Genomic DNA, 72089 nt, shown 5'->3' on the forward strand with positions numbered 1-72089 from the left:
CAATACCTGATGGTGCCAATTGTTTACAAGAAGTTCTACCTGTGAAGTTAGATAAAAGACAAACTATGAGGAAAAAATAGCCTTTTCTTGAGGTCACTCTGACCAATGTCAAACTACATAGCTGAGAGGGCCCGAGATTCAGGCGTCTTTAACAAACTGTGACCCACAGTGATTCAACCTGCAATCTCTGGCATTTTTTAAATGTAGTTTTAAAAAAATGATTCCTAGCTCATTCACAGTGTAGCGTTTTGGTTTTTCATCCCTCCGAATTGAGAGGTCTTGCTTGCTAACAGGTTTAAAGTTCTCCTAATTTTTTTCCACCCAATTATTTGTTCCTTTTGTCACTTGTGTAGTCATGTGGCAATAGCTGAAACTCGTCTGAGCTCTGCTCTGTTAAGGTGTGATTGTCCATGCACATGCTTAACTTGCATGACTTAAAAGCACATCTGTAATTCACTGGTACTGATGTTTATTAGCAAGAATTAAGCTTAGCAGTGACTACGGGATCCTACTCCGTGTTCAATCAGCCCTTCCCTTATGAAATTCAGCGTTTGCATTTTGTTGAGTGTAAAGTTACCTACTTCCTCTAATCAGTATTTCATTTAGCACATAACAAGCATACAGCTGCTTCTGAAAACGGTGCAAGGTTCACCCTGGTAATTCATGATTTCCACCCCCAAATGCAAGTGCTCTGGGAGCGCAGAGAAGAATGCTGTGTAGGCAAGAGCAAAGGCAGCTGTATACTGTGAAATAAGAAGGCAAAATACATTATCACAGCTAGTAGATGTATTTTAAAAGTGGAAACATCTATATTTAATTGCATTTAAAATACGTAGTGAGAAACCACAGTTATACATTGTTATAACAAACCTTCACATCTGAAGTCAGAATAATACAAAAAAAAAAGTGCTGATTATATATGATCAGAAAAACTGAGGCAAAATGTTGACAACATCTTCTAAAATATTAGCATGTGGCCCCTGCCAGCAACACTCTAAAGGTCAAGTTAAATAATCTCAGTGTTGATCACTGGTTTTCTGTAGCTTACCAAAAAACAACAACCGAAAAAACTGTTCATTTTTTTCTTCTTTTTTTTTTTTTTTGCATAGCTTTCAATATTGCTGCACTCTCACCTCTGCATATTGCAAGCCCATCTCAGTTCTCAGATAATTTCTTTAAAGTTCTGAATATCTTTTTTAGTTCAGTTCTCCTCAAATACATAATATATAATTTCTACCAATTATAAATACATCATTTTTATTAATCTGATTTCAGTAACATGCATTTGTATAATTACTGTACAATCAAAATAGACATTGACTTTACACAGTGTATGCTTTTATTTCCATGATATTGTTCAGACACACTGCTGAACAAATCAAGTAAATGGGAAAATAAAAAGGAAAAGAAAAGGAGGAATCAAAGAAAAAAAAAAAGGAAACAGAATCTCACAGTGTTTACAGACAAAAAAATAAAAGAAAGAAAAAATACTTATCAGAAAAAGGATTTATTAATACATAGAAAATCCCCACAATAGTTGAAACACACTTTAGAAACTAGTAAACACGTTAAATAGAGTTGTGCCAATTACACGGTGCCCAAGCATCTGCTTGCTCTTAATTAGATGGGGAGGTGAATGACCACTGTTTATTTTCATTTTCCTCATTAATTATGAAAAACTGCATTTAATTCATCTTGCATGGTGAGAGACTGGCTGCGCAGATGCAAGTCGTATGGGAAGTGGCTCTCTGTGGGCAACCTGAACATGGAGCTCTGCCCAAGGGGACCCCTGGGTGGCACTGCACAGTAATGCATGCCGTAATTGTAATTTTTGCCATAGTCCAAGCTCTCTTCTTGCTTCAGGGAAAATATCCCATTATAGTTAATTGGGGGAGGACTTAAGGGACCTTCAAACTGTGGGCTGGCGCACTCAGGGGACGTGCTCTCGTAGAAGGACTCGTAAGCGCTGCAGTAGTTGTAGGGCTTCATGGACTTGGCGTTGTCGAGAGTCCCGTGCCCCGGCGGGGTGCCGAGCTCAGGGCTGTGGTAGGGGGGGTAGAAGGTGGAGTAGGGCGACCTGGCATGGTGGCCACCGTCGCCGGCCTGGCCCATGAGGAAGCTGCGGGCGTTGAGCTGCAGGCATCCCGCCACCAAGTTTGTAGTCGGCTGCGACAGACCCTTGCACAAGTTTTGGACGAACGTGAGCAGGTCGGGTCTCTTGCCGATTCGCAGGATTTCAGAAAGAGCCCAAATGTAGTTTTTGGCCAGTCTTAAAGTTTCTATTTTGGACAGTTTTTGTGTTTTAGAGTAGCAAGGGACCACTTTCCTTAAATTGTCCAGCGCGTCGTTAAGGCCGTGCATCCGGTTCCTCTCCCTAGCATTGGCTTCTTGTCGCCTGAATTTGATCCTTTCCATTCTTATCTTGCTCGTCTTTTTTTTCCGAAGGCCCCTTCTCCTTGGCAAACCGTTCTCATCCTCCTCTTCCCTCTCTTCCTCTTCCTCCTCCTTTTCTGTGTCTTCTCCAGGAGACCTTTTAATATTCTTGCCTCGGAGCACGATCTGCTTTGAAAAGCTTTCTGGATTCTTAATTTGCTTTTGGTCATCACTTTCTCTGGAAAACTTTCTGCACATCTGGGACTCTGGCATTACAACAGACTCATCAAAGGGTAGTGTTAACATGGTTCTACAATCTTAAGTTACCTGAAAGAATGCCAGCACAATATTTAAATATTTCCATTTATAAAGTTTACACACTCAAACACACCACATCACGCACCTTTCATTTGTCTGTGTGCACACTCTATATATGAGTATAAAAATGCACAATCTACATTTCTCCCCCCAAACGGTCAATCACAATTGCCTTTTTATGTGCTTGCTTATTAAAAAAAAATCAACGCTGCCCAGAATTTTAAAATCACTTGAAAAATTCAGAATCTTCTAACTAAACATTATCTTACAGATAACTAAATTAATGTTTAAAATATACAATTAAATCCCTGACCATTTATCCTATTTTAAACAAGACATTGGAACCCTTACCACCTCAGAATTCAAAGAAATGCAAAACATAAAGCAGTACAGAAATTTCATTAATCCAGATTCCCCTGGGTGAAAAAATGAGAAGAGCAAGAGCAGTCTTAAAATTGAAAAGTGCCGCATCTCTATTCACTGATAATTTTAAAATCACTTTTTGACTTATATTTTGAAGTTTTTCCCCCCTCCACATTTGCTCTCTCATGAATCAAAATTTTAAACTCCAGTAAGTTAGTGTGTGAGGAAAAAAATTAATGACCCCCCCCAAATACTTATTTAATAACATAATTAAAAATTAAGTAAGATTTTTTTCCTAATGATTGGTGTGAAAATACATATCACATTTATTTCGTTTCATAACAAAAAGCTGGACTAGTCTAATCCTAAACGTACTCAAATTAGAGTTAGAAAATAAAATCTGTCCACCTCTTTTCTTCACCCCCCCCCCGCAGCAAAATTTCCAAATCATATAACATATTTTGGTCAGAATTAACTTATTTTCTTTTGCCTCCCCTTTTCTTTTTCTTCTGCCTTTTTTTCTCCCCCATGAATCGGGGCGAAATTTCCCTGCACGCTATAGCAGTGTTTATGTTCTGCAAGGTTCAGACGTCTCCCTCCAGCTAATATCTGACAGGAAGGGTCTGTCGATTCTGCCTGCAATAGTGCACGTGTGTTCCGAATCCAGAATGAAATGGGAAAATAATTTCCTTTCCAAATTATTTTGCTTTTGTTTTCAGTTTGGGAGCAGCAGATCCCTGGACCCACTGTCCTCAAAGAGACAAGCAAAAACGAATGCAGGGACTTTTTAACAGAACAAAACTAAACAAAAACCCCCATAAAAGACTAACTCTCTCAGTATTGTCTACACACTTGAAATATTACATAATACCAATGAAAGTATGCAATTGCATCAAAAGAATTAAATGTTAGGAGGAGTTAGTAGACAGTAAATAGCATACATAAAATACAAGACAATGATACTGTATCTTTAAACACTTGCATGCACACCCAGCACCAACTGAAATATATCTTTATTTGTATTACCTTAGCTTTTTATTTCATTCAACAATCAGTTTTCATTTTTTGCCTTCCAAATCTTTTCAGTCTGAATGTCGCATCGTCTCCTGGAGCCTAGATCTGTGTGTATCTGCACTATCTCATTGATCTCTAAAAAGTGACATTGATGCCAACTGCCAGAGCTGGTACCCATGCCATCTGCTAGTGACGTCACGGGGCAGAGAAGACCACGTGAGCCTTTCTCCTGGGACCTTCATTCTGCACTGATCATCTGGCATCCCTCTAAGTGGGTACCAGCATTCATGTATCAACACAGAAGGTTAGACTGATGGAAAAAAAAAAAAGAGGGGGGGGGAGGAAAGAAAGAAAGAAAGAAAGAAAGAAAAAAAAAATCTGCACCAGCATTTCACATACGGGAGGTGCATTTTTACAGGAGCTGCTGCTTTTTAGCAGCCCGGCTGCACGCACAGGCATGCCAGCGCCGGGTGCTCTCCCTGCCTACAGGTACGAGTGCCCTGGAGTTGGTGGTGTGGTTTTGGTTGTAGGGAAGGTGCTGCCTTGCCTAGCTCCCAGTCCCTGCTGTGCACCTGGTGCCCAGGAAAAAATTAAAAAAAAAGAAAAAAAAATATATAAAGCAGGGAAGAGAAAGCAGCAGTCGGGAAGTGATGCTGGTACTGTCACACGCAGAGCAATCGCCAAAGTAGTTCTTGCTCAGTGCCTTTCGTGAGCAATTTTGGGGCATTTTATTTATTTATTTATTCTTTTAAGTGCAGCGTGTTGCCCCAGCGCACACAGTAACAACAGCGAATTTCCCCTGGGCTCAAAGAAAGCCCTTTGGCGTTTGAATTTTCTTTTTTTTTTTTTTTTTTTGATGTTTCTCCCCACCCTGAAAAAGGAGTTTGAGGGAAAACTGGAAGTACAGTGGGATGATTTTCCAGGCGTTACCCTTCATGGAGAAGGAGTGGAGAGCCGCGCAGCCCCTGGTGCACACTCACACCTGCCTTTGCAGAAATGCTTTTGCAGCCACAACTTAGGGGAATCAAAAAAAAAAAAACAAAAACAAAACCCCAAAACATCCCCCCGAAATCCTTAACCTTTTCTCTACATGGCTTTTTTTTGCGTGTTTTTCTAAACACCGAGGTCTTTGGGGATGCATCCGTCCTCCTCCAAAATCCCTCCTCGTCACTTGCCCCTTTTCCCGCTCCCTTCTTGGTGCCCTTTTCGGCGCCGGGCGCCCCGCTTGCCGTCAGCTGCCTCTCTGGGGCTCTCGGCTCTTTCTCTCTTAACCCTTTTGTTTCTCTCTCCCTCAAACAGACAAGAAACTGTTAAATGGATCTGACAAAGCCTCTCGGCTAAGCCCTGCCATGGAGCTTATGGCAAACTCCACCTTGGGTTTTTAGCAGTGGTTGTGTCACGTCTAAGCGCTAGCAAGAGCGGGCAGAATGTGTCATCTTAGAAGCATTTTTCCCCCTTTTTTTTTGTTAAAGTTTGCTTTTATTATTATCATATATCACTGCTTTTTAGGGACTAAGTAATCGCTGTTTTAAAAAGTGAGAGACTGAGTGCGCTCTTAGTATTAAAATAATCCCTGGCAGAGCTGCTATTGTTATGGGTCTGTGTCAGCGTTTCCATTGTAAATCCTGTTTTTGAAGGGTTTATAACTCATCTGCTTTAATTCACGTTGGGCCCAAGCTTGGCATTAATGTCCTCAGCCCCGATCCAATTATTTTGTTTTCACAAAGTTTCATTTAAATCTGTTTAGGCATTTCTTTTGATTAAAAAAAGAGGCGGCAGTAAAATGTGTGTGTGGAGGCTGCATTATTTGTGTATGTGCTTAAGAATTTTAAGGGACCTTAGCTTAAAAAGAAAAGGAAAGAAAAAAAAAGCCTTCTCCAAACTTTGTATTTTTTATGGAAGTGAAAAATATCAGGTCATTCATTCCTTAAACAGCTCAGGCCTCATTTTTTTTAAAAAAACAAATATATTTGAAGTGACAAAGATGTTAAAACTTAAGTAGCAACTGCTCAAGAGGAGCAAGCACTATACTATTCATAACATTCATTTCATTTTATTCCAAATATTACAATCGGTGTAACAGAGGAGAGGGTAGAATCCCATTATTCTCAATCAGAATTTATGTATTAAGATTTATATTGTGAAGGGTCCTAAGGGTTGTCAACCTTTTCAAGGATTTTGCATATTCAGAGTATTATACAATGCACAATAATCTAAATATGCAAAGTCCTGGGGAACCAAACTCTGTGTCAATGCATACTAAAAATACTATAAGAAATTGAAGGAAAGGTTGACATTATAGTGGCTCTGTGTTAAAGGAAGGGCTGTAAAATTTCCAGCTACAGTTTCTCAACCTCCAAAATACACTTTCATAAGAGTATCCCCCCACTCCCTCCCCATCCCGGCTTTTTTCTTTTTAATTGATGGACTATTTTTTTTTAATTCCTCAAATGTTATTGTAAAATACATTTTTGGATGGCTCTTATACTGCCAGTAAAAATAAAATAAATGAATTAGTTTGTGTTGAGGGATTCCCTCTGTAGTAGTAACATTACATTTTTGCAGATTCTTAATCCATCATTTGACCTTTTTAGTATTTTCCAATAAATAGTGGAGAAACAAAATAGCTGAGATATCAAGGTTTAAAAAGCCTCTACTGTGCATGCATAATAACTTTTCATAAGGATTTTTACTACGCATTTTGTATTATGGATCCATGATATGCAAATGTGTACTGCTGTTAATATGCATTCACAGCATACCTCATAACTGCTGCTTTGCTGTCTACTGCGAATGCATGTTAAGAATAATACACAAAACACAGAATTAAATGCATTCTATAGAATGGCTTCTTGCAACCAAATGTACTACTGAATACATGCTGCACATTTTTTCCTGTGTCCAAACTGTGTAGTTTCAAATTATAACGGTGCCTGTGTTTCAAGAGCAATATTATTATAGTACATTAAGCACAGCTAAGCATTAACAGATTCACTGAAATAATACGGAGCTCAAAGGATTGCTGAACATCCACAGTGCATCCAGGGGACTGACCCAAACTGCATGGAAATCGGAAGGGAGTCCTTCTAACAACTTCAATACACTTTAATCAGATTTTCGGGGAAATCTTCCACTTTTTTTTTTTTTTTTCCTTCTCTTCTCTGCTCCATAGTGCTCTCCCACCTTCTCTGGTCCATAACTCCCAATCGCAGTGTGACAGGAGAACCACCTCAATACTAGAGGGTGTCTCAGTGATGCTTGCTCAGGACCAGTATCTGATACCGTTGCTCATGTGGTTTGCTGTGTTGTAGTCTGGGTCACGCCTAGGTAGTAGTGAGACATCGTGGGATGGCAAGAGATAATTCATAAGTGCAGGGAGAGAACTCGGAGGAGATTTTTTTACTTTGTTCTTGTAAAAAATAAGGCAGCTTGAACCTGATCGATGGTATCTTGGGCTGGGAGACCGCAGTCCCCAGTGAGATCCATGCTTTCGAGAACTGGGGCTACCTGTGGAGGTAGGACCTGGTCCTGCTGCGATGGATCAGCGGTGGCCACGGAGACAGTGTGCGACTGCTGTGCTATCCCACATGCGTTTGAGGCCCGGTAGGGCTGCAGGAGGGGCGAGGAGAATCCCTTCCAGGGACCACCAGCCTTTCCTACCTCTCCGTGTCCCTGATATGCTGGCGTAGCCTCCGGACCTCTTTCTGAGTGGGAGCAGCCGTTCCTACGAAATGGACTTAGCCTGTCTCCCAGCACTGCTGTGGAGATGTATGGGGATACGCATCCTTCTCCCAGGGGAGATTAAAGGAGATGCTAATAAGGACCTCTGGAATCGGAGAACTAACTTATGCTAGTTCAAGAGGATTCGGTTCAGTCCGAAAATGTGATTTTAACACAGCTGCTAATGCTGGGATGTGTTTTGAATGAATGTGTTTTGCACTAAGCCCCCTGTAATGAGGATGTACTTTTTGCTCTAATCAGACATCCTTAGTTTTATGTTTTGAATAGGCTGTTAGGGACAAATATGAAAGAGCTGCAGAGGGGTTAGTTACTCCATTTTAATGGGAGTCACTTGAGTAAAACACGAATTTAGAATCTGAAAATGGACTCTAATACTAATTGAATATGGCTAACCAAAAACACGTTTGTGACCAGAAATTGCTCGAAGATTACTGAAGCACATGAATAAAATGGCTCTGATTTAGATATGACATACATTTGGCATAATCCTCTTAATTTTGAGTGAATCCTGCTTACACTAACATGAATGGAGAGTAGGAGAAAATAATTTAAAGAAAGATGCGCTTAAAAAAAAATCGAGCAAAACTTGTATTAATCTGATCACCTTCCATCTAGAGAAGTGATGGCATAGCACAGACTGAAAGTTTTGCTGTCAGATTAATAGGTAATACATACCTTGCAACAACATGGGATTTAAGCTACCTGTTCTCCCTTGGGAAAACTGTTCTAGTCAGACCAGTTGTGTTAATTCTTGCAACTGCAGGGGGTTAAGAGCATTCCTGTCGCTTTGTGGTGTAAAGCAACCCTACGGTATACCTGAGAAATGCTTTCTTTAAAAAATTTTCATTCACACTTAGTGACTGGATTTGTCTCAGTACCATGACGATGCTCTGAAATCAGTGAGTCCTGCAGCCCTGTGAGGAGCCCAGCACGGACACGTGGCTGTGGGTCATATCCTGACGTTGCTGAGCAGGGCCTGCTCTTCAGCGGCAATCCCTGTCAAACAGCTGGTTAGCTCTGCTGCTTTTGGTCTCTTTTTGTGCTCCCGCTGCCTGTGGGGATTCCCAGGTACATTTCTTCTACGTTTCCATTTTGAGATGATCTCCTTCAGAAACCTGGGATACTACTTTCTTGCAAAACAGGCTGTTTTACTCTCCCTTCCACAATTCCCCCCCTCTACGAGGTGTCTAATGGGAAATTCTTGCCAGACCCTCCATGGGGAGTTTCCCCAGGCTTTTCCTCCTTTCCTGCAGCCTGTTCCCTGCGAGAGGATTACCCGCTAAACTCTAAATCCTGAGCTGTGCTGGGGCAGGAGCCCCTCTTGGAAGCCGTGGGAGATCTGTGCAAGGAGTGGGGCAGCTTCGCGGAAAGCACATGCTGAGACGAGCTGTTTGTCTAGGGCTACGCAGCAGGCTCTAAATTAAATGCGAGACACAAGGAGAGAGAGAAATTAACACTGGCTTGACAGGAGCGCAAAGCAAAACCTAAAAATAATAACAGCTTCTGGTGGACAGCTCCCTCCTAGGAAATTACAGGAGGTTTTGTAAAGGGAACTTCATAAAAGATCCTCGCAAACTTTTTGGAGAAACTCTGACATTTCCATAATTTGCAGCAGACCTTTGAAACTCAGCAGGGAGGAAGCCCTCAGGCTAGAGAAATGACTTTTCTTTACCCCCATGAAATTTTTTCCAGGTTCAGGTGAGATGTAAGCTCTTAAGGATCATCATTTCCTTTCTCTTGCTTGCACTCCTCAGGCAAATTTTAGTAGCATGCTGAAATAATCTGAACACCTTAGAAAAAAAAAAAAAGACCTCAGAAATAAAAATTATTTAAAACCAATTTTAAAAGCAGGTTATTAAAGTTGAGAAGTTGAGTGTCTGTGAGCAGGAAATGCCAGATCTACAGTTGCCTATGAAACCTCAATTCTTTCTCTTACATAGATATATATGTGTGTCTATGTATGTATATATGTGTGTGTATATATATGTGTATATATATATACACTGATAGTTTCTTAACAGTAGAGGTTAGCTGAGGGGCTTGTTATTGCAAAATAATTTTAACTGGGGACTCAAAGGCTCAGGTTTACTTACTGTAATGGAATCTCTGCTCCTTTTGGTTTGCCTTTCATTACCTGAATTTGTGACTTTCTTGTCCAAGGCTCTTACTGAGATACTCTTCAGATGAAGATAAGTAAAGTTTTCATTCAAAAGGCAAGAAACCTGTTGGATCTGGTATCCCAAACCTGCTTATGAACTATAGCCTCCCTCATGTTTTCCAAATATGCATGATGCTTTGGACTGCTCCTAGTATTTGCCAGCCAGCAAATGCAGCATGTGATACCACATGTATTTAAAGATCTCTTTACTAGAGAGCTTTCCTTACCAGAAAGAAAGATAACTTTCACTTAAAAAAAAAAAACCCTCCCCATAAACTATCCGTCTACAAGACAATATCAGAAATAAATTTTTAGCTTTATAACATTCCTATGGAGCCACAAAATATTACTTTATGGAGGGAAGAGAGAGGTACAAGGATATTACAGCACAGATCCTTAAGTGTACGTAAGCAACTCATTCCCACTGATTTAAAATGCCCAGTACAAGCATTAGGAGTATTCAAGAACCAGATGTCTATTTGATTAAACACTCCAGAATTTATTTTTGAGGAAAGGATCAGATGAAGTGTGCAGTCACTGAATCCTCTAGCCTGGCTGCTCCTTATTATTGCAGGAAACTCTACAAATCTTCACTGATTTGAAGGCAGTGGGGGATGGACGCTATAAAGGATCTTGACCACTTCATTTTGCCCCAAAATACAAAACGTTTCTGTCTGTCACAACAGAAAGTGGAAGCTATTTTGGCCAGATGATCAATTTTCCCCAGGCACTGGAGGAGATCAGGTGGCAATATTTGACAAAAAGTAGAATGGCCTTTTTTAAAAAAAAAATCCATTAAAAAGCCATTCTACTTTTTGTCATTTTTTTTGTCAAATTAAAAAAAAAAAAAAAAAAGCTGCTTTCTACATTCAATCCACTTCTGAGAAAGTGAGAGGTACAGCCAATTCCAGCTCATCTGTGAACTGGTGTTGAATTCATACTGGGAGGTAGAAAATTTTCTTAAAAAAAAAAAAAAAGTTGTCTACTTGATGTTTAAAGAACATTTTTTCCAGTGATGAATGAACTCTTTCTTATAGCTACAGATCTACATCTAAGTACCTAATGCTTCTCATCCTTGTAAAAATCCCTTTAGATGTCTTTTTCACCAGATTTCCAGGAAGGGTTTTTATTTGGTGTGTGCACATGGTTTGGGGTAAGATCTGTGGTCTTTCTCTAGGAAATGGCATTGTCTAACAGTAGTCGATAAAATCGGCCAAAATCAACATGCAGCTGCATGCTGTTATAAACAGAGGTGAGGTTAATTTCATTAAAATATAACAGGCTGAAGAAAATGGTAGTCTCAGAAAACTGCACCTTTTTCTGCTGTGTCTGTGTAAGCTCAAAGAAGTTTTGCAAGCCCCCTGTTTTTGGAGTTTCTTCCCAGCAGCCATCATGCAAATCGGTGTTTCCTGCAAGAGGCCTGAGCACAGGGTGGCAGGGTGACTGCCCGGCCACGGGGCCTCACCCTGCACCAAGTACGAAGGGGATCAAGTGGGATCTTTTGGCAGTTTTAACTTCGGTCCTTGGGCTGGCTAAAGACTGGTTTGAATCCCTGAATAGTTCAAAGCAAGTATGCCAGAATGCACCCAGAAGTTTGGCAAAAAGCCCTTCTTTTTGGCCACATTCCCTTTTCCAAGAAGGGATCTTGGCCTGCTGAGCCCCAGGCCTGCTTTCCTCTCCTCTCTGGTGTGCTAATTGCCATAGAAGGTGACTTTCTACCTGTTCTGCGTGGTCTTACTGGGGGCTTGACTTTGAAAGTACTGGGAAAAGGTTGTACAGGACATAGTTTGCAAAATAATTGTTAACACTATCAGTGGCCAGCAGAAACAGTAGTGGATAGGTATGTATCTGTGGAAATTAGGATACTTGTTTCCTTTTCTCTCTCTCTCTTTTATTTTTATTTTATTTTTTTTTTTTTTGCTATGGTATTGTTAGTATCAGCTGATATGTATCAGGCCTTATTTTGGTTTCTTTTGGTTTCTGGTCTTTAATCGCTGTGTTTGGAGAAGTACGTATTTCAGTTTGGTTTGCTTTTACAGCAACATGACTAGGAGAGAAAAATACATGCTTTCCAATGTATTCAAGGAGATGCTTTCTGAATAATTTACTCTAATATGTTTGGGCCTCCTTCTTGTGTTTGAGACTTTTATGCATGTCTTGGGCTGCAATTTGCTGTGCACTTCCTGTCTAGAGAGCCAACCAATATTCTGCGTTCTACTTTTGGGTTTGTAAAGCATCTTGCTATGTAAAGTTGTCTAGGTAAAATTTATCTCAAAAGGGTATTTTGCTATGAATTTTGAAGACAGCCATGTGGAGAACATTTACTGTCACCAACAGATGGTGACGGGAATAGCTGTCTCTTCTCTGTATCTCTAAGTCCTCGAACAGTGTAAATACAGGCACGGCAATAGCAAATTGGTGGAGTAATCGGTGAGACAAACCATGCATTACACCCTGGTCTTTGGAGCTCAGGGGCCAAATCCTGAGAAGTTCAGAGTTCCTGCGCTGGTCCTGCACTTCAAGGTGTTGGCTCAATAAAATCCCTGAGATTGAGGTTGGTGAAATCCCTGGAATGGAGAGCGAAGCAGTGCTAACCATTGCTTTCACTTTAATATGTGAATTATATTTGAAATGTAATTGTAATGTAAATGTAAATGTGAAACATTTGTTTCTTGCGGCAACAACTAGCGACAACGAGCTTTCTGCAAAGGCTCTGAGCGAATGCTCTGACTCCCATAGAAACAGAAATCTTGATGAGGAATGAGATATTTACAGTTTGACCTGGAAACCTGAAGTGAAATGGAAGGTGTTTTCTTTCAGCAAATTGCATATTCTTTTCAGCATAAAACTTTTTGATAGGTGAATTCTAATGAAATTTAATTTTGAGAAAAAGACACTTAGTTCCTAAGTATGGTCTTGGTTTCATTTCAAAAGTACTCAAAAGAATACTTCTTTTCAAAATCATATATAAAATTAGAACCAGACCTTTATTTTTTTTTCTTCCTTTTTCCCAAAATGAGACATTTCAATCGACAATGAACAAATATTTACTAGAAGTTTTGCACTGTGGAACTCTTTCTTTTTCAGTTTTTTTTTTTCTTTTTAGTCTGATTTTGGTTTAGATCTGAAGAAAAGCAATTTTAGAAACATAAGCTTTTCCCAAACAAAGGGAATTCGGAGCTTTAGTCTACTGCACTGGAATCTGTATAGCACCTGGCCTAAATCAGTGTTTCCAACAGACAGAGCTCTTTCAGCCATGTATTCTGGATGTGCAGTTTTCACTTTATTAATCAGCTTCTCTATCGTTTAATATATCATAAAATTCAGATAGCCTATTCTTATTTGGCTCCTGGACATAAATGTTTCTACGTGCTCCCCGCATTTTTTTTTTCTATAATCATCAGCAATTCTCTGAAGTAGCAGTTCAGACTCCTCCATACCCTCAGTTCCATTATGCCAAACACAACACAAAAAGATAGCCTTTGTTAAAAAGTTTAATGTTCTTAATTAGTAGAATTGTCAGACTAATTAGAATACCAATTAGAATTGGCAGGGCTATCGTTAATTTAGAAGTGCTGTGGTCTAGTGTTAATCGCTATTAAACCTTATAGTTTGTGGTAGAGAGGGAGCAGAGAGATGAATACACACACATGCCACCTCCCTCCCCTCCCATTTTAAATGTTAAGGGTCCATAACCATAACGATCTGTGCTGTCAATGTGTACTTAGGGAGTGTTTAATCCATGGAGACGGTGATGCAAAGTTAACAACTGTTTATGCACGATTGTGGCATTTCCAAAAAAAAAAAAAAAGTACTTTTTTGCACGCTGCTATTAAAACGGCAAAATCTGATTAATGGCTTGAGAAGACACTTTCCTTAAAGCACTTGGGAATCTTTACCAGCAATGTGCAAATCGAAATCCACTCCGCTTTTACTTTTGCTGCTGTTAAGGTTAGTTTGCGTTTCTTACAGCACACGGCAAAGGAAGATCTCACGGCGCAGTGCAGAGTGCGATGAAGGCTCAGAGCCCCCTTGTTCAGCTGGCTCCTACCAGTGAATTTATTGTTCAGGTTCACACAGTGAATCAGAGGCATAACTGAGAACTCACCAAGCTTTGTAATCCTCATCTAACCCCCAGCACATGCACCCGTCCCATTTGTGTAACCCTAACTTGTAGGTGATGAGGATGCCGTGGAACACAACAGTTTTATTTTTCAGCCTCAAAGGAAAATAAGAAACTTCTCTTTGAACTGCGTATTTAAAAACATCTGTTCCTGACTGAAACCATAAGGGACAACTTCCCAAAGGTGGATGTGGTGAAGAATCCTGTGAATTGCCTGGGCACCATCTCCGCGCACGCGGAGCCCAATTTATATGCACAAGCAATTAGGGAAAAGGAAGAGTGCACAGGTGGCTGGAGAAGCCTGCGATAGCCTGATGTGTGCAAATTCCAGGCTCAAACATAACATCTCCTATGTACAAGTGCATTTTCCACTTTGATGTTTTCTCCAGCTGGGCCAAATTACCTCCTGAAATCTCTTACCGGTGATAGACTGAGGCAAGAGTGATGTTACTGATTCTTATTTATCTGGGGCAATGGTGGTGCGAACTAAAAGAGGATAGACTAGGGGGGTAGGAGAAGAAAGAAAGGCAGGGGAGTATGTGGAGTATGTGGTTATCGCTACCTTAAATATTTTTTGTGTTACTCTCTAGCCTGATCTAGCTTCAGTGTTTCTCTATTCGCAGCACTGTTAATCCAGTCTTGCAAAATCCCTGCAGACCTGAATGTGCAGCCTCTTCTATTGCACAGAAACCTATAGTCCAGCCGCCAAGCAGTCAGATGTTTAAATTGGAACTTATAAGAGTATAGCCAAAGAACCTTTGCCTTGTTTGAATGGCATCTTGCACGTTAATGCTTTATTTAATCTCCGTTTATATAAAGCTATCATAGAAAATGACACATCTATGTGTCTTTGGTATTGCAGAAAAAAAAGGTGTGAATTTACATACTTTATATAAGACAAAGGAGTCAACATTCATCTACAAACTTAGCCTACATAGTTCCTATCATGTTACTGTGCAAAGCTAAAATTTCATACTGCTAAGAAAATTCTAAGAAAGAAAAATAGTTAAGATATGGTAAAAGAAATGTACTGGGGAAAATGAGTTAACTGCCAACAAGCATTTTAATTCTATTTTTATGTAAGTTGGTCAGTGAATTAGGAATTAAGAAATCACATGTAAAATCCTTTTCTCTCAGCTCCTTATTCTAGAGCTGTAATTTAAATGAGAAATTAAAAGAACTAAAATTAGTAATTAATGTACGAAAAATTGGAATTTTCCCCAAAGCAAATATTTTTAAATATGCAAGAAAATCCTCAGAAACCTAGCTGATTTTTTTAGAGCTTTTTATTATCTGTGGGGTTTCTTTTCTTTTTCTTTAGCTAATATATTTATTTCAAGGCTTGGCTTTGGAGCTCTCTACATCATAGGCAATGTGGTCAAGCCATCTTGAAACCATTATGGTGTTTAAAATCCCACGAAAAGTTTACACCAAATCCTTTAGGCCCCACTTTCTAAGATTTTCCATTAGGGACCAAGGAGAGACCCCAGCTATATATGTGATGCCATAGCTTAAGGTCTTTGGCACTTAATCTTAGAGACCCTTCAGCTTGCTAGTATTTGGGTTTTGTTCAGACATATGCTTGCAAATACAGTGATGCTAAGGGTAGCAGTGACGCTTGGTCCTTGTCAGGAAGGACTCCGCTGTAAATCACTGCGGTTCAGCACTCGAGTTGCCTGGAAATACTTTGCTGGAATGATTTTCTCATGATAAAGCAGCTCTCCTAAATCAAAAATGTTCAGGGGAACATTTTGGTGTTACTGAAACTTGTCAATCCTCTGCTCAGAACACCCAAACGAGTTATTTGTGAGGTCAATGAAACTCAACTGAAATACTTTTTGTACACTTTCTAGTCAGTTACATATTGCCCAATGAAGATGCACTGGCTCACGAGTCCTGTGTGTTATGGGCCATGTTCTCTGCCCATGCCACATCTTCCATGATGCAGTGAATCCTTGTCTCTGCACATCAAGGTTTGTACCTTAGGAAGCTTTGCCTTTCCAGGAATAACTGGCAGCAGAGCAAAACTTCCGTGAGGCAAAGTATTATTGTACACATACTCATTTTCATGTCTCACGTGCCTGGCAATGAGCCGTTGTTTTCCACTTCATATATCCAAGCTGAAAAAGTTCAGTTTCTGAGGTTTAAATATATCTTTTCAGTTGAAAATACCCTAAGGGAATGTATCAACTGGAATGTTGCAACATTTCATCACAGTTGGGACCGAAGACAAACTCTGAAATTTTGGAATAACTCACTGGGAGGGCATTCTGATTTTGGTTTATCTTTAACTAGTTCCAGGTCCCCTTCAAGCATGACTACTTTTTTAACTTATCACATAACAACATCATGCTTTCTGCACTGTGATACAGTGAAGTATCCACCAACAAAGGTGGGCGAAGCATTTCTAAATGCAATCAAACATTGCAGATATTTTTGTCGCCAGAAGCTATGTGCCTGCCCTGCTGGAAGTCTCTGGTGCTGAAGCTTTATATCGCTGCTGGGAGCCAAAACTGAGTGCAATGGCATGTCTAGCGTGGTGCATGCAGCTCCTTCATGCCCCCACTGCCACCATGCACTATCATCTGCACAGGCTGCTGCTCCATCCCGGGCTTCTCAAGCCTCCATCACCACAGGGCCCCAGGAAAATCCCCCTTTTCCCCACTGTGTCCCATCCCACACACAACTCCTTGCTGCAGCAATGTGGGAAAAGAGGGAGGAATCAGTCCTTTTTAAGGGCTCTTTTAAGGCAGACAAAGAGCAGCCTTGGTTTCCTTGCCTGGGTATTTCACCACTTGGGTGAGAAGGCATCCCTCTCTGGGAGTGCCTGGAGGCAAAGAGCTATGGTCAGGGAGCTTCAGTATAGACAAATGATTTTGCCATTTTAGTGCTATTTCCCCAATCGTTATTTTTATTTTTTGCTTAGGTGGTTCCCAGCTACCATACTTATTTATTCTGTTTGCCTTTAGGGCTTCTCTGCGCCTTTTCTCCACCATTAGTCTGTTCTCACTTTCTTTTTTTTTCCCCCAGTGATTTTATATGTAATCTTCATTTTAATCTAGCCTGTTAGCTGTCCTCTTGTCCATTGTAGAAGCAATTGTTTCTAAAGAGATTAACAATATTAATTAATTTCAGATTGGTACAAAAGATCTTGTGCATTACAGTTCCTCCTTTGCTCAAGTGTTCAGGTTTTCGTTATCTTTTTTCTCCCCCTTTCTATTCTGGCCTTATAACAAAAAAAAGGGAAAAAAGGAAATAAAATAAATCAACTGACAAAAGCCATCCATCCACATAAAAAGAAGGACCTTGTACAGATATAGCCCACTGCCAAGAGCAGAGGAATTACGCTATTTGTTTAGACCTAAGATCTGTCTCAGCTGGTATCTGGTGTCCGGCAATAGCCGCTGCCGAAGAGCGAGACCTCTAATGAGTGCACGTGAAGGTTAAAAAGAGATTCCCCTTGTTAAGTCTCAGCCCGTTCTCTAACAGTTACCGAGTTCTGTGAGCCCTGAAGCGTGACCCAAAAACGTTATTGTAATTAATTATGGTAACTCTGACATGAATATCAATTCCTTTCTGCAAACCTACATATCTGGATGCCGCTTCTTGTGGCGGGGAGGTCTCCTGCCTGAGTATCTGTGGAGCACACAGTCCATTTAGGATGCTTTATTCCATTTTTCTTTATAAATTTCCTTAATTGTATGAGCAAATGCATCACATCTTGGATCGGTAAAACAGCTACGTTTTAGTCATCCTTTTTCCTTCCTTTGTATCGCTGAGCCTTTTATTCCTTGAATTAGAATGAGCAGGACCTTGTTCAGACTCCATCAGTATCCTTGATGAGTTTCTGGCAACGGCTACTGTGCTGCCATAAGGTTTCCTACTTCTGCACCCTTCTTCCAGACATCACTGAGTCAGGGCACAGTCGAAGACAAGTCTGCCAATTAAATCGGTGTTTTACGTGTCCTGCTGTATTTGGGCCACCAGTCCTTCTCTGGGGAATAGAGGGGGGAATTTAACACTCCCAAAAGGGCCCTGGAAAGCGGTGACCTGGTGCTATGCGCTTGGGTCGCAATCACCTGAAAGCATCAACACGACTCCTGCAGCATATAGCACCCATCTGCCAGAGCAAGGCAAAGAAACAGGCTTTGCTAATATTAAATTCCTTTCAAAAAGGGCACTAAATAAATGGTGAGTTGTATATAGCAAAATACTAACAGAAGTCAATAGCAAATACCCTGGATTACTTGCCAACAAAAAGCAAAAGTGAAAATGTTAGCATGTGAATGCTGCTCTCTGTATGAAGAAGTGCCATGTTCCAAGCATAAGTGCAAACTAAAACCCCATTTGTGTGAATAGCTAATTATAAGGGTGAAAACACTGTCAATCTTAACGCTCATCTGGGTTTCATCTTGGATGCCAAATGGGTCTTGCTGTCCTATATGTTAAGAAAAGTCTTAATTTCACAGCCCTGACAGGAGAGTAAATATCAGCCAGAAGTAATTGAAAGGGAATAAACAAAGACCATCATGATGGAATTTTTATTAGTATCACCTTTTTTTTCTGACTATATGTAAGTGTTCTGATTCAAAACACTTTTCTTCAGAAATAAGGATCAGCATAACTTTCCTAGCTACTTTATGAACAAGATCAAAAAAAGAAAAAAAAAGAAAAAAAAAGATAATGCCTTTTGTGGTGCCTGCCATGAAGGAGCCTACTGCAATTTGCAAAAGACACTTGTGCTGTTGAAGCTTCTTAATTGAAGCTAACTGATCAAAGGTTCTGGAGACTTTGTCAAATGTCTTAAGTTATATCTCCTGGCCCAATGCAATTATGATTTGAATATAACTCTTTAAAGAACGCTCCAGAAAATCAGTACAAAGCCCCATTACCATCTCCTGCCTATTCATTATTAAAGAGTTACCTGTGGAGTTTTGTGAAAATCTTTACATATTAATCTCTGAAAACTTGTAGGGTTTTAAAGAAAGCTGTTTTCTTAGTATCAGGGAAAACTCACGGCAGCTGGGGTGGATTGTACTGCACAATAAACAAATTAGATCCCATGTGCCTCTGAGATCCTGCAAATCTAGAAAAAGCACAAAGGCAGTTTGCTTCTAAATATATATTTTAATTTGCATGATGTTAAATGGCAAAGCCATTAGTGCACATTAGTATTTTAAGCAAAGACGGCATAGATTTTAAGATGAATTTTATTTTTGCCTGTTCCATAAATTGTCCAGTCAACTTTAGCTTTTCTAGGTTTTTTTCCTCTATTTTCCCAGAATCTAAATCGCAAGACCTGAGATTATCAATTTAAGAGCATTTTATTCCAGTGTTTGGATGGGAAAAGCAAATGAACAAAAAAGAGGCTATCCTAGGGTTCCAAATTGTGAGAAAAATGTACAGCTCAAGTTCCGGTTTAGCCTTGCATAATAAAAGCTCTGGAAATTTAATTACCTGTAAACCTCATTTATAGTTTCAATTTAAACCCAATAATTTAGAGTATAAAGCAAAACGTTTGCTGATGTCTTTCCTTTTTTTTTTTTTTTTTCCCTCCTCTTTTGGAAGATGTCAGGCACAAGAAGAGCAGCCCTGTTGACTTTCGTAACTTCTTTGTGTTGTTTTCAGCCTGTCTCTGTTAGATGAATTATTGCACTTGATCATGTCCAAACTCTCAAGAAAAAGCTGTGAGAACCTTTCCTGTTTACTGAAATGCTAGTATATAGCAGTGAAAAACAAGTGAGCGTGGGGCAAGGGACCCTTCTGAGAGCTGTGGGAGCAGTGGCTCCCACTGTTTCTGTAGATAGTTACCTTGCCAGAGATAAGATGATGTACCTTCTACGATACTTTTCTAAGCCCTTTCTGCAGAAAAAAAAGAATCAATTCCTAATACATGTATGATAAACTGTGTGCTGCGACGTTGCTGGGAATAGGTGTAGCTCCATTAGCTCCATTCAATTTATTCTACCTGATGGTGGGGCACGGTGATTTTTTTCTCCTACTCAGGTGGTGTCAGGTTGTCAGTTATGCTACAAGGATGTTTTTCTTGTTCCTCGAGCTGTGCTAGGAGGTAGCTGTGCCTCCTGAGTACCGCATGAAGCCCAGCTCCAGGTGCAACTGTGGCACCAAATCACCAAAGCTCGCCCCAAATTTTAGGAATTTTTTAGGAAAGAAGAGCTGCAAGTTTTGTGAGCTGAAGCAGAGCAGCCATGGTAGGGGAGTGGAGGAGAGCTCTGTGCTACTCAAGCAAGGGGTGCTCATGAGACGTGGTTTGCCATGAAGAACCCAAGACGCTTGCCGAAATGCACCAGACTCAAAGTGCAGTTTGGGGCCAGGGAGAAGAGCTCTGCAAGCAGCCTCTTGTACAGCTACTTCTTATTTGTCCTGCCCATCCATTGGGATGTGATTTCTCCAGATGCCGGGACTGAAGCACAATGGTTTTTGCAGATCCAGCTTCCTGGGATCTGAGCACAAGCTCTATCAGGCTGCTGAGGTAAAGCAACCTGAGCGTTTTTCTCCAGCTTGTCTTTCACGTATGTATAAGCAGCACTTGCTGCAAAACGTGTGAACGGCAGAGCTTGGAGTCACAGCCTGCAGCACAGCAAACTGGCTTTTCCTGGAGCTCGTAATGTGATAATTAAATTGCTAACAGGCACCTTAGTGATGGCATTTGCTGAAGATGTGAGAGCCTTCTCACAACCATACCTTTCTGTAGGGGACTCATCAGGAGAAGCAGAGCTATCAGAATAGATTTTTTTATATATATTTTCTTCAATGAGTACATTAAATTTTTATGTGGAGTGAAATGGGACAGGACGTGTTTCCCTTCCACTGCACAATGATTTATTACCCCAAAAAGACCGCAGAACTAATTAGCAGAGTAATTAATTAATATAAATTTGCATATTTGCATTTGCAATTAGTGCAGCCGACTGATTAGTCTGAAAATGGGAAGTTTGACTCATTAGATGTTAGTGTCTGCTGGACCGGAAAGCGGTTGCCAGATGAGGCGAAAAAGCATAGAATAAGCATGAGGGTGTGCGTGCCTGTGCGCGCGCACAAGCTCGTCTCGCCTTTTGTTAGAAGAACGGGGTGCAAATATGTGGTCTTGGATACAGGAGATTGCTATTTTGTTTCTCCTTTTTAATCACCTTTTCTGATATTTTTCCCCTTAAACTTGCTTCCTGTAGTGAGCCCCTACAGCCCTGCAATGCTGCCTTTCTGAACAATAAAATCTTTAAGGGCGGGTGGCTGATTTAGGAGCCGAAAGGGAGCTCTAAGGACTCTCTGTGCCATGTGATAGATGGGATGGGGGTGTTTCTCCTCGTCCTGGTTGCCCTGTCGGACCGATTGCTAATGCTGGGAGTTCAAACCCACTGGAGCTCAGAAAAGCGGCGGCAAAGAGGTTGGCTTGGCAGGTTGCAGTGCCTTAGTGTTTTCCTCCTCAGATGCTTTCCGGGTGCCTCTTTGTGCACAGCTCGGCTGCACAAGCCTCCTACTCTGCACATTTGGGCTAGTGGAGGAGAGCACCCGGGTATTGGTGAGGTTTTGGGGAGAGCAGGGATGAGACACGTGTCTGGCTGACATGTCTGGGTCATACATCTAGATGCGTTAGTTTATAGCAATTGGTGGCACGCGTGTATGGACATCATGAAGTTTAAGTGGGCTTTGCCCATCACTGCTTTGGTGCATTCACAGCACATTGGAGTCCAGGACTTGTAGCAACTTCCTTTAGCTCCTCTAACTAAATCACATTGTGGATGTGGGGCAACTCACTGCTGCTTTTCTTTCCTTTTATTTTTTTCTTGGTACTAAGCTTATAAAGTTATCTGCAGCAGCTAGAGCCACAGTGTAAAATGCAGTTATACTTGCAATAAAGTATGTTCCTATTCTGTTCAAGGAATGAGGTTTAAGCTAATGCACACTTTGCTGGTATTTACCAGTCTCCCCTCTGGGAGCCTGACAGGACACCTTCACTAGGTTTGTAAAATCTAAGCATAAACTAGGCCTTGGTCAAGAGTAGAATATCTTATAAACTCGGACCCATTAATTTTAGTGAGATTTTCAGGTGCTGATTAGTTCCCTGGATGCTCCTTGGCAGATCAAAACATATGCAGGATAATTCAAAACATCTACACATCACGTGCACCTAAATTCTATATCTTTATACATCTACACTAATGTACAATTTATTGTCCTAAAGTATGTGGAGATTTCAAGAAAAATTACTTGTTTTTACTACCAGTCATTAAATTTTAACTCTGTATTTACCACAGAAAACTATGAATGAATTATATTTATATAATAAATTATATTGAATAAATCATGTTGAAAATAATTATTAGATGATAAAATATTTTAGTAATATTTATGAAATAGTTTTTGAATGAATTGTTCCAAATCTTATGCTTCAATAATAGTAGTAAAGAATTTATGAATAAACAGTAGATGAAGAAAGAAGTAACATGGGTGAGGAATGCCGCTTACAAGAACATCTTTAATCAAAGAAATAGAACTTTAGTCTTGTCCTTTTATAAGAATATATTTCAAAAATTCTGCCATATTTGTTTGAATTATAAGTGATTAGAAGAAAATATGTGTTAACGTTTGCAGAGGATTTTTTTTTTTTCATCCTCAGTCAAAAATTGAACAACTACCTTCTGGACTTAGTAACCAGCCTTACATTTGGTGCAAGCCATTTTTATGCTTGATATGAAACCAGATTTTCAAAAGTATTTAGGACTGTGTGAAGTGGTTCCTACTGCTTTTTTCAGCAACTCAGTCTCAATTTGCATCCTTAGACACCTGAATTATTTAAAAATTTAGCCTTGTAAGCAAGCTGGAAGCTCTCTAAAATGAACCCATGTATGCATACGAGCCAGCTTTGGCCTGGAAGCCACGTGAGCGTGTTATTTAGGTGCCGACCCCATAGCAAGGCTTGTTATCTGTACCTGTCCGTGAGCACCCAGCTCACTGAGCTGTTCCTTGTTTTAATTTGGATAGCTGTCAATTTGCTTTTTGATCCAGATAGATTGAAATATCTTTTCCCTTGTTTGCAGCTTTGTGTTCTAAGGTTATCTCCTATTTTGACCATTAAAACTGTGCTTAAAAAAAAAAAAAAAAAAAAGGTTCTGCCTGTTTGGGAAAAACCTTCACCTCACCTGAACCGAGAAGCTGTTCACCTTTTTTCTTAAACTCCACCATGCAAAATACCAAAACATTCTGTTTTCAGGAGGTCCAAATGTTTCATTTCAGCTTTATTGAAGGCTTGCATTTTGATAAGGCTGAAACATTTTGATTCCAACTACAAAGCAAAGCATTTTGCAGAAGCGTGACGCATAAGCAAACAGAACAGTACAGGGCGTACAGTGCCTGCAGTTGGAGCGCACCCCTAAAGAGAGTGGAGTGGCAGCAGTGACACAGCTATCGGCTTGGCTGCGGCGCAGGAGCAGGACGAGGACCACAATACAACTAGCATCCGAGCTCTAATTAGCTTCATCGGGCCAAAGGAAAACCTGTGACGTTCAAAACCGATACTGGGGGAAAAGTAATCTCTATTCATGAGGCAGAACGTGGGCAAAAGCCAGCTTCCTTTTGGACTCTGATATTGGCTGAATCAATAAGAATAGCAAAATATAGAGAGGCCTTCCACCCTGTGTATTTGAGATGCACGGGTTTGGAGGAAGAGGTCAGGATCTCTATTTCTGTGTAGTAGACGTGCTGGTAAATTAGTCCCGAGAGAGAAAACGGTTTCACTTGATAAAATCTTGCTGTCAGTGCAATCCAAAAAAAAAATCACAACGGAGGCAAGTAAAATAAGATTTTTCTAACAGCTAAGAATTTCTTTCCTGCATGGGCTGTATCCTGGAAACTGCAAAAACCAAGTCACCTCCCAAAGCTTTGGGTACCGATATTTCGGTATTTTAGCAGCTGCCTCCCACAGTGAGGCACGAAGTGGTAAAGCAGCTCTAGTGTCTGACACGAGAGTGTGATTTAAGAGTAGCTGAGCCTCTAAGATGGGCACAACAGGACAGAAAACTGCAGTCTAGATATGTACCGATTGCTGAGAAACAGCAACTCAGAACTGCAGGGAGGCAATGCCTCCCTTTCCTATATGACAATATTTACCAGGACTCTGCAGCATATTCCAAGCATAATTTGCTCAGTTCTGGGTGAGACAGGTGAGAGTGGGCAGAGAGACAAGCAGCTACAACATTTGGTAGGAAACACCTGCTGGCCTGTTATCAGCACATGAGATTTCTTGGAAAAAGGGGTGCATGACGCATAAACGCTGACAGGCGGTAAAAACAGACATGGCAACTTAGAGGTGAGTGATCCAGACAAGAGGGAATACTGCCACTCGGCCAAAATCTGGGAAGCATAAACTAGACCTGGATCACAGCAGCATGTAACTCACCGCATAACAAATCAATGACTCCAGTCAAGAAGCATCATGAATGAAGTGAATGCCGTAAAACAGCCTTCCCTAAAGAACGGGAATCTACGCGGTGGATGGCAACTTACCCATTGATATTAAGTACCAAGACTAGCAGCAGTCACTGGGCCTCCGAAACAGCCATGAAATGGCAGTGATCTGGATGAGGCTTCACAACCTGAAGGACATTGGTGCCTTTGAAGAGAAAAAAAAAAAAACTTTTGTGAAAACCAGGCCAGTCGCACTACAAGGAAACGTTTTATAAGCAGCAGCTGGAACAGTACTAGTGCAAGAAGCAGTGCAAGGATTGATGGCACAGATGTCAATGCAGCAAAATGATGTTCAGATTAAAAAAAAAAAAAAAAGCAGCAGCAGAATTATTGCTGTGTCTCTGGATATCAGGAGCTTAATCAGCACATATATAGCTGTGCTGGTATCACTGAAAGCAGCCCCCAGAAGACATTCCTGACAAACCTCTGGCATCTGCGTGGCCGAGACTTCAGCGCAGGGTTTTGAGCTAGGAAGGTGCAGCTTGAAAGAGCAATTCCTTTAGGAGGTTTTCCTTGGCTACAGTTGTGTTGAACAGCATGCTGCAAGAGGGGAGGAAGACTTAGAGAAGCAGACGGGTGTGCTGCTGCAGCACCTACCAGGAAAGAAACAGAAAGTGACGATGCAATCAATCTTTCAAAAGAAGCGATCACGTCAAGGCGGTTTGTACAAGAATGGGCTGCCTCTGCTCTGGAGAGAAAGTGCAGCTAATTGTGGAAAGCGTAGAAAGTTGAGTCCGAAGAAGCTGTGGCCAGAGCCAGAAAAGTTTTCCGTGGCAGACACCTTCGTATAGCACTTTCCAAAACATGGTACAGAGACGTGTTCTCCCTGTTGAACATTATTGCACCAAGAGTCCCATGCTAATCCACTAAACTGGGTTTGCTCCGTGTTGCAGGGCTGCTGCTGCAAGGAGCCTCTGAGCATGTGTGTTGGATGTACGAAGTGGGGCAGCAGCTGATCTAGTCTGACACAGAGGAAACAACTGTCTGATGGCAAGTGAAGATGACAGACTTTTTTTCGAGGTCACTTACTTAAATAAGAGCAAGATAGATAGAGTATTTCCAACACAGTAATCCCAGAAAGCAGAAAAGAAATGTTGCATGAAGTAGTTTGAAGATTTCAGCAGATGGGGGGGCTGATCCTCAAAGAACTAGTTGTTTGCATGCTGTGTAGTGCCAGGCTCATACCGAGAGTTACAGACAGCTAGCCTGGGTTACCAAAGAGGAGCTAGGCTATTTCCTCAGCCTATGGAGTGACTGGAATATACTTGCTGAGGTTTTCCCCTCACAGATATCAGTGAGCAGAGCTCCATCTATGTAAGAGTTGCCCTTTTTAGAGCCCGGCTCTGGGAAACACAACAAATTAATAGAACTTTCTGATTAGAATAAGGAGGAAGAAATTATTTGATGACTAAAGACAGTAATGAAAAGAAATATATATATACTATAATAATAGAAAACCCTATTAGTCAGTGTTAGGCTGCTGTGGTAGTTACCCCAGTCAGATGTAAAGCATTAGTTAGAAAATGCAATGTTTCAGGTGAAGCTGCTGATGCCTGGGAATTGCTCATATTAGGGCAACTGCTTCAGATCATGAAAAATGGAGCTGCAATCTGAAACAAGGAGTGATGTAGTTGTCTTCAATCACAACAAGGCCATCAAGAAGAGGAAAGACAGAACACATTGTATCCCCATAAGTGTAATTCTTTGATGACACTACTGTGTATATTCAGCCACCCAGCCTTATGGACCTAGCAAACTGCAACCTCATTTCCTAAGATGCTGTCTGTAGTCAGTGAACAGGAGTCCTGGATTGTAGCTTCCCCTAGAGATGCCTGCTTACCCTTACCAGCCATGGACCAAGGGAGCCCAGCTCTATCAGGAAGCTACCTCAAGGTAGGTGTTGCTTTTACTCTTTTTGCTGTATCCTGATACTCAGGAAGAAATACTTGCTGCAGGCACTGGAAGAGTTGCCAGCCCAATGAATAAAACTTCTCTCATATGCCATAAATACTACCAAAACTTGAACTGAAATAACAGTGTCTTCAAATCTCCTTAATTTTTTGATGGTGAATGCTTGATTTTTAAGCCCAGCGAGAGAGCTGATGTACCTTTAACAGAACTGTCATCTCCTTGCTAGTTGCATGTGGGTCCTCTGCTGGGTTGCTGAGAGTAGAGTATCTGCTTGTGAAAAGCTGTATTAAATCAATCAGCCCTGCTCTTTTTCTTCTGTCCTGCATGGAATCTTCATGGCTGGGAATAGTCTGAATCCAGGCAAGGTTGCCAAGTCAAAGGGCAAAGCTAACTTTAAATGGTGGCTGTTCTGGAGAAAACCCAACCGATGAGAAGTTGCTATGCAGATCCTGGCAGCAACCTCCTCTGCACCTCAGAGGTATCTTCCTCACTCCATGGAGAAGCCCTGGAGTGGCCAACTTTGTGGAGGGGTCAGAGGAAAGCTAATTAAAGATTAAGATTATGGTGCTTAGCTCTCAACCAGAGGAAATGCTGTACAGAGTTCCCCAGCTACAACAGCCTTAACCAGGGGACTTCCAGGAGAGGGGAAACCCCCCAAAATTTCCTTTCAACCACAGCACCAAACACCACAATGGTTCACAAGATAAGGAACATCTGAATGCAAAGACAGGCTCACACTGAAGAATGCAAGGAAATACGGCATAGCCAAGACTTGTGCTTAGTGCAAGTCTCACTCAGCTGATTTTCATCTCATATTCTCCCATAATTAGGTCTCTTTCTCATGCATATGCAGTACAATATTATGTTTTCCCTCCTGATCTACCCACCAGACATACCTGGTATTTGAAGTTTTTTGTATAGAAGACAGACAAAATGTGGATGTGGGGGAGTAAGTTCCAGGAACACATGCTGGAAGGATGCTTTCTCTCCGACACGTGATTCAGTGTGCTTGCCACGCATGTCAGAGCGTGGCTCAACATGTCAGAACCACATAGTGGATAGAAGTGTTGGGAATAAAAAGCTTGAGGAGTCCTGGAATATTGGTAATGGGATAAAGAGGCTTTCTAACACAAGTTCCCAATTTCATCCAAACCATATTGTGAGTCTGGCAAAAAGGATCTGAGAGAACCATCTGTTGGTTGTTTGGCGTCCTGTGGGAGCTTTCCTTGTTAGTGGAAAATCTGACCAAATAACAAAATAATTGTTGTTACCATTGGCTTTAAAGGTCATCCTTTGTGGTTGCTTCAACAGAGATGTTTAGATCTGAATTGAACAGTCTTCTCATGATGACGGTGGGTGGGAAAAGCCTTATGGTGGTTTAGGTGGGAGGGTATATGGAACATGAACTTCTATGCAACATTTTTAATGGTTAAGCATTTGATGTTCATTCTCCAGAGCCTGCCATTCTGTGTTTTTGTTTTGTGAACACCAAGAGATATGAGACCAAGTATACCTGAATGTGTGTTTTCTTTCATGGCTGGTACATGTTTTTCCCCATATTGCACATGAATACGTAGCATTTCTAGATACCTCAGCATGAGAACTGAGGTTGTAGGTCCTTATATAAACACCTAATTTCAGATGACAAAAGATGAAAGTTTGAAAGATGTACAGTGCACCCTTTTCTCATGCCCCTTTCTTCTAGGAGAAAAAAAAAAAAAAGGTACTGAGGAACCCTTATAACCTATTGGTAAAATAAATTAACAAGTCTTGAGTTGCTCTACCTCCTAAGCATATCCTTGTTGTGGCTGCAAATATTCACAGTGAACAATTATCGTGCTGTGAAAGAAAAATAATTTATTTTTAAATAGCACAGTTTAGAACATCATGCAATCACCATACGTGGATGCTGTGTTAGAAAGATGAACTAAGCTTGTCAGACACCTCACGCCATCCAAATTGTGACAGCAGGTCTGCCTGCAGTTCTGATGCAGAAGTTTGTCTTTCACATCATAATTTCTACAGCCAAAAATAGAGAACTGTTTTACAAATGCTTGATTTGACCCACAACTTGACAAACCAAGTTTCTGTATGATAGCAGGAGCTATCTGTAGTAAGGATATTTTCACAAAGAGGTTGAGATATGTCAGAGTGACAACAGCATTTTCATCTCCCAGCTTCCCATGCTGGGATATGATATGATACGGGGACTCAGCCCATATGGGCCCATATTTCTGGCTACAACGGCCTGAATAATTTGTTTTAAATATTGCTCTATAAAATATTGTATGGAAAAAGTTGCCCAAGTTAAGCCTGACATTCCCGTGGCTTTTAAGTATTTATTTCAACACACTTACAGAAAGTGAGTCTTGAACTTTTAACCCAGCAACCCAAGTCATGGAATGAAGTTTATTTAGACAGGAAAAGAAAAAATGTGAATCTTGTCTAGAAAATCGCTATTGCTTTGGGTGGTGTGAGAGTCTTGCTTGTAACCAAGCTCTAGTTGCATCTACTGCAGAAGTAGACTTTCAGTCAGACCACATTTGTGTTTTGATTTTTGTTTCCCACAGATATGCTTGAAATAGCTACCTGAAGAGTACCTAGGAGAGCACTCTTGTAGCTGCTTTGGCCTGTACTGCATGTGTGTGTAGCCCAGACCTACAGTGTGGGCAGCGTAGAAAGCCCACGCTTGTTCACTGCTCAGGCTGTGAGGCCTTTAGAAACTGGACTTATTCCTTAATAACCTCAGTGCGGCTGCGAGGGGTTTTCTGCTTGGGTGTATGGACAGCTTATGTGCGTGATCCTGCCCGCTGACAGGGTCAGTCGTGTTCAGAAGCCACACACAGCTTTGTTATGTGTTGCCATTGCTCCTAGACATGAACCTAGCAGAGGAGCCTGGGGTATGAGCTGTCAACCGTGTTCTTACTCTGAAATTGGCTTTACAAGTTATTTACAAATTCTGGTCTGTTTTATTTGTGGTCTTGCTTCTGAGCCTTGTGTAATCATTTAAAACCTGAAACTGAGACAAACATCAAATATTGTGAAACTTGCTGAATCTATGAGCTCTGGCAACACCACCCTTAAGGTGGGTCGACAGTTTTATGTTAGTACGCCTACAATATTTTTATACATTGTTAAGTAGAAAACCTCCCATCAGAAAGGTATCTCTTGGATTTTTCCCTGTATTCTACTTCATTTTACATTCAACTTTAAAAGAGTGTAATAAATGTAATCCAAAGTCTAGAGTCTGAAGCGCTGATGCTAAAGAGTACTTGCTTTATCACCAATTCCGTAAGAGTCAGGCTTCAGACGGAGAAGACTGCTAAGCCTGTGTCAGGGAATGAGAATTTCAAAATAATTGTCTACCAGGTTAACATGTATTCCAGAATTTAAAGACTCATTGGTGTTGCCAATTATTTAGGGTTTTTTGTTTCTTGGTTTGTTTCTTGGCAGGAATTTGGTTGTTTCCCATATGCCCAAAGCATGACATCCGGGCCTAAAGGACTGGAGTAGACAATTCAACAGCATCAATGCCAGCAATGTGCAGCAGAATCCGAAACTGGTAAGGAGATAAAGGCTGCTCTTGGAGGCCTTTATTTCCAATACCAACTTCTGTGCACCCGTGATAATTTTATTCAAGTATCACAGTATGAGAAAAAAATTTGCCCTGGTAATTGAAACTTTACATCAGGCAATCATTCATTTTAATAAGTCAAATGTGCACATTACAAGAAACTGTTGAAAAACCTAGACTGGAAAACCCCAGGCCAAACCATATAACTCAAGATTGAAACCGATTTAAATTCCAAGAATAAGTAGCTGACAAAGATAATTTTCATAGATTAACATTTTTCACCTGAGTTTTATATATCTGGAAGAAATACACACTGCATTGGTTATGCATTGATCAAACTTTTATTGTGCCAGCTGTACTTCATAGACCTGAAAAAGTGATTCAAGCAAAACAAAAGAGAACATAAAAGCACAACTATAATGGTTTTAAATCCCAAAGAGGCAATTACAAGTTTGATTCCAGTGATGCAGCTGGACTACATTGGAAAACCAAACACTTTACACATATTAAGTAGATATGAAGGCTAAGACTAGGACTGTAAATAATAGATCCATGCTGCAGTTTTATTTGTAAAAGTACAGCCCTTTTAATAAGTTGGGAAAATACAGCAATAAAATTCACACTAATTCATGTGTAAAAATGTAGTTTAACAGAGCCAAAATGTGTTAAAATTGACTATTTTTTTTTGAAAACCTTGTTCAATAACTAATCATTTAACTAAAACAATTGGTAAGTGGATTAGAATAATGTATAACAGGAATGAATTGTAATTCTTTAACCCCTGTGTTTGTGTTAGGATATAGTAGTGTTTCATATACAGAATATTTCTTGGTCTGATTTTTATAAAGAAAAAACTAGTAATTGAAGTATATAATATTTATTTTCACTTTGGTGACTAGGGAAAAAAAGCAAAGGGCAGGACAGGGCAGCACCTAACAAACCACCCAAACAGTGACAATAAGATGGCTTGAGGTTTAAAAATACAGCGATGCAGATGGTAAGTGTGCAGAAGAGGGGAGAGAGAGATGCAATCACCTCTGCATGGTCCCCTCCCAAACGCAGCCCTTGTAGGCAGGGTACCTGCACAGGGTCTTCTCCTGTGATCAGCTGTACCAGCTAGAGTGAGGTATCTAATGGAAGATGGTCCTGCAGGCTGCCCTCGGTAGTCACTTGAGAGACATTTGGGGAGAGTAGCTCATCCCATTTAGAAAATTACTTTAGGCTGAGGTGAATCAATATTCTTCTGTACTGACAGACCCTAAATGGCTGAGTTCAGCTGGACATCTCTATTTTAGATGGTTAAAGTTGGGTGAAATGAGTCCTTCCATCAAGATAGTTTAAAAGACCAATCTACCTTTCCTTTGCTTCCTCTCATTTGCTAGACATGCTGAAACATTTCCTGGGCTGCTTGGAGAAGTTTAGTGCCTCTCTGGATGAAAACCTTCCTTTTAGTTCACTCTGGATGGGGGAGAGTGTAAGGGTATCATCTGTTTCTAAAGGCCAGGGTCAAAAACCACTGTCTGAGCAAAACAGTCTATTGATCAGCTACTCTCCAACATTTTGGCTATCAAAATAAAAGCAAAGCAAAACAAAACACATTAAAATACAAAATGAAAGGCAACAGAAAAATTTAAATTAACAGACTAAGAAGAAATTAGGACACACAGTCAGGCTGGTTGAACATTTTTTCATTGGATTGCTTTGTTTTCTGTTTTTGGAAATTGTCAGTTTGTTAAAAATAAAACCTCCTCATAGGAAAGGATTAGTTTTGATTATTCTGACCTAATCTGAAAAAAAAATCTGAGAAAAAGAGGTTGTCTTGAAATGCCCCTTTTGGATATTTTTGAGAAGAGTATGCGAGTTCATAATTTAAAATACCTCTTTCCTTATAGTTTACATTTTACATTTAGTAAAATTGCATTTTAGTTAATCAGTTCAAATAATTAGAAAAGGTCAAGAATGAAAATTATTTATATGAAGCTTTTCAACAACTTAATCTTAAGGATTTTTATTTGTCCGTGATGTTTTTTGACAGCATTATTTTTGAGATTTCCCCCCCCCCTTTTTTTTTTTTTCAAAATCCCGACGTTTCTCATGTGCCAGGAAAAAATTTTGCTGCTTAGCTTTCCCTTTGAAATCTAAAATGGTCTCTGGGTCAAATAATACTCCTTGTTGCACTATTACACTTTGTCTAAACTCGGGTGAACTCTTGGTTCTTGCTGCTTCCCACGGCAGCCTGATGGTTTCGCAGCCTCTCCTGCCTTCACCAGAAGCAGGTCTGTGAGCAGCGTAAAATAACGTCTAGCATTTTTTTTTCTTTTTTTTTCTTTTTTTTTTCAGAAATGCGAGGCAGAGTAACATTTGCCACCATATCTCCCTAGTGTGTGAGGATGTGCAGAGAGGACCGATGCACGCTCGGGGGTAAAGATGGGGAAAAAGGGAGCCGTGAGCACAACGGGTTTCTGCTTTACAAAGTCATGTTTGGTTTAGCTGATTCTGAGTGTATGTTAAACTTGTGATTAACCTCTACCTGCAGCAAGAGAGAAATCGACCAAAAACCGAAAATCATGATACCTAGAAATAAAAGCAAGCGTAGGATGAGATGTTACAAGCTTAACTAGTGCCACCTATAGGCAAAAGAAAAAGTGACTGGTGGAGCTCTTTTCTGCTTATGAAGAGCAGTGGAAGAGCCTCTATGTTTGACTGGCAGGACTGGCTGCTTGTAATAGCTACAAGGTTTGTAAGAGCGTTAAATTTCCTTATCTTTTCCAGACTTTGCTAGTATGCACATACTTCTGGTGACTTGAATTTGTGGAAATTGCTAGGGGATGAAAATGATTGAGCTAAAAATATTCCAGCAAATGGTTTTCCTTCAGGAAAAAAAAAAAATACTATTCCGTGTTTTTGCTCTGCTGCTGGAGGAAACTAGAAAAATCCTGAGACGAGGAACATGTGGTTGGGTTTAATTAGTCCTTTGCACCTGGATCAGAGTAGAGGAGTGAAGACAAGATGATCTAGAATTGATACTGAGTGGATGCACAGTGAATTTTAAAGGAAAGTTTCAAAGGGCCTTTTCTAGCTTTCTTGCTCTCTTATGATTGTTTTTATTATTAAAAAAAAAAAGTTTAAGATGACAGAAAATGTTGAAACGTGTATCTGTGTTTGCAGCCAGGCAGGGATAGTTTAAGGAACATCATAGACTTGATAGACCCACTTTCAAAGTTGGTAATTTTCTGTATTTTTTTGATCACATTTTCTTATCCTCATTTCTGCACTTTTAACTGAAAGAACAAGGGAGATCAAGAGACTAACATGCAACTCAGATCCTAAAGAGACTAAATAGAGAGGTTCCTCATTCGTTTGTTTATGGAAACCTTACAAGGTTTTGAGGCCATACATATTGGCAGTTGCAGAACACAGTCCTGGTTTCCAAGTCAGGAAACATACTGAAAATGTTGAGCTTTCAGCTTTCCTATACGTTACATGGGGAATTACATGAGATCAGTGCTGCCAAAATGGGGATAAAAGAGCTGTCAAGTGTAAGAGTAAAATGATTTTTGGGGGGGTTGAGGGGAAAAGCATTTGATAAAGAAAATATTCATCTTCTTTTTCACTATGATTTATAATAATAATCACTTGAAAGGGGGTAGCATGAGTCTGAAGATGGCTTCGTTTTAAATTGCTTTTTTAGCAGCTTCCAAGAAAACTTTAGAAACTGATTTGCAGTAGTTTTCTTCTAGCTTACCTCTCTGAATCCTCGCTCAGGTATAATGTCATTCTTTATCATTTCCTCCGGTCCCTGTATAGGGACGCCTTCCTGCGGGATGGGATGCTGCCTTCCCTTGCTTGCTAGCTCTCCTCCTTGGTGTGTCCCAGGACAATGTTTTTGGACACTCTTTTGCTCACTTTCATTTGCTGATATGTGTATTCTGTGCTTCATACTACATTTCATGTTACTATAGGTAAAAAGACTTTATTATTAAAAATCTCCAGACATCCTCCCTGTCTGATGCTTTGTGGGTTGCTTGTCTTTCATGCTTGTCTTTATTATCAGTGCCAGGTGAATTATTCCCTTTGGGATAAGTCAGAGAAGAAACCAGTGTGCCAGGCCTTTGTGAAGCTCTAAGAGTACCATCTCTTTTCTGCCCATCCTCTCTTAACTCTTGTTGTTAGTTGATGATATTTTGCACATTATTTTCCTTAGTTTTCTACCTCTTCTGAAAACACATTTGGCTACAGTTTCCTTGGTAAATACACATAGAAAGCTTCTAGTTGCCAAAAAAGGAAGAGGAATCATCCTATCTGTAGTAAAGTGATAGTTTGATTGAAGTTAAATATCACTGTCTGGATTAAACTGTTTGGACACCGGTTAGCTACCGGTGCACAGTAAATAGCATGAATGTTTAATCAAGTTCTATCATTCCTTCTGGTCAGACACTGCCTTTTTTTCTTATAATGGCCAGTATAATGCAGGCACAGTGCCTGATGAGAGGTACTATGGTTAATAACTGGGGAGTATTAAGCAAAAATCAATTCATACCTTGGCACACACAGGATTCAAAGAAAGGAGGGTTTCGTGTACAGATACATAGGCAGGTGTATACTTTATAGCCCCTTAACAAATTGCTCCTGTAAAGTTGGGGGTCACGACTTTCAAACATAGAGACATTTAGTCACTAGAGGGAGACATGATCTCATATAACCTAGAGCAGTCTCCCTCCGCACAGAGTTGGGAGAGGAGAATCCCTTGGAGGGAAGGCAGGTGCCACCCAAGCTGAGTGTTCCCACCCGGCTAGAAGGCTGTTCATTTGCTGAACAGGTGGCCAGGGCATGCAGAGAGTGAAAGAAGCCTTCATGGACCTGCCTTGTCCTTAAGGCTAGAATAAGCTATACCTTTCCATAAATCGGGGCTGGTTCCTGGTGATATCACCTTAACTAACAAGACTGGAACAGGCTTTAACTGCATCTTCAGCCATTGCTGCTCTGTGCAGCGTTGCTTGTCTCTGTGAAGATAATGGTAGATACTGTCTCTAAACCAAGAAATCAGGCTCAGAGGATGGTGGAGGCAAGTGAAGGACATCACAGAAAGACATGCCGTTCTTCACTAGCTTTTGTAATGTCAAAATACATTGGTATACTCTACTGGTATGCATAATATGGTATCTATCAGTCACTTCTGCCGGCATGCTGTCCAATAACCACTGATTTCTGTGCTGCTCTCTCTGGGCTGGATAAATATTATCCTCGAGGAAAGACAGTGAGGAAGAAAGGTGCTGGAAGGCTATGGAACCACTCCCTGGCATGGACAGGAGAAGATCTCCTTTTCTGTGTGTGTGTCAGATCCTGCAGGGGACAATCTGTGCAATGGTTTGGCTATGGAGAGTGGTATTCAAGGCTGGATTGACAAGGTCTCACCCCAGGAATTTACTTTAAAATAAAAGCTTGGGTGCAAACATTAGAGGCAGATTTAGTGCCCACTGGAAAGTGCTTTGATCAAAGCACCGAGCCCAGTGCAAAGTCTGCACAAGTGTTATTATTCATCCAAAAAACAAACACAGCAAGCCAAAGGCCCTGTCCACACTGGGATCAGGACTGGGCTAGCAACAACCATGTTGCTGCTGATAAAACCACAGGGAAACATCCCTACATCTGGAGCTTCTGCTCAGTGTTAATCCATACTGCGATGCTGTTTAATAATGTATTTAACTAGCGTGCAGCAAATGTGTGGTAGATGACATTTTTTACCATTACATTAATAATAGGTGTTATTTATCCTTTATTGCCCAGAAACATTTTAGGGACTGTTGTTAATATTTCCTAGAAATACATGTTTATGGAATCATTAACTCTGGTTTTATTGGCCATATTTCTTGCAAAGATTTTGAGTCATGCCTTCAAGTCTGCTAGGATTTGTGATCCTATTTTCTGTTTGCTTTGTACATTTTGTCTGTGTAATTTGAAGAGAGAATTGTAGATTGTAAGATGGAGGCAAGTATTCTTTATTTTAATTAAAATGCTAACATAAGAAATTATCTTATTGAGTGATTGTGTTGTAACACAGCCACTTGCTCTGCCATACAGTAGTTAAGTGTGATTTGATGCTTCCTCTAGAATGGTTCCTATTCTCCAGGGCTTATGCCGTAGCCAAAAATATTCCCTTTAAGCTGAAACTTGGCACGCAAAATCTCAGCTAAACTTCAGTACTGTTTGAAACTTAAACCACAAAACTTTGCTTTCCCATGCTCAGGTTGCTTTGGGACACTGCCACAGTTCCTTATGTCTTTTCTTTGAGGAGTGATTGAAGAGCTCAATGTCTTTCTAATATTAAAAATGAAGTGTTGCTGGTATTAATTGTTACTGAGAATTTGTTAGTGCTGACTGAAGCAAAAATCTGTATAATAGGCCAAGTAAAACCTGGATAGACATACATATATCACTGTTCATGAATAATTTTTTTTCTTTTTCTGGCAATTTTTGCCGGTGTCTCTGCTCATATGGAAGTCTCTTATCATTAGTGGAGGAGCTGTGGCAGAGCCACTGTCTGACCCTTGTTGAGGCAGGAACCTGAGTTAAGCAGAAATTTGGTCTGATCCAAAGGAAAACTGTCATCCCACCAGCACAGTGAACTGGATGACTGAAGTGTCTTGATACGGTGCCAAGGGAGGGAATTCAGACTCTGTGCTGAATGTTAACCACTATGTGATCCATGGTTATTTATGTGTACATGGGATTCACATCAACTTGGAGCAGGTCAAATATATTACTGGCCACAATGCCTGTTTCCATGCCACTGACTGCAGGCATTAGTTGCAGTAATCTGATGAGCCACTTAGATTTGGATAGATTTTTTTTATGTTATTTTGTTGAGCAAGGTACATGTATATACAGGGACAGAGAGTCAAGCCCACTGTAATTTGAGGATAAAAGGAATTGCATTTGGCATGTCTTCCACACCTAGGATCAACGATGATCTGTGCAAAAGGATTTTAGAGTTGGACTACACATTTATGCCTAACATTTTTAGTTGCTTGTGCTACTAATTGATTTCAAGCCATTTTTGTAACATTGTTTTCCTAGATCTTTAATAGAAAGGTAGTAATTATAGATCACTAGGAACTGTTTTCTGATGACATTTTTTCTACTTTTTTGTTTTGTTTGTATATGGTCCTCCTTTGAAATTTCTTTGCACATTAAAACTGAAAAACACAGCATGTATTACACAAAAATATCTATATCTATGAGATGTTTATGATGAAAGGTTTGTTTTCATAGAAATAAAGAAAAAGTTCTTTCCATATGAAAGAAAAGGAACATTTAAAGCTTTTGCAGTGGAGAAGCATCGACTGATATTTGAGAAAGGGGAAATAAACTCTGAGGTTGAAGTATTTGCCATCATTTAAGCCGGTCAAGATTCATGACAAGTAAGCAAATTCAGAAGGACACTGCAGGACCCAACACAATGGTACAGGAAACTGAATGTTGATTATGAGAAGAGAGAAGTAGCCAAGGAAACTCAGGGAAAACTTTAAGATATCACTAAAGACAAGTCTGTAAGAACCAGTCAGTCTATAAAAGTACTTCAAAAATAGACAAAATATTAGCATCTGTAGAAGTTAGACTATAAAACTATATCAATCAGTTGTAGATATAAAACAGTGTAAATGTGATAACACTACTGTAAAGATTAGAAGTGTGTTGTCACCTACGGCATGGCCTCAGTGAAGACAGCACAGATGATGCAGGGCTGATTTTCTCCTTTCAGACAAGTCTAATACATACAAGTTCTAATACATTTCTCATAGTCCAGTGATTATATGTCACAACAGTCTGGGAAATCTGCTTCTGGAATCAGAATCACAGCAAATGATGTAGATTTTCTTGGACCGATCATCCCCATGACTGTAGCGCCTTACTCAGTACAAAGTTGTAATCTAAAAGAAAGCCCAAATTACAGTATTCTGCCTTTCTCTGAATCACACATTGCTTTTTTCTGTCTATTCTGGGACACTAAACCTTCAGTGATTAGCAAGAGATCCATTTCCATGTCATGCCACTAAGCATCTGACTACATGCTCAACTTTAAGCCCATCAGCTATTGAGAGGTGCTCCCTGGAATTCACATGCATAATGATCACATGTCTACCACGAGCCAGGCAAGTAGAAGCTTGTGAAAACATGTTTTGGCCTGGCAATGGCCCATCAGAGAACAACAGGGTACACTAGGAGACACGGAAGTTTACAAAAACCCATCTTCTTCATAGCTACTTGGAGGCAGGAGCTCAGGAGTTCCTTGAAGTAGTGCCAAATTTATCAGGATAAATCCAGCTCCTGATGTGGTGCTTAGCTCTCTTCCCAGGAACACCATGTTCTGGGAGACAAAAAGCCTTCCAACCACATACAGGCACTGAAGACCCAGTGGAATGAAGTCAGTTAAGCATTGATTTTTACATTGTTTGTTTCTAAAGCCTAGAAATAACCTGCGGTGTCCCAAGATAGGCTTTCCATGTCATCCCTCATTCCGCGCCATCCTTCCTCATCCCAGGTCTGCCAAGGAATGGAGACAGCCAGACAAATGTCTCCATGAGCTCAAAGGATGGGAGCAGTGCAGCTCTTTATCCCCCGCCTTCCACACCAACTGATCTTCCTGCCTTCAAGGCAAGTATGGGGACACACAAGATGCACCCTGATGGTGTGTATCCCAGTGTAAGGATTGAGAAGCAAGGAGTGGGATAGGTCACAGGGAAGGAAGGAGAATGAAGGATGGAGAAAGAGCTTGGGAATGCTGATGCAGTGTCTGGTCCAAACCCACTCATATCAGTGGGATTTTTTTTGTGTTTTTCCCTCATTGTGGATCAGGCCCAAAAGAAAGGCAGTCTCCTAGGTATGTCAAGGCTGCTAGCAGGAGACTTCCAAGCTTTGTAAGTCCTCTGAGTTTACCATGTTTACATGGAAGAAGAATGCTGCTAAAAATAAAGCTATGGGGCCTGCCTCTTTTCTCACACATTATAGGAACCAGTGGCCTGACATAAATGGAGTGACATTTATGCAGAACTGCCACAGAGGAATGAAACCCTGGTTTGCAGCCTTTACCAGTTAGTTTTTTTTCATATTTTTGACAGCAGAATCAGTGAACAAGGTGAGTTAATAGTACATAAGTAAAATTGAAGCCTACAGCAATTAAATTAAAAGCTAAAAAGATTTGGAATGGTAAAACTGAATACATTTTAATTGAACATAATTCTATTGAAGACTATTAAATTACCACAGTGGAATAGAAGCACAAAAAACATGATAATGAGTTCCTGAATGAAAATTTTAAATAGATAAACTGAAAAACTGCAGGTACCCCGGTGTATGACATGCAGAGCGCTCATGATATGAGAACATGAATTATTTATATCTTCTTTAAATGTAGAATGTAAATTTGTTTTGAATTAATTTCTATTGGGAAATCACTGCACAGTAAACATAACTGTCTCTTAGGGCAATATTTTTCCCTTCTAATTATTATTATTATTATTTTATCATATTGTTGTTTAGAGAGGGGAAGAAAAAACAGTAAAATTTATGGTTGTGAATAAGTTAAGTAACAGTTATATTGAAAACAACACAGTGCTTTACTTTGGGGTGAAATGTATTACAATCTAGAGAACTAACAAATAACTTAGAACTCATATTCTTCACTTTAGTGTTGCTGTGCATGTACAAAGAAGTCAGTATCTGCTTGTTCTTCCTACAGCAACAGAGTAAATTGTAGACTAGTAGGGGGCATAGAAAGGTCTGCCTTAGTATTCCTGTGGCTTTCAGAGATTTGAGATGAAGAGGCAGGTGCCAAAGTTTGCGCTGAAGAGATTATGACCATAGAGACAGTCAAGAATGGAAGGGAAGCTGCTGTGAGTAGTGATATGGAGGAGTGTGGTTTCTTAATCTGGAGATGTTTTTAGAGGAATGAACTATCACCTTTTTATTACCTTTATTCTAATCTCTGTTTTTACCCATACAAATGTGTTGTGCTGTAGGAGAAATGTACTACTGGGGGGAAATGAGGACAAACATGCTTGCCTGGTGGCATTGTTTTGCTCGGCTGATTAATGCTGTTCACTTTGTGTCTGCAGTACTGCTGGTCTAAAATATTTGCAGTGGAGCAATGTGCACATAAGTCTGAAAAATAAATTAGACCTTCATAATTGTGTTTTATGCTCTTAACTTTAGTAAAATTGAGGAAGAAGGCTCTTTTCAGCTTCAGTGAGGCCTTGTGCTTAGGGATCACTGAAGCGGCTTTGTCTAAAACTGTTAGCTGGACAGAAGCTTTCTCTGAACGGCCTGACCTTCCTGACTTTTATTGATCATTTCTAATGATCAATATAATGATTCTTTACTGACTCATTTCTTGTATCCCAGGGATTAACAATACCTTTTGGATAACAATACATAGCAAATGTTGATTTTGAGTATCAAGTGGCAGGTAAAAAATCTTAAATCATTTTACTGCGTGTACTGCAATATTTCTTTCATTAGTTATAGCTTTGACTTGCAGCCCATCTGGATCTGAAACTCTTCACTAGCTGCAAACTATGTTCTGCCCATTCCCAATGCTCTGACAACAGGAAGACGATGAGCTAAAAATGTAAAGATTTTTGTTCTTATTATTTTGGAACAACTGCTCTCCTGTTTTCTGCTGTTTTCTTTTCATGGACCATTAGCAGCTTCCAAAGGCAATATCCTTTCACTGTCACACTATGCCATGGGGTGCCGTTTCAACAACTTCAGACGAGGGCATTAAGTACAATTCTGGATGAAAGTCAGAGCATAACCAAATAAAAATAATAAAGGAAAGGCTTGTAAGAGCAATTTGGAATGCTGTCCTGCGCTGAATTCATTTGCGGCTTAGCAGAGAGCTACCAATCACTGGTGATCAGTGCAATACTCCACAGCACCTTATTTAATTGTAAAGTATTTCATACCCTAAGAAACATCACTGTTCATTTGCTTTTCCTTTTTCGGCGATCATCTTAGCTGAATGCTGAGCGGTGAATCAGTGGGAGGGGAAGAAAATTCATGTTTCTAATTCGAGGAGAATAAAATGGACTTCTTGTTGTTCCTCTCCCTTTTCCCTTGCAATTAATCTAGAGTTATGCATTTCTTAGGATAGTTCAAAAAACAATCCTGGGGGGAAGGAAAACCCCCTACCGATCATTCAGTAAATCTCTTAATGCATAAAAGCCAAATTCTGGCAGATGTTGTGTAGAGGTGCAAGCCAAAGCATCTCCTGGCCAGCAGTGGGACTGTGGGGCAGAAGCTATTTCCCTTAGCTCACCTCCCAGGAAAACACAGGCAGGAGTTATTCTGCAGCTCCTCAGCGCACCCTGCATGCCGTGAAGCACTCCGATTGCTTCTATTCATTCGAAATCCCCTGAATTGGCACGGGCTGGTCTGGCACCGGTTTATGTGTTCAGTCCTTTAACGAATTATTCATTGCTCATAGTGGGGAAAACCTGTAAGGTGGCGATGAATGGACTGCTCAGAGCAAGCATCTAGGCAGCTGGTGACTCTGGTCTTGCATTACCTGTCAGCACCTACTTGGTGGTGACAGATATGCCACTTATCAGGCACCAGTAGGAAGGTGGTGTGGAGATCTGCATAGATGCACCTGCTGGAGAGCAGAGCGGGCCTAGCCTCCCCTTTACTGATAGAGCACTTTGGGCTAGATACTTAACATCTGTGTATTTTGCTTTCACATTCATGGAAAGCAGGCTAATCTCCCTGCTCAGGTATGTCAGAGTTTTCCCTGGCACCTGTCTGTGTAATACCTTAATGCAAACACGGGAGGTGTTGGGAGACTCTGCGAATGTTTGTAAAGCACGGCAAGCTTGTCTTGGGCTAGGTGTTACACGTTACTAACGCCTTGCTTCCTGAGTGTTTACATTTGACTTGCGTCTTACATTAATTACTGCTTTATACTCTTCTCTTTGCTCTGCTTTGATGAGCAAGTGTGTAAGCTCGTTACATTTTCTGTAACTATATAGAAACTATTTCACCTTGACAAGTTAGGCCAGGCAAGGGCTGTCCTGTGCGGGAGGCTGGACATAAACAGTAATGCCAAGACTGTAGAGAGGAGCCTGGGGCAGCCATTCCCCCATTTCATCTACATCTGAGTAGTACAGGTGACTGGATCTGGCTGTTGTTTTTTTCTCTCTAAGTTTTTCCAGTCCTTTTTGGAGCTGTCACAGATTTTCAGCAACTGCAGCATTCTGTGGCACAAGGGTCAACACCCAACCTTGTATGAAAACCTATATCTTTCTGTTAACTTTGAACCTGCCATTGCTAGTTTTATTCAATATTCCCTGTTTCTTATATCAGAAGAGACAGCAGGTGGTCAGTCCCTATACAGAGAGGCATTCATTTCCTGCTGGAGCAGGGAGGATGGATGAGACGATCTCTAGAGCTTCCTTCCAGCCGCAACCATTCTGTGATTCTGATTCATGGTTCTTCTGATTTCTTTAAATACCCACACCAATATCTCATGTCAAGGTGGAAGAGACCTAATCTATTTAGTCATTCCCTTTACAACACTATGTCACACAAAAGTTATGTCCTATTCTTGACCATCTTTGCCACTTTTTCCTTTAGCTTTTCAGTTCCACGATACTATTTCAGCAATGGCGGAGTCTTGGACTGCAAACAATGCAAGGTTTCAGCACATTCTGTATTTATAAGATGGTGTACTGATATTTTTGGTTTGTTCTTTGCAGCAATTTGATCATGGATTTTCAGTGCATTTTTCAGGTGTGGAAATAACATTGTCACTCTGATTGAGGGTATATTAGAATCAATGACATTCTGCTACTGGGTGTTAGAACCTGGAAATAATACTTATCACTGCTGCAAGTCTGCACATAAAAGAAATGTGCATGTCCAGAATAGCACAACTTCCTTTCCTGTCTGCCTTGCTTGCCTCTCTGCTGCTTTATGGTGCCCCACATTTTATTCGTCACCTTCGATTGGCTTCTTCTTATTTTACATACGCCAGAAAAGCAAAAAGCCTCTCTAAAACTGCTGGACTGAAAATGAAATATAGGATGGCTGCAGGCTATGCTTTTCTTTGCTGGGAAGCACTACCATGATAATTGTTTCTACAAAAAGAAACTACTACTCTGGCAAAAAAAAAAAAAAAAAAAAACATACACACGCACAAACCCAAACACCCTCTGTTTGCTTGAACCTACCATAAACTATTGCGAGTAATTATAAAAGCCGACTGCACAACAGCTTAATTTGACTTAATTGGCAATTTTTTAAAGCTGCAACACAATAAAAATAGAAATCGAACTCAGTGCACAGGTTCTGGAGTTGTTAAATTTCACTTCAGGAAAAAGCTGTAAACCTTTGTGGAAGGTGTTGGCTGGTAATTCACTTCAGTCATTTATAATGTTTTAAACATCTTATTTTTTCTTTTTTTTTTTCTTCTGCTGTGACACGAAAGTGTAGAAACATGCAGCAGTGTCTGAAAGAAGGCTAAGTCGTTCCTCTTGCTCTCATTGCTGAGTTCCAATCTGTCGGAAATTCTGCACAGAGAAAGGAGAAAGGTTTTATATAGGGAGATAGACAGTTACCCTTATGTTTTTGAAGAACCACAGTTCTTTTTTCTTTTTTTTTTCCTTGAGAAATGAGAGGGGGTTTTTTGAGACTAAACTTTTTTTCTTCTCATCAAACTAGTCTTATGGAAGTAGTGGTCTACTAAAGGCACAAATCCTTTCTGAGCTTTGATCCTACAAATTTATCCATTCTGGGTTTAACTTTAAATAGATTAGTAGTCCCCTTTAAGTCAATTGAGCTTTAGTGGGTATTACAGAAAATTAAGCCATCTGTACACACTACCAGTGAGATGATTTAATTACCCAGTATTCTAAAATGGTGAGAGAACAATTTATATTAAGCCAATGTTTATTTATTTGAATGTGAGCTAAGGGCTGTATATTAATTTGCACAGATATTATACAAGCTTATGTGAATTGATTTATACCATAAATACCATAAAGGTTGCAAATCTATGTATGCAGTAGGGAACTGAAAAAGTTAAAGGGTCAGATTTTAAGTCCACCACCTCCTTTTTCATCTCTCCTCCCACACAAGGAACATTTTGTTCAAGAGGCTTTGAGAGTGGTCCTTACTGCGGGCTGTGTCTCTGGAGGTCACACAGGCCCTTCTCCAGGGAAGGCGTCATACATGGAAATGAACTTGGAAAGGATCTTAGGCATGTTCCAGGTGGTGGATGATTCCTAATGGGCCTTTTCCAGTTTACCACAGCTGCAGGCCAGGCAGAAGGAAGGTCAAAGAGTCTTACCTGTAAGAAAGAATATGCAAGGTATCTGTGATTTTATTTCAAGTGGAAAATGGACTCTGTAACACTCAGCCATTCCTGGAAGCAGGCTCTGGCCTCAGTCCCATACTTGTGACTCTTGTATGTTCATATATGAAAGTCCTTATATGCTGGACTGTGGGTCCTCAGAATTTATGGGCCTTTTGGTTTGGTTTTACAGGAGCTGTGTAAGCTGTGATGCTGCTGAACACCCTCCTGGAGTGCAGGTTAGGCCTGAATCAAAAAGAAATGTGATGGACATAGCACTGATGGTACTGTACGTTTTTTATAACAATTTAGGATGTGCTGGTGAATTAGAGAGATGCTACAGTTAGGGAGCTAATAGATCTGGTGGCAGAGAACTGAAAATCCTTGTCCTACCCATAGAGTAGGATACGTTTTTGTAAGAAGATCTCGTACGCAGACACAAAAGAGGAAGCATTTTGGTTGCAGTCCATGCCTCTCAAATTTCCCAACAAAGCCAGGTTATTTGTTTTGTAGGATCTCCATTTCACAGGACAATCCTGAAAAACAGAATGTAATTAGCTGTCACTGATAACAGCCGAACTTTCTTGGTGGTTCCTTCTGTCTTGGCCATGGTATTACAACCACCACAATCAGCAAGATAATAGTGGCCATAGATAATAGTTTGAGAGTAGGTCTTTTATGTGCCTTGATGCCCAATCAAATTTCCTGTAAGAACAGAGCCCATTCTCATTGAAAATATAGCTTCGTTTTGGTCTCAACAACAAACTGGTGTAGTTTTTACTAAGAGAACTGAAAGGTTAGAACCCAAATTGTCCATTGAAAGTTGGTGTCATTTGAAGCATCCAGTTCTAGTTTAATGCTGGCAGTGAGGATGCCCAGAAGAAGAATCATCTGCTGTGCTGAATATTGCAGGTAAATTCTGACATCATGTGGTGAAACATACCTATATACATCATTATCTTGATATTTCTTAAGGCCTTGTGGCTCTACAGAGAAAAGAAACCACTGAAATGTAAATCCATTCTCCCCTCATGCCTTGTCACCATTTGAAGGCTGCAGGACAGTTTTTTCAATAGCTTGGTGGCTACAAACTCTTCAGAGTGCTTTCCATCCTGGTTAGAAAAGAAATTGGTAGGAGAACCTTTGGGATGCTGGTGCAGTATGAAGCTACAGGAAATATGTCCCAAAAAATGATAAACGCTGCCACACAATCTAGCTTTTCACAGTCAGTTTAAGTTCTCGTTCATTTGGAAAAGGTTGCTATCTACAGGAGCAGGGCTGAACCTTTCAAATCATTAAAACTTATTAACCTGCATATTTATTACCTGACAGCTGGCAACAACAAAATGATTCAGATGAGATGTTCATTGAGCAGCAGAGAAGCAGGTAGCCTAGCTCGTGGAAGACAACAAGCCATAATAGGGTGATGTGCTATTATCCATTGAAATTTGCTGAGAGAGGTATGGAAAAAAGTAGCAAAATTCAGGGACTGTGAATGGAGAGGTTTCTGGTTTATGGCACCCTCTTTACATTATTCTGAAGGCAGATCTAGATATTTGTATTGTGCTAGTGAATGTTTTTAAGAGACAGAGGATAGCACATGTAATATGGAAGTTACATGGTAAAAAAGCAGATTCATTGAGGTGATGAGGATGCTCATTCAACCACTAAGAACTGCCCCATCCAAAGCACTTCCCCAGCAAGCAGGTAGGTCCTGACTGCTTTGTGTCCCCGGTTTAGAGAAGATGTCAGAGAAAAAAAATTTGAACATCCCGCTGGGAATTTCTTTGAGATAGTCCAAATCTCAAGTGTTCACCCTACTTCCACAATAACATATTTCAGCCAGCAACTTGTGCTCTTTGATTTTTTCTAACCTGAAAGTACCACAGATTAAAAAGCAATTTTGCCTTATTATTTCTGCTTTACAGGAGAAAAGCGGTTTGTGATCACATGCACACAAAGAATTAAATGACTTTGTGAACTTTTTCAAAGCATGCAAAATGTGTTGATTTGGGTGAAATCAGTTTTATTTGACCTGAGCTAGTTTGAAGTCCATAGCTGGGAGTCTAATCCCTACAAGAATGAAATACTGGAAGTTTGGATTCAGAAACAACTTCATATTTAGTGAAGATTAATTTACATGCTGATATACATATGCTTACTCTTTCTTTTTTTTTCCCATTAGACCTGTATTTGAATTTTTTTTAGTGCATGTGAGTGGCTCCCATAACCTAAATATTCATTTCTTCTCCCTATCCATTGGTATCGCCTTTGACAAAAGCCTGACATAAAACCAATGAATGTGTAAGGCTGAAGCCCTCGCTTCAGTTTTCTGGTTATTTTTCTTCCCCCCAGACATTAGCTCTTTTTTTTCTTATTATTATGGGAGATTGAAGCATATGCTAAGAGAAGAGCTTGACCCCAACTGTAGCAAATATTTATCCCTTTCAATTTTGTTCTCAGTCTCACTTACACCTGCCCAGAAAACTGGACAAACTAGCACAGAACCACAGCTGGGTAAGCTATCTTCAAGGGAAATAAAATAATTACAGTTGCTGCTCTGCTCAGTAGATCTGACTATCCTGGCTGAGGACTTACTATGGCTTTTATAGATAAATTATTTCAAGATGCCCTCAGAGCTGTATTGTAGCCAGTGAGTCAATGCAGTGTGAAGTAGCTTGGGCATGGTGTATCTGTGCCTTTTCATTTGTGTTATTGGAAAGGCTCTTTTTTGTCTAATGGGATAGACTCTCAAGAGTGTTACACATGATAAGGATAATATAGCTGGATAATAAACCACGTAGGTTTATTATATAGGTGGAAGCAGAATGCTTTCTCTGGCTTGCAAAATAGGGTCACTTTCTGACATGGTAGTCTTTGGTTTTGTTCTCATTTCCTGGCATACTGCTCTTTTGTAACTACTTCAGGGTTAATAATCTTTGGCTCCAGAAACTTGTTTGATTTTAACACTAAAGTTTTGGCTTTCTGCCTATAATCTTTAAAGTGTGTTTTTTCTTTTATTCATTTTTTTTTTCCTCGAAATAATGTCTAGCAGTACTAAGCCCTGATCTCCTGAATTATGTAGGACTTAAGAAAAAGTGAATCTTTTAGGTACACTGACTTTTTTCTACTTTCTACATAACACTTGACATAATGTGCTTAAATTCATATATCAGAAAGAACTATTGAAAAATTCACCTGTGAGTTGGGGACTATTATTTGTTATTACCTCACTCAGAATCCTCTAGAAAGCAAACTGCAATTTACCATGTGTTATTATACTACTAAGGTGTTGTAAAGAGCTCCATTAAAAATAAAAAAATGCAGAGAAATAGTCCACCAATAAAAGGCAATATTTCCTGTTTAATTCAAATACATATGTGCCAGACATGCCCACGGTGATTAGGAATGCCCTGTAGTGGTTTTGTATTCCCTCTTCTTTATGTACTGCAGTTGGATATTTCACATTTCATGTCTGAATTTACGTTTAGTCAGAAGAGGATACTTGGGATCTCTTCTTAAATATCTTAATATTCAGATGGATTTTGGAGTTTATTCTTTATTTTTTTTTCTTTTTCTATTATTTCATGCTAGATGTCATGCATGATGACACGACACGACAGCTGCAGTTCATACTCCTCTCATATATAACACTTTCACGTCAAAAAATTCAGTGCTTCAACAGCATGGTTGTGGACTCTGGATGTGTATAGTTTCCCTATATTAACACCAGTTGACTATCAGCTGTACTCTTATGTTTGCTGCAGTTAAAAAAGCCATGGTTATGGCATTCTAGAAACAATTTTAAACAAACTGCTTGACCTCATATTTCCTGCTATTACAATTCATTTCCAAGGTTACTATGTAAATTTATCAATGGTGTCAGTCAAGATCTCTTCAAACAACAACCTAGAAAATTTAAAGTCCACACCTTACAAATTGCCTAATAAGTCTTCCATTTCTCTTCCACCCATCAAAGAAACTCTTGGTTAGAAAGATGTGTTGTAAAAACTTAAGGCCAATGACGTGTAATTTTTCTGATCACTGAATTATTAATGGAGATTTCTGATTTTTTTCTTGAGCTGTTTATCTCAGGATATTTGTCTCATTCTCAGCAGATATCCTTTAATGATGATCATTTCCTGGCAGAGACCTCATTACTCTTCTCCTTCTGGGATCTCCAGAGACCTTTGAAAGACTGAAATGGGAAAAGAGTTTCCAAATGTCAGAAGCAACAGAGAAAGTGCTGGGGAGAAAAGACTTTCTCTTTGGAACTTTTTAGGGGGGTTGTGAATCAATCACATCAAAGAGGAAGTCACATGATTCTTGCTCCAAAATATGAGCAGTAGATGTGCAACATTTAAGGCTGTCAATCATAACAGTGACATGCATTAAACTCTGGAAGTAGGACTTTGGTGGTGGCTTTAAAACATGCATTATATCTACTACTGATGAAGTGATAGACTGATGAAGTGGCTTATAAGACAGAGGAGAGATGTCTTCTGCTCTAGGCAGAAGAGGTCCTCCTAAAAAACGTTAGTTTATTCTTGGTTCTGTCACAGCACAAGCAGGATATTTCATCCATCAGGAACCCAGTTTCTTTCTTCTATCCATTCATCTCCTGTCTTCATTTTGGATTATGAACTCTGTAAGTATGAAATGTCTTCCTGTGTGTTGTATAATGAAGACGAAACTTGAAGAAACAATAATATAACCAAAACCTTGTTATTATTATTTTATTTTTAAGAGGCTGACTCAGTTCAGTGAGTAGCATGATGAGCTCTGAAGGGCATGTACTTTATGATGCTGTGTGTGGTCTGAAATCTTATGCAGAGACAGATTGAAATCTTGATATTTTAATGAAGCTTTAGGTATGAGGAATAATACACTGTCATATTAAATGATGTTAGTGAGTTATTTTGCCAATTTGCAAGTTCCCATAGCACTGTAAACAAAAATTAAAAAGCCTTACCCTTGGAAGACTTTGAAAGAGAACTAAATCACACAAAAAATGTGTATTTGAGAATAGTCTAAATAGAAGACTTGCAATATTATCACAATAATTTCAAAGTAAAAGGATAAAGCGAGGAAGCCAAGTATTTCATAATGAATGCAGCATATAGCTTTTAAACAGGGCTAACATATGGACCACTAATGTGAATGCGAATGCAAATTAGATACTTTTGATTGCTTGAAATAAAGTCAGCAGAATCCAAGCTTCAAAAAGCAAATTGTGTGGATTTAACTACCTGAGTGCCACAGAAAGGATACTGTTCCTACAATATTTCCATATGAAACAAGGTAATGAAGCTAATTAAGCTAATTCCAAGGCAAGCTGCCCTAGATAACTTAAAGATGAATTGTATGTTTTCTTTTCTTTTTTTAAAAATTTATTTTATTTATTTTTTTCCTTTTTCTTCCTCCCTTTTCTCCCTCAGCCCTCCTTTTGGTTTACCTGACTTTCTCAACTCTGGTGTATTTAACCTTTTGAGGCTACTCTACTAATTTTGTCATCCACAACTACAGATGTTTTATAGGGTAGCTGTCATCTTTGGAGACAGAGAAGCATGCTATAAATACCTGGCTTTTGAGGAGAAGCGACTCAGCTGGTGCTGGCTGGGATAAGCAGTCACTGGGGACTCCTCAGCTCATGAAGTTCACACTTTAGCAAATCAAGGAGATACCATGACAAGGCTTCTAACAGTGTCCAGTTCAGGTAAATAGAAAGAGAAAGTCAGAGGTTGCCCCAAACCTTGGAAATATATCCAGCTTAGCAGAGTGCACTCCACGCACAACCTTGCTGGGCCACGAATAGTGGGAAATACTGATACTTCTGCAACTCTTCTGGATGCTCCGTGGTATCTTCCTGCCGCATCTGGACACGGCCTTGGTGCCTCAGCAGCCTACACTGTTTTCTAGCCTCCTTCCCCCTGCTCCACAATTAAATCCAGCCCAAATCCCTACTAAACTCCATGGGTTTTGGCAGCTGCAGTTCTCTTGTTATCGTAACTTGGGGAAGGGTGCAGTGATCCCAAACTGAAGTTTGCAGGGGGAGAGGGGAATGACTAAATGTGCTCATTTACATGTTTGCCAATCACTTGCCAATTTGCAAATATGTGAATTAGCGCATGCTGAAATTTGCATAAATTCACACATGGAGCTGTACAAGTCTTGGCAGCTATGAAACAAAAAAAGAAAAAATGTATTAATGGTTGCACAAAGAGGAAAGGAAACCGGTTCCAGAATATAAATGTATTTATGATTTCATGAAGAATGGCGACATGGCTTTTGAACCTATGATTGTTTGTCAAATTCAAAACTGGTTAAAAAAAAAAAAAAGAAGATACAACACAATATCTGTGGTACCCTTTTATACAAATTCTGAAATTGGGCTTCATGATTCAAGACACTGCCATGAGTTCCCTTCTTTCCGAGGAAACTATATAAATTTGTCTTTGCAAAGACAAAGAAGAAAAACTCCCATGAAAACAAAAATGCCAGGAGACATTGGCTAGTGTTAATGGAAGTTTTGGGGAGCTTCCTATCTCACTGATATTCCTCACTGCTGGCTGTTTACTTGCACTCAGGAAATAATTTTGATTAAAGCAAGTGGAATTTCTGATTAATGGCTATTGCAATGTTTTAAGTTGAGCCTGCAAGCTGTGTTTGCATCCTTAGGCATCCTTGCCTGGCAAGGCCACTGAGCTGGCCGGAGCTGGTCTGCAGCATCCTTCCTTCTTCCCAGAGTACCCCCGTGAGCAGGTATGTATGTGAGCCATCCACCTCGGCTGGTGGTTGGTCTTACAGAGCCATTTTTCCTGCATCTTCAGAAATTTGTAGGCAGACTGAATAAACAGTAGCCCCGTCTTCTCGATAGGGTGCTAGCTCTGGCACCCGTGTGTTGCAGATAGGCTTCCTCGCCTGTTTCAGGGCCATCTGCTTGTGTGCAGACAGGTAACGCATAATCCTGTTAAAGTAATGCATAATCCTGTTCAACCCTTTGTGTCTCTGTAAGTGCTGATGTCTGCAGGTAGGTGTCAGTCAGCAGGCAAAACCGACTGCTATAATGTCAAATCTCTTTCTATATTGTGTATTTTTACTAACACAGGTGCAATATCCATGGATAGACAAAGCAAAGAATGATTTTTGGCAGCTTCTATGATTTTATACTAGCAAAATCGGGCTTTTGCCAATATGTTTTATTTTGCCTTAAAGGTTAAAATAATCAATACTGAGAAAGCACACGTCTACTGACAAAAATAAGAAATACTTTACTAGTCTTGGATCCAGTTATTGTTGTACAGAGTGCTGCAGGAATGTATCTGATTTCTGTTGTTGTCAGTATTAGTCTTTTACAAACTGAAAATTAAAGGTGATGAGCCAGCAAGGCCACCATATAGTAACATCTGATCAGTGTGAATCAATTTCAAACTGGCTTTGTTATACAAAAAATATTTTAGAATAAAATTTTCTAAGTTTTGGAAAAGTGGGATACTTGATGGAGACCAGCTTTTTGTAAAAAAATGCAAGCAAATCAACTATTGAGTATTACAGATTAAATTTTCAACAATTTACACTGAAATGCCTGAACATCTTTAATCTAACATGCCCAGATGCCACAGACAAACCTTGCTAATGCTTTTGGATCATTATATGCACAAAATGTAGGACTTTATTTTTTCTAGATAAAAAAAAGTTTGCCAGAAATTAATCCCTGGTTACCTAGCTACTTCACTGAAATCAGCTGAAGGGTGCTGTTTATTCAAAAGAAGGTGACATTACGATATGAAAACTAGTACTCTGTTGTACTTTCAGTGTATCTAGAGAGACTTGCAGCTCTCAAACTCTTCCAGGTTCTTCCCTCTTTGATTTAAATGTCATACTTAGGCTGAATATGTTTAGAGGCTACTGTCACTGACTACCTTGTAGAATACAGTAATTAATCTACTAATGTTCCCTTTGGTATGGATGACACAATTGGAAATCTGTCCAGGTATACACAATTATGTAGGGGAAGAGAAACATAATCCTCTTGTCCCTGAAGTAACAGAACATTATTTGCCACAGTTCCTCTGTTTTTTCTTGTAGGAGTCAGCAAATATTTCAATTTCTTTCATTTTATTTATTTTCAAGTCATGGTCAGAGTAGAAGATTCATTTGTTACCTCCCTCCTTTAAAAATCTATGAAAGCAGAGCTGAGCAGCTTCACTTTTTAAAGACTGCTTAATTTCATTAATGGGTTTTGTTGTAATGATAAGTTTTCAGCAGTGCTAAGTACTCTTTACCTGAAGCTGAGAAGGAGTGCAAATCCTTGCTAGAACATGAGCCCATTATGCAAAACTGCTCATGCAAATATTAGTGTTTGGGATGGGCAACTCTGGTCCATTTGCTTTTGTATAGGTTTTGTTTCTGAACAGAAAGGAAGGAAAATGATCCAGGCCAGTGTGTCCAGTGAACAAGGCCTGGGAAGACTGATGTGCAAAGCTTTGTCCTGAGGCCAGGTGGCCTCACACCAGCCGCTTAGCTTCTCTGTACTTCTATTGTCCAGCCACATAGGGAAATAATATAAAATAAAAAGACTGTAGGCCCCTCAGAATCTATTATATTAGAGAGCATGCATACAAAAATACCACAGAAATAAGTGCAACTGGCAAAGAGTTAAGAATGTTTCCATACCTTGCAAAAAAACTAGTTTATCTTTGCATAGGGATTTCTTGTCCATTGCTGAAGCTAATAGGTGTCAGTGGGTCTGTCTATACTTGCAGGCTTTAAGACTTCACTGCTTCTCCAGGCTTTTTCAGTTAAAACATAGGGTCTTAGGTATTTAGGACGAGGCAGTATCCTATCCATTAGCGAAGCACAGAGCAGACATGAAGCTTTTGTTCAATCATTGAAAATACTGGTCTATAGCAATTTGGAAAATCCCACATGTGATCTTATCTGCAAGATAAATGAAGTATCATTCTGCTGAGAGACAAAATTTGCCTGCATGTGGTTATTACCTTAGCTAAACAGGGGGCTGTTGGAAAACCAAGTAGGAAATCAACTCAGCAGATCTAGATAGCATCTTTCCAGCAAAGATTTGTGGGTAGTTATCAAATTTATCAAATATCTTCCCACATTCATGCTCCCAGCTGAAGCTGTTTTGCAAGAGATAAAGAGGGCACAGGTGGCTTCTTAGCAATTTATTGCTGTAGCAGAGAAGTGGTAAGAAAGAGAGAGAAGTGCTCAGAATCACCTCTGAGCCTTGTGAGAATATCAAGGAGGTAACCCTAGAGCATTTCCTACTGCCTCTTGTTGTTTCCCCAACTACCAAACTTACCTGGGGCTGCTACCACAGGCAGCTTTTAAAAAGCAAGGGAGGAAAAGTGGGGAGGTGAGTCCTGTAATGTCTGTTTTGCTTTTTTACTTGCCTCCACCTCTCTGATGTGAGAGTCACCTCATTGCTCTTTCCAATCTGTCATTCTTGTTGGCTGTGTGCAGGCCATCCCCAGCTTTCCTGCAGCTGAGAACTTCTAAGCAATTCTATTCTCTCTATCTTGTCTGGGAAATAAGAAATTGCATTGCAAGCACAGCAATGTTCTTAGGCATGTATTTGCAATAGCTTTATGTATTTAATAAAAGTATTTCACAATGGTTTAGGTACTTTAGCCTATCAGCGTCACAACACTTTTAATATTTTGTTCCTTTGTATTTCAACTCTAGTCTTTCCAGTCTCCATCAGAATTAGAGGAAAATAAGGGTAAGAAAGGGAAAGAAAGCAGTTGAATATGACCTGTGATCAGATCTGTGGTCTAGGTCTGTGATCAGATTTGTTTCAAGCACTAATGAAAGTTTGAAAGTCATTTCTTATTTAGGAGCATTGTTATGCTTTCTCTGAACTAGAGGAAAAGTTTCCTTTGAATCTTTCCTGACTGTGTTTTAACCCACCCACAGAAAACAAAATAGTGATTTTTGAAATGCTCGCGGTTTAGAGGTCTACTGAGTTTAACCTCTTCGGTCTCTGAAATTAATTAGTATTTACACTTTGTCTGATCTGTGTGCATCCAGCTTGGTCTAGGTCATGACAATACCTCTGATTTGGCAAGGTATTTACTTGGGTATTTAAATCCTATGGCTAACCATGCAGTAAACTGGTGAGCTGACATGGGGTGCCAATGTAACTATTCAAACTGTGAGAGTTGCTTTTCATTATAACCATAGGCCTAGCATTTTTTTTTTTCTGGACAGAAATAATTGTATATGCATTGCCCGATAAGCCTGTGGTAACTCCATCAGATACACTGCAAGTGTGCAGACAGTCTGTGGTAAACACTATTCCATTCTGTGCACTTAAGAGTATATCACTTCAGCTTTAAAATTTAACATATTTTTAATTCAGATAGAACAAATATCAGGGTTATCCTTACTGAAATCTGAGGATGTAGCAGCAGAAGAGAGTTTTTGCAGAACCTTTCCATAAACAGTGGCACTGCTATTGCTGACGTTGCCATATGGATTATTGAGAGGGTCACTGGTGTTTTGACTTCACTACAGACAGTTTCAGCATTTGGAAATACTCTGTTAAAATTTACAAAACCTTCTTATTCTGTAAAAACTATAGATGTAAAATTATACACACAACACTACCAAGCACCTTATGTAGCTGAATCCACAAACTGAGTAAATTAAGATACCTCCAAACCTTCTCTCACATCTGTACCAGTCATTGCTTTTGTTGCTGTCCACATCCAGTTAAACCAACGCCCTTTTTAGGGATATTGGAGAAGACTGTGTAAGTTCAGGTAAGGTTCAGGATAGCATGACTTGGTGATACAGCTGCCTGTCTCAATCAGATAGAAAGACTTAGAAAAAGCAAGAGCACCTCTAGGGTTTTCTTCCATCTATTAGAAATGCAGAGAAATGAATTAAAGGCATTTTCCCACTGAATATGAGAATGTTTGGAGTAATGAATCAAATTATGCTATTGCTGGTGTACTCCAGTCCTTCAAATGAAAAATATCTCAAGTGGTACTACCAGTTCCCCAAAGTGTTATTTTCTTAAAATGAGGGTTATTCACGTAAATACGTTGTTAGAACTTGATGTTTGGGTTTGGTATTTTGAATAAGTATTGGGCTGCTGTGTTCACTTTACAAACTTTTCATTTAAAAAGAGGAGTTTCTTATATCGGAGTGCTAGGATTGGGATGTATCACATCATCCTGCAGACGTTTACAGTGCAAATTGCTCTGTCTGAGCTAGGGGTTCTGGGTCCCTTAGCAGTCAGTTATGAGAAAGAAGTGCTTTAAGACTTTGATTTAGCTGGCCTAGCTCAGAAGTCCAGTTTGCGTCCTAGCAGTGCCTTTTTTCCTCTACCAGTATTCTATCCACAGCTCTGTTTGCACAAACAAATCCCATTCTAGGTGTCAGCATGCAATTTCAGAGCCTGATAGGTGTAATGATCCTTTTGTTTACATGTAAACACGAGTGCTTTTTATTTATTTTTTAATTTGCGTGCCCTCTCTCCCTCCCTTTCTCTCTCAACGAGCTCCATCAACAGGTAAGCTTTGCCTCAAACTTGATGCTTTAATATGTCATTATTCAAGAGGAAAGTTTTGTACTCATTTACTTTATATGCTAACAGTATTTTATATGTATTACATAACTATATTCACCATATTTCTCATTCTGAAAGAGCTCGGATACTTGTTCATATTAGCAGACAAGTAACAACTGTAGATATTTTAGCTTTTCCTCTAATTCCTTCCATTTGGTAGGGGGAAAAGGAAAGAAAATCACATTTCTCTAAAATTACGAAAGGTTTACACTTCTGCTTTTAGCATAACCCATAGCAGAGACGTTTTCAATTCCTTTGCAGGTTTTGTGGTAAAGGCAATTTCTAAGGAGAGATTTCCTGGAACAAAACGAGGTAGCTGTGTGAATGTCGCTAAGCCTCAGGGATTATGCGGGAGACATTTTAATAGGGCTTTTACAAAAATATGGCATCAGTTTGGAGGAAGATGACCTCCTCATTTGAGATAGATCACGATCACGGAATGGAAAAGGTGATACTGTTTGGGGCTAGCCCTTAACATCCAGGTGACATGAATCAAGCCTCAGAACACTAGGAAATGGACTTGAAAACAACTGACTTTATATGCTTTTCTTTTGACCTTCTACAGTTGTTTTTGCAAGCTTTTGTTTCTCATACTAATAAGGACCATCAACATACTTTCTGATCTTAGTGAAGGTGAGATTCTTAAAAGGATTCATGAAGACTTCAGTAGCTGGAACTTTAGAAGAGTGGTAGGTATAGTTGAGATGTAGCTGTTATAATCACAATATATCCATGGGAGCCAGCAGCTGCTGGAGCTCAAAGTGTGCAGGAGAACCTCCACTTTCTCCAGATACTTGGAGCTGATGGAGCTTTGGCCTCATTCTCTTGGTGCTTCCTCAGGGGACTTTCTCCAAAACGGTAACACAACGTAATCTCCTTACTGACTGCAGTCAGACCTGGCTCTGGCCAAGATTTGGTTGATTTTCCCATCCCCTTCCTCCCCACCAGCAAAATGCTCTTGTTCCTCTCCATCCTCTGGTTTTACAGGACCTCCTTCTCAGATGGGTGTTTTAAAAGCTGCTTCTGAACATTTCATTTGGAAGAAGAGCAGCCTTTCCCAGGTTAATTTGTTGATGCCAGTCTGGATGTGCGTGTCTTGGCTCTGAGCAAACTGGGGTGCCCCATGTGCAATGCTGGATGCATCTTAGACTGGGGCTCAAGCAAATCGGACAGAGTAGCAGTATCTCTTCCATTTTGACACGTGGAGCATGTAATCATAATTTCTTGTGTGCCACAGTGACCATTTACATTTTGCAATATGTCTCCCTACAGAATTAATTTTCAGCATTGGGGAAATATGGGCAGCTTTTTATAGTTTGATAATAATTTATCAGGCTCTCTCCTGCAGTCCTTTACTGGCTGGCTGCTCTAAATGCACACAATCAACAAGAGAGCAGTGAACAGAAATATTTTCAAGAGCAGATGGGATGTACCTTCAAAAACCAGGATTGTCCCAGTGAAACTGGGACATCTGGCAACTCTAAAAAAAAAAAAAAAAAAAAAAAAAAAAAAAAAAAAAAAAAAAAACTAGATGAAATAAAAATTATGAGATGGAGGAGCAGAAAAATATGTCTTTGCATTGATTAGCAGGCAAAGTAATTAATCTCCTTCAACTCCCTTTTTGGTCCTTGGTGTAAAACAAGGAGAAATAGGGATATTATTGCTTTGCTAAGCATTAATTCTTGTATAGTGATTGCAGAACTGTGTTCCTGAACTTAGATGGCATTTTTCATGTCCTTTCCTACTACTTTGCTGATGCCCTAAACATCCACAATAACATACCCCATGGCATTTTTAAATAAAGCCAATCCCTCTATCTTTGCTGGAACTAATTCAAAGCTTTCTTGTGTTAGAGTTTGATTCGAAACACCTTGAAGACATCTTTGCTGAGAGTCTTCTTACAGTGCAAGACACCAGCCTGTCCATAGCTGAGTTTGGAGCTGACTTTCCATTCTGGTACTGCTTTTTAACAGGCCTGTATTGTCCTTCTCAAACACCAGGCAAACAGTGTAGCCTCATCTCTGCAGTTTCATGTGCATCATCTGGTCCCACAATAGATTTTGGGGGGGAAAGGTCACTAAAATACTACCTATGAAAGGCAAAAATCAATTGAACTGTCAGTTCAAGTAATTAGCAATATATCTGGCTACAAAAAAAAAAAATCATTTTTACAATGCAACGTTTGTAGAGTCTTTAATGCAATGGGTTCCTTTCCCTGGTTACAGTGAAGAAAAGATTGTGTTATGTTACAGATGATAAACCCTTTGGGTCTGTCATCTCTCAACAGCTCATTGTAAACATCTTGTTTATGTTTAAGCACCACAAGATTTCAGGGCAATCCAATCAATCAAAACAACCTGTAATCCCTGTAATCTATATAGGTGTGTTTTTCTCTATCATTGTATGAGGTCTCCCTCACACACTTCTCCCCTCATATAACTTACCTACATCATTGTGTTACTCACAACATTTAGTTTAGAATATTGCATATTTAATCAGATTTCCTTTATTTCTGTGTTTTTTTTTTCTCCTCCTCAATATGACAGTCTAGTGTTTTCTCAGCTACATCTCATAACTGTCTTCATAGTTTTGTTTTTTGGTAATTTTTGATTCCCTTTCTAAATATGAGTTCTTAGCTTTGCTAAAAAACTAAAATCCTGAAATTTAAAGGTCTTAAAATCTAAAAAACTAAAATCTTTCCTAGAACTCCAATGTTAGTGTATATTAGTATACATTTCAATCCTAGAATGAATGGAACATGTTCTTGAAAAGGAAGTTGGTGTGTGTCACTGTGCACACAGTCTATTTCTCAGACATAAGAGCCATGCCATTTAGGTAGTAGATCTGAGGGTAGGATTTGGCCTTCTGTGAAGGGAGTCACAGATGATGCTTGTAGGCACATGGAATAAGAAGCAGAAAACAGATGGCTCCCATTTACTAACTACATTTTTTTACTGAGACTTGTAATAAGTTTTATTGTAGCATAGGCAAGTTTTTCCCCAGAAAAAAAAAAATACAATTTCTCAGCAAAAGTATTCGGCCCATCAGATTTGCTTAAACTGACCAAATCCATATGCACTAATAATGTGAAAAGTGAATTTTGATGATATTTTGCAGTGCAGACTGAATTTGTTTGTCCAAATTAAGTACAGATTATTAAGCCTTTTACCATTCTTTATATCCAGTCCAGGTCACTGAGGATGTTTTTTAAGGTACTTCCATAGATAAAAAGGCAGGGCTTTTTGTGAGCTACTTTAGCTCATTCTTGGGTGAAAATTTGCCTTTTCCTACGTAACTCTTTCCAAATGATGTTGCCCTGTTCTCTCAGTTTGGTCAATTTTCTCGCAGTCCTATTCTGAGGGGAATCGGAGTATTTTGTTGATGCCGTTTGCTATAAGATTGCCAGTTGTCTTCAGTGCCAAGAAGATGCAGACCAAGGGAATATTGGGGAAGATGTTGCAAATGCTGAATTATTGGAGGATAACTGAATGACTCCCAAATATTTAGTTCATATCAGGTATTTCAACCATGGCCTCTGCTCCTGCAGTATCCCTTCCTTACCTCTCTTTAGAAGTAATTATTAGGAAAGAAAAAGATCAAACTAGTGACAATAGAATCAGTTTAATCTTTTCTGCACAGAAGATGTATTTGCTATGAAAGAAAATCATCATTCTGCATTTAGTAATAGATTTTGCCTTTCAATGTAAAAAGTTAATGATCTGATTCATGCTTATAAAATATGTAATTTTATGCCTCTTTAGGAATCTACAGGGGACTTAAATAGCGGATGATAATGAACGCCCAGCTTTGTATGGTTGGTAGTATTAATCCATATTCAGACAAGGAGAAACAAAAAATGGTGGCCACAAAGATCTTGTTGATCATGCCAGTTTTGAAAATGTTACAGTACCATTTTTTTTAGTTGTCAGCCACTGTTTTTGATGCAAGCATCCACTCAATTTTGTTATTGACAAAGATCTGAAAGTAATTAAGAAAAGGCTTTTTAATTGCTGAGCAATATTTCTCAATAGAAACACAGTAAGAGAATGGGAAAATGGGATGTGGGGAAAAAAAAAATAGAATGCCTTATAAATGTGCTGGTTTAAAGCAATTAAAAAAATAAAAGAATCTCAGCTTGTGAAAGCTGCCTTCTCATAAGGATTTCAGTTTCAACATACCTCTTTTTTTTTCACTAGGGAAAGAAAGTTCGTCAGAACTTTTCCAACTAGATGTCTCTGGGGAGATTGGAGTCACAGGACAGGGCCTGTAATTTATATGCTGTTTTCCAAGTTCCCTGTAGCACTCTGGCTTGCAATCTTCTGAGCAATAGAAAGGGTGAAAAAGAGAAATAGAGCCCAGAAGGAGCTTTTTGTGCTGTGGGTGGGAAGGGAACAAGTATTATCCGTTCCCCCTTCCAAATGATGTTTTTCATATTTCTGGTTAACTTCACACAGAATGTTGGAAAAAATAATACTTTCAGCACTTTCCTATAACTTCATACCCCAACGTGTGCCCGTAGATACAAACTCATGCACATAAGCAAATCATTCTTTATTAATGACTGTCTTGTAGAATTTTTTTTCCCTCCCTCCAGAAATAGCTCTGAGGAGAATAGTTTTGCTTTGCTGTCATGGGTCATCAACTTTCATTTCTTATTTGTACAGAAGGCATGCATGGCTTTGGATCTCCCATGAAAAAGCTGAGCTATCTGATTTTATTTATATATATATTAATGAGAGATGAGTAAGGAAACACAAAAATATCATTGAAGGAGAGCTAACAGGCCAAAAGGTTGAGGTCCTGGATCACGCCTGTACTTCAGCCTATGCATAATGTCAAGAGTAAGTGTGCCTTAGCAGCAGAACAGTTAAAGCCATGCTGAATACTAAGCACGTGCTTTTCTGCCATCAGAGAATTTGCAAAGTGACTTCAGCTACTGAAAATGTAACCTCAGCTTTGTTACTGCAATTCCACATCCTTTACACTGGGTGAGACGATATCCCTCTGGCTATGAAAGAGTTTTAGTAAATGGCCTTTGGAATAGCTCTTCCCTGACTTGTATGGGATATGTGACATGTCTGTAGGCTCCCGTCATAGCATTTATCATACCCAGAATGCAAGGACAAAGTCTATCTAACCTAAAGTGTCTTATGAAATGAGAGAATACATTGAAGGATGTGATTTTTTTTTTTTCCCCCCCTTTGGATTTTTCCCCTCACTGAAAGTAGAAATCAACCCTGTAAAACTAAGGACCTAAACCTAAGTTGTGTTAAGGCAGTGAAATGTCACAAATGTGTTTATAATTAGTGTGTTTGTTAGAAACATCTGAGGTTTGTTTCTCAAAAAAAGACGAGTCTCTTGCAGGGCATAACTTTTCTCAAAATAATCTAAGGCTGATGGAAAAAGGAGTGAGGAATTAGACATAGGGCTGGTTAACATTTTTAATAAGAAAAATAACAGAAAATGCTTTAATCTGCTAAAACTAGTGCATTTGGCAGGAATAATTCATTTTGTCTGATTCTTGAACTTAAATTCTTTAGGATACACTTTCTTGTGAACTGGTTCAAAATATTGCATTATAACATCTTTAACAATGTTTTTTTTAGTTTCCAGTCCAAAAGGTCTTTCCACATAGAAATGTAAACAATTGAAATATTTTTCAAATAGGAATGGTGGCAAAAAATAATAGTTTTGATTTTAGTGAAATATAAAAGTTTAGGGTATTTGTGTTTTTGAAATTTCAGTACTTTAGGGTAGAAGTGTAAAATTTTACAATAAGAGTGGGTAGAAAGATGTAAAATCTAATAGACTCTTCAAATAATTTTGTATATGGGGAAAAAATCGCATTTTGAGAGAAAACAAAATACCATTTGACACAATTGGATGCCTACTGGAGTTACGTAGGGCCTCTGAAACCTACTTTCTAAGATCTGCTGATAATCATCATGGAAAGGTTTTCTTTTTTGTGTGTTCAGTAAATTATGCTCATGGTAATGATAAATTGTGTTATACTGCTGGCTACCTTTGAGCTGGTTAGAAATGTATGCAAAAGAAGCTGGTTTATTGCTGTTGATCTCTTTAACTTGTCTTTTCTCATTTTGGCTTTTTGGTACAATGGTTCATGATATCCTGAAAATAACGAAGTGCAGATAATTTGCTAAGCCAAGCTGTACGTTTTTCACTTTTAAAGAGACTGGCTTTCTACCTGAGGTAAAATTTTAACACACTAAACTTCTGAGAGTTAATTTCCTTTCTTGTTAGATGTGATGTTAGAGTTGCTTATATAATGGCCTCCAAGCTGCAAGGATAAATTTGTTATGTGAACATCATGCAACACAAGTCTGCATTAGGAGATACCCCAAATCTCAACAAACAAAATGCCCCTAAAGCTTGCTAACTTCTAGAGTATGACAAAATGCCACATGATAAAACCAGATAGTTAGTCTTGCACTTTAGGCGTTTGATGAAGCTCAGCAGAGCTGCACAGAACTCCAACTTCTCCACATTTATCCTCAGTGTAAGCAAGGAGGGATAGCAAATGGTTGGAAATTACTCGCACATATAAAACCTCATACATATAAAGTGTTTGGCACTTTCTGATGATGATGGGGAAAGCCAATAAGCATTCACGATTTGGAGTAAGAAAGGGGAAAGGATAAACTATACTTAGTGAATGCATGTGTTTGTTTATGTGTATTCATGCATGTTACTAGCTACTTTTATAGAGAGTCAGATGGATTCCTAGGCTTTTCTTCCCTCTTGTTGTTCTAGCCTTTTCTAGTCTGGTTTAATTAACCCATTTGATTCTGCTTTTGTGAGCAGGCTATTTCATGAAATATGAAATTTGAACTTTCGATACATATTGGGGAAGAAATTATAAGGACTTTTCTCGTCAGAATTCCTGATCAAAGAGGTGCTCTGAGGCATCTTTTCATGAAGGAGTGTTGCTTTTTGAGATTATACACAGTCTGCATTTGTAAAGAAGTTTCCTTGCTGATGAGGATTGACTTTGGAGAGTTACAAGGAATATAAAGTAGTGTGTAAAGTGGTATGTATATCTTCACACCTTGGCATATATGTGACAGAGTACTAAGGTCTGTATTTTACATGGGCTGCAGCACAGAGTCAAAGAAGTCAAATTTCTTGGTGAGGTTATATAGTGGGTGGGCTAGGCAGAGTCCGTATTAGTTGGGGTGACAGTAATCATGCCTGCAAGGTACTGGGGCTGTTGAAACTGGCCTTGGGCTTTCAGGTGTACTACCCACTGATGTGGCACATCTTGTAGCTGCTATGCATTTGGTAATTTCATGTTGCTGAGGGTAGCTTTGCAAGGTTGGATTTATTTTGTTTGTCAGGCTGTTTATTTCCTTTTTTTCCCCAAGTCCGATGAGAGCAGCTTTGTAGGCTTTGGCTGTATTACTGTTTCCATTAGTTTTCAAGTGTTCAGTTTGTTTTTGCTAGTTTGCCTATTTGTTTAAACATCTTGTTTGTTCTTGGGATTGATGTTCAAGCATCCTCTGTGCCATCTCCATGTGTTGTGAAGCCCCCAGGAATTTTTATCACTCTGATGAACTCAATAGCCATCACCCTCCTCTGGCACTTGACTAACAACTATCCTTGGGCAGATTAGCTTCTTGGGAAATCTGGATCTTCACACCTTTAAAAAGATAGGCAGTCCAATTTTAGATGCTATTGGGATTTCTTCCCAGTCAGTGTCATCCTCACCTCAAAAGATTTTATGTCCCCTGGAGGCAGCCTTCAGGAAGCCAAACCCTGTTGCCTGCCTGAGGCAGGAAAGCAGAGCAAAATTGCTGCTGCCTTCCTGCAGGAACAGTACTTGGATGCTCAAGGAGGGACAGTAGCAGATTCACGGCCTTGGAGTATTTGAACAGCACCACTATATGAAGGGGCTATTCTCTGTCTCCACTACACAAAAAGTCAGTGGGCAAGAGAGAGGAAGAAGAAATGCCAGGACAGAACCAACTTGCAGGCAGGTGGCTCTTGGATGACTGCCTCATACTTAAAGTCCAAGTCAACCAAACTTGCAAAGGCACAGTTTTATGATTGCCTTGAATTTTACTGGGCGTTTGGTTATAGAAAATTAGGCATGACTAAGTCACTGGGATAATTTTAACTCATGAGAAAAATGCACTTGGCTCCCTCCCTCGTGTCTTTAATAGCAGCTTTGGATCCTTTGGGGCAGTATACCATAAAATGCCTTGATAATGTTGTTATTGCACTGCATCACTTCAGGGCAGAGTGTAATCTCTTCCCAGCATGTGGGGACATCTTTAATTTTAAGCTTCCTAGATTTCTGTTTCTGGAATATAGTTGCAACATCCTGTTTATTTTGCTTGATTCAAAATTATGGTACATCCTCTCTTGTTCCGTGCATTCTCACACACTTCTGTCTGGATCATAAAAGGTGACTCACCACTTCTCCTTCAGTTTAGTGGATTTGCTAATTGATTCTAGCCTCAGCAAAACTGGGGTGAATGGAAAGATGTCCAAAGCCTGCCCCTGTAACAAGTTTAGGTTTGCTTGGGAGTGTATAGAGCAGTTGACTCTGGCTGGGTTTAGTCTCTGGAGAGGATAAAATCTGTGCTCCTTGAAGCTAGTTTTGGTCAGGTACACCTGCTCCATGAGCAGCACTGATTCCACTGTCCTCCTCCTCAGTTCTCATCCATAGCCTTGGTATTGTACCAGACTTCTTTGCCTCCATCCTCACCCTGGAAATCCCCTTGAAAACTCCTGCTTGCTCCTCCCCCTCCTTAGAAATGCTCCATCACTGGGTCTTTGTGCTGTCTTCTGGAGGTCAGCATGTAACGTTGCCAGGGCTGCTTATCATCTTTGAACCAGGTCTGGTCCTTGGTTCTCCTCCAGAACAGCAAAACACTCAGTTAGGATCTCCCACCAACTCTGAGACCTTTCCTTGAGCTTGCAGCTGAGCGGGGGGTTATATTCACGTACGACCCAATGTATAGGTTTAGTTCTTCCTTTGCTTGTGGCATTGGTAGGGCTGTAGGGCTGGGTAGCCAGCAGAACTCACTGGCCTCTAAAATATGGGTCACATCATCTTCCCTCACTATTTTAAGAAAATCAGTCCTGCAAAGCATCCTGAACATGTCTGTTCTTGAAAACAGTTAAGCAGCGCAGAGTGTATTTGAAAAACAGGTTTGTCTTCAGCATGAATGGGTGGAGTTTATGAAAATATCAGCTGAGGTTAGGCAAATGTTTGTCCTCTTCCCTTTAGGAACAGGGAACGTTGCAACAGATTTTCGGAGCTGTTGAGTGAAGATGGGAAAGCTGGCTGGAGAGTTCCATCTGCTCCCTTTCTGGCTTCTGAATGTGTATTAGAGAGTGCTTTGCAGCACCCATACTGGGACAGGTAAATCTTTACTTTCATTTTTTCTTCATTAAAGCTGTGTTTGTCCTGTAAGGCTACCCCCCAATAAGCATTGCTGGTGGAAGAGGGATGCCAAGAAAAGTATCTTTGGAGGACAAAAATACTTTTCTGCTATTCCACTGTGTAAAAATAAATCTGATTTAATGGGAATGAGTGCCCAATGTAGTGGGATACAAGTATCTTACAAATGCATTAGCCCATGCACATGGGGCAGTGACATTTTACCAGTGCAGTTATTCAAAGCTTATATCACTGAATGATTAAATATCTATGTCTAAAGACACTGAACCATGTGTTTTTCTTGGTCATGTATATATGATTAAGTTACTGATTTATCCACTGTTCTCTTTCTTTGGTCACCCAAAGACATATGACTAGCAATTGTTTAAATGACATGTTTGTTTAACTAAGGGACATAAAATCTGGTCTATAACACAAATAACTATATGTACATATAACACTCCTGACCCCTCAATCACACACACATTACGCAGTTTTTCTTATAAGTGCAGAAAGTAAAATATTTGCCATCTGGCATTTTTATTGCCATTTGCAAATGGGGGAAATAAATGTAGGTGCTACCTAGAAGATTTTGGTGTGGCCATTAATGTGAACAAAGCCTGAACCACACTCAATGTGTAATTTTCTTCTGACTTTTATAGGTTCTGAACTAGACCTGAAGTGATTCTCAGCTAAACCAGGAGCAATTTAGGGCCCGAGCTGTCTATCTGTATGAAAGTAAGCTTGAAGTTGAAACTTTGATGAAGCTGAAACTTGTCCTGAAGGCAAGGGGAGGAGAAGGTTAATTATCATTAAAACTCTTAGCAGTTCTGGCAAGCATGTCGTGTCTCCCATCTGAAAGGTCCTGGTTGCATCTCAGATAGGAGATCAATCTCATTTGATTTCTTTCCTCATATGCTGACACATACTAGCATACTACCTAGTATGCATACTAGCTGCATACTAGCTTCTGCTTGAAGACAGCTAGGCCTCTTGTGAACTAAACCAAGGGTATCAATCTGTTCCAAAATTTAGAGTAGAAAAATCGGGTCTGAGAGGATGCAAATAAGAAGAATCATAGTCTGCTTCATGTTGGGACATCACTGAGATATGGGCGAAATACACAGTATACTAGTCAGTACTGACTTTTTGATCTGTCCCAGTTTTATCAAGAAGAAAAAGAACACTTTTCAAATCCGAGTTCTACAAATTTTGCCCACCCTGTAAAAGTCAGCATTAGTTATTTCTGGTTCTGATGATGCTGGAAATAAAAATAGAAGGGCATTTACTTCTGGGATATCTGTCTGTAACTCCCTTGAAACCAATGAAAATAACAGGATAACAACCACTTATGGATTCAGCGTTATCATATAGAATTTGCATTAGTGCTGATTGAGAAGGAAGAGAAGACCACTTTTCCCATCCCTGTTGCAGTTATATGAGACAAATAAAATTAAAAACGCATTTTTTAACACAAAAATAAACAGAGGATAGAATGCACAGAGGAAATGTACCTATTGAGCCCAAAGTTGTTTTGAGACATTTAAGAAAGCAGCTTCAGAGTAACTTCTCAACTCAACAGACTTCCCATCCAGCCTGCTTCACTGTATTTTTACTAGCTGGTGCGTTAATGCTCGAGAGAGCTATTTTCTAATTAAATTTCTTGCAGAGGAAGAAAAGGATCCTACAAGATAGGAGGCTGGGTCAAAAACTAAACAAAACGCTAAGATCAGTTTAAGGGCTACCTATGGTTAGAGTTCACGTTTTTTTTCCAGGTCTCACTTTAATGTTGCCTCAGACTGGCAAAGTGGGCTGACCTCACAGTGTTTTCTGTGTGCTCCTGTCACTTAAAAAGCCCTGACTCTGGCTCTGCATGACTGGGGCTATGCAGAGAAGTGTCTGCCCTGCTTCGAGGGGACAGTGAGGACTCAGAGCCCTGGAGAGCTGGTGGAGACATGCAGAGAGAGCTGCTGGACCAGGTGTTTGCTCTGGTTTCAAGTCCCTTTTCTGAATCCTTCTCAATGTGTTTTGGCCCCCTTGGAGAGAGGAGGAGGAAGGAGTAGAGCCATGGTGGTGTTTCAGTGCTGTGTGCTCCAGAAGGTTGGGAAAAGACAGATGCATGTTTGTGTGATGTCTAATGGTGCTTACTCAGGCACTGCACACTGGAGACGTACTTCTGTGTTTAACACCTACTTGATGCCCTTTCCCTCTCTGAACTCTGCATTTACTGAAGGATCTGGCAGATTTACCTTACGGTGTGGAGTCAGCATGAGGGCTGTTGGAGATGCTCAAAATAATTTTCAGGGTACATGAAGCTCTTGGTCATGTAGTTAGGCTTTGCATCCCTTTGGGTCCCACAGTACTGTGCTGCTTCGGGGTCCAAGTGAGAATCTAAGTAGGTATGTTGGAATGTGCCCAGCTAAAGAAAAAGATTTCTTTAGAATCCTTTCTTGGAAAATCATCTCACAGTGTTTGCTTGCAGAGGCAATAGCAGTGGATGTGAGCTCTCTGTGAGCTCTGTGAGCATGGTTTTAGAAAGCGTATGCAGGTGTAGGCACGGCACAAATTGCTTCTTTTAGAAGAAACACATCTGGGGCTGTTTTTCTTTTTTTTTCCCCCCCCCTCTCTTCTCTTATGCAGAGATACCAACATAGAGCTGCTCCACTGAAGTGAGTGTGATAATATTGGTGTAAAGCTGTTATTTTGTGGGCCTTTGTGGCCAACTGAAGGGTTGGTGGCACTGTGACCATGGAGAACATGAGGAGATGTAAGGAGAGTGAGAGGTGTGACTGTGTCCCACCTTGCAAGAGGAAAGCTTCTTAGGTGGTGTGGATCATCCCATCACCAGCTGTGGACCACTCACCTGAACATACTAAGAAGAGTATCCTGCACTAACCCAGTCAGAGATGTGCCTGGATGCTCCCATCTGGGGCTAACAGACGAACCAGTAACTTTGCCAAATGTCTGATCTAGCATTCTAGCTAATCTGTGCCTAAAATCCTTTGGATACAGAACGCTCAGTTCATTAATGTGGACTAACTATTTGGGATCCATCTCTTTTTGTAAAAAAATCAAACCAGTGGCAGTTTGGCTACTTCTGTTCACAGAAACAGTCTCATATTGTTTGTGCTCCATGTCAGTTGAAATAAAAATGATAAGTGATTATATGTGGCAGGGCTTAAAGCAATAAAAAAAATCACTGACATTTTAGCAATCAAATAGACAAACAATAATCTGCAATTAGTTTTGGGAAAACGAGGCAATCTCTGTTTTTGCTATTAACTGTACTGGTTCCCACTAGGTCTGTTTGGGGGACTGTTCATCTTGCTCATTTAACTGGATTTTGTATAAAATTAAGGTACTTCATATAGTGTTTCTGCAGAATAAAGAGGACATTCAGTGAGGTAAAACCTATTGTATAAAAGCTCAGCAACTATATGATTTAACCACTTTCTATTCCAGTCCAATATTTGTGGAAATTGCTTATTCCAGATTACCAACATGCCAATTCAGTTCTTGTGCCACATGGGAAAAAGCTGGAAGCTGAAACAATGGCTATAACTCTGTTAATTATTCAACACTAGGTAGCATAAGGAATGTCATTTGTCCTATGGATGCTTGTGATTCTGCCTCTTCTTTCTCAGTCTGAACCACAACATTTTACCCTCATTTTCTTAGTACTAAGGGCAGGCCAAAAGCTATGGATATTTTGCTTGTGAGCATTCACGTGGAAGATCCAGGGACACTCTGTGGCCAGAATATCAAGCTCAGTGTCCTTCATTACTTGTGGTTGTTTGCAATGCAAATGGGAGGTTTTGTCTCACATAGTGCCATATCCATGGTAACCAAATGAAGACAAGTTTGCATTACTTCCTTAGTAAAGAGTAATCCTTCCCCTGGTGCTTGTGCCAAAGAGGCATAGAGTTAAAGGGACAGAAATATATTTCTTGGAAATGAAAGCAAAGAAAGAGATTTCCGTATTTCTTTTTCTTCTCTCAGCTATGGCTGTCTTTACTCTTTTACCAACTCTTTCTCATCTTGTGATTTTTCTAAAGTTCCCATTGTCAAAATTGTTATTTCTACTTAGCTTTGCCTAGAGGGCTATGAGCAATCATTTGTCTGAATTGTCAACTTAAACACCACTTCTTGGCAAATAGCCTTTCCTTGCTCTTCCTGGTAGAATGTGGGTTTTTTGTTTTTGTTTTGTTTTAAATTGGGGGGGAACGGGTGCTGGGAGCGGATGGGAAGCCAACCCAGGCACGCTAGTTCTTGTCCTTCAGTTTTTCAGACTTTGCTTTGGGTCTGTGGCAGAACAGAGACACTGAAGCATTAGCCTGCAACTATTATAGTAACAACTGGATCGATCCATACAGGTTGGAGTTTATTAACTGTTTTAATTGTATTTGTTAAAATCTAAAAATGCTTTATTTTTCTCTTCTGAAGTGTGAGATGTATGTGTGTGAAGGTATTTTTTAATATTTTTTTCAGTTTCTCATTTAAATTCCAGTTAAAAGAACTTTGATTTAAAGAACTTTGGGTTTTTTTATATTTTTATAGACCGTCTCTTTTGACCAGCCGAGTGTGTGTGGTTTTTTTTTTTTTTTTTTTTTTTTTTTTTTTTTTTTTTTTAGCAAAGGGACCAGACTCAAACCAAGTTTACTGCTTTTGTTGCTGTTATCACTATTGATATTTCAAGCTTCTCGTTATGTGTCTAGAAATCTTAAAATGCAACTATTTCACTCTTCTGCACATTTTTCTGCTGTGTTTCAAGGGGAAATAGTTTTGGCTGCTGTTAGCTATCATTATCTGCTATATTTGTTAGCCATTAACAGAGAAAGCACACCGTGATTTTAAGCTGCAGCATGATGGTATAAGCAGCTACCAATACAGCTTATTTGCAAAGAGCAACCCTGATTGTCTCAATTTGTGCTAGGACTTCTGTGCTGAGAAGAGCAAAGCAAGCTGAAATTATGGCCTCTGAGCAGGAATTTTAGCATAAGCTTCATATACACAGAAACATGCCCAAATTTATGCCTACCAAAGTAAGAGGAAACTTAGAGTGTTATTCCAATTCTCTGCCTGATGTGCTTCCAAAAATGTCTCATTTCCTGGTATCACTTCACTGGAAGGCTCTTACTTGTGAGGTTTTTATATGAAAGTCCTAGAGGTATGCTGAATATTGGGTTGAGTGTCCTTCATTCCTTGTAATGCAAACAGGAGGCATTTTGAAGAAATTAAATCCTACATAGCAGTTAGGATTTCAGTATTTCACTTGACTACTTACAAGTTCATGGACAAGGAAGGGGGACATCAACTTCATTTAGCTGCCCAAAGTAGGATGCTGAAGTTAAATCTTTTCAGTGTTTATTTAATCAATTTCCTTCTGAGGGAGATGCAGAAAATGGGAGTCCTCTCAGACTTCTAGACCTCACTCAGAAATGTAGGGAGTTGAACCTTGCAATCTCGTTTCTGCTGAATTTAGGACTGTATTTTGCACTAGACAATGAGAAGTCTACCACAATGACAATTGAGCAGAGTGATAGAGACCAGAAATTATAGCTGTTTCTGCCTAAAGGCACTGCACTAACTTTATCTTTCTACTTGTTAACTGGACAGGTAAATGGGGAATCCTGAGTGAAGCTGAGTACTGATGCATAAAAAGCAGCTGATCTAGAATTCCAGACAGGACTGTATCGCATAAATGACTTTGCTGTAATAGTAAGGTTATTCTTCATAGTTTTCCTAATGTTTTTTTTTTCTTTTTTTTAATGCTTATCTAAAAGCAGCGATTGTTTTTTAAAAATGGCATACACTAATTCATGGTCAGTAATAGATTTTTCATCAAAGTATACATGTCTGAAAAAAGCATTAGCTTTTTTTTTTCCCCTATTGATTTTGACTTGCAAGATTCTACTTAGTGTTTTCTACACCATGCCTAAGCAGTCCAATGCTACATATGTTCAAATACTTTCCTGAATGGAAGTGGAATCTGCTAGGCTTTCAAAGGCTTTCTTGCTGCTACCTCCTAATGCATATCTTCATAACTACAAGTTCAGTTGCATATTACTCAATATTGAAGTTCACCATAGGATGTCAATTTAAGCATTAATGTGCCTGAGTATGGAAATGTTTCCATTGATAAATGTTTATAGAAACTGGATAAATATTAACCAAGTGTGATTGAGAAATCCCTTGACAAATGGGAAGAGAAGAGTAATTATTAATAGCACTATCCAGTAGTTATCATACAGTGTGAGGAATACGGTGTGAAGCTGATGAAGTTCAAGATCCTGTTTCAGTGGAAACAATAACACTTTACTGTAGTTGGTGGCAAGAATGGTTCTGTTAAATGTTGGCAACCGAAGTGAGACAAATCTGTCTGGGAACCTGCCATAAACTGTTTATATGTTTTTCATTTTTAGAAACTTTTTATTTCTTGCATTCTGTTCTTAGGAACTGCTGTCAATTGCTTGCTGATGCACATTCCTCAATTTCTACCTTAAAACTTCCTTAGAGGAAGAGAGAGAGAGAGAGAGATTTCCAAGATGTTCTCAGTGTGTTATCAAATGAACAAAACACACAGAACATGGAAACCAGCCAGTCATTCATTCCATCGACAGATTTGCAGAGCTAAATTTGCTTCTGGAGAGCAGTTAGAAATTAAAACACACAGATGATGA

At 39.7% G+C, this 72089-nt stretch overlaps 1 protein-coding gene across 3 annotated transcripts; it reads right to left on the minus strand.

The window, feature by feature from the left end:
• Positions 1–764: 764 nt before the first annotated feature.
• Positions 765–24633, minus strand: NEUROD6 (neuronal differentiation 6). 3 transcript variants are annotated; one of them, XM_088521373.1, is made up of 2 exons: positions 24615–24633; positions 765–2639 (listed from the first exon to the last, which is right to left on the minus strand). In XM_088521373.1, the coding sequence occupies exons 1-2, from the start codon at positions 24616–24618 to the stop codon at positions 1666–1668; spliced, it is 978 nt and encodes a 325-aa protein (XP_088377499.1). In that variant the 5' UTR covers positions 24619–24633; the 3' UTR covers positions 765–1665. The 3 variants fall into 3 exon arrangements, with proteins under 3 accessions (XP_088377499.1, XP_088377501.1, XP_010215251.1); XM_088521375.1 differs by lacking the exon at positions 24615–24633 and adding an exon at positions 4081–4393; XM_010216949.2 differs by lacking the exon at positions 24615–24633 and adding an exon at positions 4081–4393 and having other exon boundaries at positions 765–2700.
• Between the last annotated feature and the right edge of the window lie 47456 nt (positions 24634–72089).

The sequence above is a fragment of the Tinamus guttatus genome, unplaced genomic scaffold (genome assembly GCF_059628265.1).
Source record: "Tinamus guttatus ecotype Peru unplaced genomic scaffold, ASM5962826v1 Tinamus_guttatus_pri_ptg000119l, whole genome shotgun sequence".
NCBI classification, from domain to species: Eukaryota; Metazoa; Chordata; class Aves; order Tinamiformes; family Tinamidae; genus Tinamus; species Tinamus guttatus.

What these genes read in the sequence shown, in the direction of transcription:
- NEUROD6 (XM_010216949.2), bottom strand. Translation starts at nt 2,679, where the DNA reads ATGTTAACACTACCCTTTGATGAGTCTGTTGTAATGCCAGAGTCCCAG.